The sequence below is a fragment of the Pogona vitticeps genome, chromosome 12 (assembly GCF_051106095.1).
Source record: "Pogona vitticeps strain Pit_001003342236 chromosome 12, PviZW2.1, whole genome shotgun sequence".
Lineage (NCBI taxonomy): Eukaryota > Metazoa > Chordata > Lepidosauria > Squamata > Agamidae > Pogona > Pogona vitticeps.
Genome location: NC_135794.1, coordinates 8,144,298 through 8,216,214, shown reverse-complemented (window position 1 = coordinate 8,216,214; position 71,917 = coordinate 8,144,298). Strand labels below are relative to the sequence as shown.

At 44.7% G+C, this 71,917-nt stretch overlaps 1 protein-coding gene and 1 long non-coding RNA gene across 2 annotated transcripts; one reads left to right on the top strand and one right to left on the bottom strand.

Moving 5' to 3' along the window:
- Positions 1–14,719: 14,719 nt before the first annotated feature.
- On the bottom strand, positions 14,720–48,520 carry TBC1D21 (TBC1 domain family member 21). Its single transcript, XM_072981889.2, has 11 exons — positions 48,428–48,520; positions 43,601–43,708; positions 36,460–36,563; positions 34,331–34,425; positions 30,707–30,817; positions 28,086–28,186; positions 26,106–26,202; positions 24,278–24,375; positions 19,434–19,550; positions 16,038–16,127; positions 14,720–14,803 (listed from the first exon to the last, which is right to left on the bottom strand). Exons 1-11 carry the CDS (start codon positions 48,518–48,520, stop codon positions 14,765–14,767), a joined length of 1,053 nt encoding a protein of 350 aa, XP_072837990.2. The 3' UTR covers positions 14,720–14,764.
- On the top strand, positions 24,345–29,009 carry LOC144584594 (uncharacterized). The gene is made up of 2 exons (XR_013538952.1): positions 24,345–26,740; positions 28,139–29,009. It is a non-coding gene; the product is annotated as an uncharacterized LOC144584594 (long non-coding RNA).
- Positions 48,521–71,917: the final 23,397 nt, after the last annotated feature.

Genomic DNA, 71,917 nt, shown 5'->3' with positions numbered 1-71,917 from the left:
ACACGGGACAGATTGGATTTGTCTTCAGTGTGGAAGGGATGGTCACTCTCGAATTGGCCTTCTCAGCCACACTAGACGCTGTTCCAAGTCCTCCATACAGAGCACATTACCATAGTCTTTGGAGACTGAAGGATGCCTAACTATGATTGCTTTTAGCTTTAAATATTGTCTTTCAATGATGCAAGCCACATTTTTAAGGAGAAAGGTGGGGCATCAATCAATCAATCTCCTGTATGTAATCTGATTGCTGGAACAGAGTTTTGTATTGGACTGCGTCACATGTGGTCTGAGCCACGAGCTATTCCTGCATCTGATCACGCACATATGTTGCCGGGATATCTGGGAGCTTTTAACCTCTACTCCAGAGGAACATGGAAAGATCCCACTGGCCCAGGGCATTCCCCTTGTTTGCCTCTTTCTCCTGCTCGACGTCTCTTCTAAATGAAGTGTGCCAGGTTATATTAGCTGAGCCTCTTCTGATTCCCACGCGGGGAGCCTCTGATGCAAAAACAAATAATCCAGCCTCAGCAGAATGTCTGGAATAATAAAAGGTAGTTGTCTGAGAAAGAAAGAGGTAGCTCTATATTAATATCCACTGGACACTTTTCAGCACGTATTAGACGCTCTGGATATGATATCGGCAGATTTTCCGCTCTGCCTGCCAAGCTGCAAGAGGATAAATGAATTCCCGTTGCCAGATGGAGCTTCTTCGTTGTTCTTTACCTCTCTCTTGGCAATTTACACCCCTCCTGTGGCTTCTCTGTCTTTATAGGAGATGACAAAAGCCCTCAAACATAGAGATTAATTGAAGTGTCTTTCCTTATTTTACGAAGATATGTACCACTTCTTGTCGTCCTAGCTTTTGTGGTTCAGATCAAAGTGTCAAAGGATTACCGTGAGGCCTCAGAAATGGCAGGTCATCTACTGGGGTCCAGACACCTGTAAAGGTCCACAGGATTGACTATTGCAACACCGTCTACATGGGGCTTCCCTTGAGGTTGACCCAGAGGCTGCAGCAGGTCCTGAATGTGGTGACAAGACTGACAGCAGGTGTGAGCAGATTCGATCACATCTCCCCAGTCCTGGCTCTCTTGCACTGGCTCCAGGTTGTGTCATGGGTCAAGTTCAAGGTTTGAATGATCCATGATTTGGGCCAACCTTACCTATCAGAGTGTCTCTCTCTAAGGTCATCTTCTCATGCCACCACAGCCTCTCAGTCTATGCCCCACTGGGTGGCTACACCAAAGGAGGCCAGAAAATTGTCTACAAGAGGACAACCCTTTTAGGTGACAACACCGTCTCAGTGGAATCGCCTCCTAGTGGAGCTAAACCTGCTTCCCTCCCTCCGTAGTTTTAATAGGCTGATGAAGATGCCACTCTTTAGGAAGGCCTTTGAAGGCAGCCTTTTCTGAATTTATTCACTCCTGTTCTGACGCTTCATTTTCCAGCGATGTCTGGACTCATGCCGTTTTTTCCCAGCGCTGTGGCCTATTTCTTTGCTGTTTTAGATATTTCACTGTTTATATATAAACTGCCCAAAATAGTGCTGTTCAGTAATTGGGACAATATATATCAGCACCAGAATAAATGAATAAATTCTCCTCTTGTTGCTGTTCAGTGCCGATTCAGTTGCCCTCTCCGAGCACGGCAACGAGGATAAAGGTGAGTATATGGACTACTTATCTGTTCCACTTGGAGCCATAAGTGTTGGGTTTAGGGAAGGGTTAACAACCGGCTTATTTTATTTGACCTTTTTAGCTGTTATTCAGCAGTTGGTTAATTATTTTTAATCATTGACTAATCTGAGGAGTTTTATGTTGATCTACAGGTTCCCCCCCCCCCCACAGACACACACTCTTAAGGTTGTGGTTAACTGCGTTGTATGTTTGTACATTATTGGTTTTATTGCAATGCGCTCTGCTGTAGAATGCAATAAAAATAATGATGATGGCTATTGGTTGTTGTGGGTTTTTTTGGGCTCTTTGGCCGTGTTCTGAAGGTTGTTCTTCTTTGGCCAACATCTTCAGAGGACTAGAGTAAGAACTCTGTCCATGCTCTGTTCCTACTCCAGTCCTCTGAAGATGCCGGCCACAGAGACCGGCAAAACGTCAGGAAGAACAACCTTCAGAACACGGTCAAAGAGCCTGAAAAACGCACAACAACCATCAGATCCCGGGCGTGAAAGCCTTCAAGAATACATTATGGTGATTATTCCTTTTGTGCTGGATTGTACCTGTTACACTTGGCATCAAAGCATGTATTATTTGACGATGCTTAGACCTGTTCAGCTTCTACCTTCACAGTTGAAATACATATGTAGCTTTTGTTTATACTGTCTTTTTCCTCTGTCCTGGGGGGTCATGCCAATTGGGTTCTCAGTGCCTGGCAGAAGGACAATAGGGAACTTGTGAACACCAGTGTCTTCTGAAACCAAGAACAGAGACTATTGGATGAACTTATCATATGGAAGGCCTAAAATGACGGGATATACAATTATACATTTGCCCAGTTCCAGGTTTTGACCATGAGATTCCGGTAAGAGTTTGGGGTCCATCACTTAGCTCCTAAAAGCTTAGAGAATGGGCTGCTGCCCAGCTGGCAGCTCTAGATCGTAGGGTTCATTCTCAGGGCTTTGGAGCTTGCCATTTAGACATGCCATTTAGACTTCCAAAGCCGCCCCGACTGCTGCACCGGGTGCCAACTTCCTGGGCTTCCAAAGTGCCAGCACCCAGCGCGGCGGTCAAGGTGGTGTTGGAAGCCTGGGAAGCTGAGCCTCCCTTTTCCTAACCGTTGGGGCGAAGAAGCAGCCTCTTCGCTGCCAACGGTAAGTAAATTTAAATTTCCCGCCCTTTCCCCCTGCCTTTTTTCTTTCGTAGGTCGAAGCTCCGGCCACAAGTCGAAGCAAAATTGTGCAGCCGGAGCTTTTCGTAACTCAAAATTTTCGTAAGTAGGGACCTTCCTAAGTCGAGGGTCCACTGTATAGTGTTTGCTAGAGAAATACATTTCCATGATGTTATGACCAGAACTGGTCATTAGAGGAAACCAGACACCATGATACTACGTATAGCCTTCACTATTTAAATGGTGTTTGCTATAATCTGTGTTTTTCAGCATATTATGGGGGATGGGCCTTGGAACGGATCCCCTACTGTATTCAGGATTTCAACTTTTACAGATATCTCTCAGCTGTGCACTCAAAACATCAACTGCTGCTGGTGGAAAGCCTTTTAAATGGAAAAATAAAATAAAATAAAAATGAGAAGGACTTCACTTAAGGCTTTGCCTCTGTTGGAAGTGCAAACAATACACTGAGCATTTGTTTTAAAGAAGAGGCATTATCTCAAGTGGTGAAAAATACGTTTGCTATAACCTCACCTATGCATCTTGCAGTTAGTGTGTTTTGTCTTGTCATTGGTAATTAGAAGGTAAACACAGGTTCAATTTAGCAGCTGATGTCTGAGGAAATCCTCTTATGGGAAAAAATGCAAATGAAAGAAAATATGTGTTTCCTTTAAGGTCTAATTTGATCAATACTTTGATCTTGTGTAAGGCAACTTGCTCTCCAAAATCATTGGTTCATTTCAGGAGTCATTATGATGAAATTTATCTTTATTTTTCTATGTTGATAACCTTCCTTTTCTCCAGTGTTCCTGGTGGCATGTATGACTCTTCTTTTCTCCACTTTACCCTCAAATCCGCCCTGTGAGGAAGGTCTGGCTTACAGTATGTGACTAGCCCAAGGTCTTCCAAAGAGTATCAAAGCTGAGTGGGTATATGAACCCACTCAATAACTCTCCTGAGTCCTAGGCCAAGGGAAATCCTCTATTCACCCAAAATTTAATCAGTATATCTAAGAGACGGTCTTACTCCATGAACTTCAAAAAGTTCATATTTTAGACTATATCTGTGACCAAGCCCTATGAGGACAGACTGAAAGAACTGGTCTTGAGAAAAGAAGACTGAGGGGAGATATGATAGGACTTTTCAATACAGTCGTGCCCTGCTTAACGATTGCCCCGCATTACAACGAATCTGCTTTACGACTATGTTTTTGCGATCGCAATTGCAATTGCAAAACATTGTTTTAAATGGGGTTTTTTTGCTGTGCGAAGATCGGTTCCCTGCTTCGGGAACTGATTCTTTGCATTACGATGATCAAAACAGCTGATCGTCGGGGTTTCAAAATGGCCATGGGGTGCTCAAAATGGCTCCCCGCTGTGCTTAGGGATGGATTCCTCGCTATACAGGCACAGAAAATGGCCACCATATAGAGGATCTTTGCTGGATGGTGAGTTTTTAGCCCATTGGAATGCATTAACCGGGTTTTAATGCGTTTCAATGGGTTTTTTATTTTCGCTTTACGACGTTTTCATTACAGCGATTTCGCTGGAATGAATTAACGTCATTAAACAAAGCACCGCTGTACTTGAAAGGTAGTCATATAGAGGAGGGGCAGGATCTGTTCTCAGTCATCCCAGAGTGCAGGACACATAATAATGGGCTCAAGCTACAAGAAGCCAGATTTACGCTGAATATCACACAAAAAAAAATCAACTGTTAGAGTAGTACGACAATGGAATCAGTTACCTTGTGTGAGGTGGTGAACACTCCAACACTGGAGGCATTCAAGACAACCATCTATCAGGTCTGCTTTGATTTGAATCCCTATAAGCTAGGGGTTAGACTTGATAACCTTATAAGCCCCTTCCAAATGAATGTATTCTGTGCTTCTATTATTCCAAAGGATTCCAAAATGGAAATCTTCCAAGTTCTCCTTTGTTCAGAAGGCGCATTGAAAGCCCAGTAGGGACACATCTGTTAATGCAAAGGAAGCCATAGAAATGGAGCTGTTGAAAGAAACAAAGGTGGCCTACATGCCTTTTAATGTCCAGCCAATTGCCTTTCAGAATTCTAGTTCACGAGAGGAAGTGCGGCTGTACAACTCAATTTGGGGGCTCGGGATCTTTCCTAGGCAGGTTTTCATTTCTTTATATACAACGGCTGAGCGGCTTTTCCGGCTTGTTTAAGAATGCTCAAAGTGACATGCGCCCAATTTTCTTAAAAACAAAACACTGCACATCCATTAAAATGGAAAGACTCTTTAAAACTGCTGAACAGCAAATTAAAATAACAGTTGTCAGCAAAAAGCCCTCAGCTTATGTGTGTGTTTTTTTTTAAAAGTGCATAAATCAACGGGAAATGGCAAAAGCTTTAAAAAAATCTCTAAAACTTCAGCAGCAGTTGGAACAACAGCTGTTGCTCACTTTCCTTGCCTGCCTCTTCCTTTTTCGCAGTCTGGCATTTATAGACCACCTATTTAAGGGAGTCATCTTCAGACCCCCTGCCTTTCAAACAGAGCATTATCCACCAGCAATCCTAAGACCCTCCAGCCCTTGAAATGGAGGACTGTTCTCTTTAAGGCCACCCTGCCAAGATCGTAAGTGTTCTATGGAATATAATAGAAGGGTCTTGAAATAATTGGTTTGCACAGTGAGCTGAACATTGCAATGTGTTGACGTGACTAGCGGGTGGTGCTTCAAATCCTGTGATTTGCTCTGCTTTATTTTACTAGACCCTTGGAGTTTCAGCCCATTGAAATCTGCGGGCTCTGTAACTGTTAGTTAAATAATAATGCTTATTGTCATGGTGGCAGCTTGTCAGATTCTGATTCACAGGAACAGTACAGTGGTGCCTCGCTTAACGATTGCCTCGCTTAATGAGGAAATTGCTGTACGATTAGGTTTTTGCAACCGCAAAACGATGGTTTAAATGGCTTTTTTCCGCTTTGCGATGATCGGTTCCCTGCTTTGGGAACCGATTTTCACTTTACGACCATCAGCAAATAGCTGATTGTCGGGTTTCAAAATGGCCACTGGTTGAAGAAAATGCCCCCCCGCTGTTTTTAGGAAGGCTTTTTCGCTTAACAGGCACCAGAAAATGGCCGCTGTATGGAGGATCTTTGCTGGCCGAGCAGGTATTCAGCCCATTGGAACGTATTGAACGATTTTCAATGTGTTTCAATGGTTTTTTTAAAATTTCGTTTGACGACGTTTTCGCTCTACAGTGATTTCGCTGGAACGAATTAATGTTGTCAAGCAAGGCACCACTGTATTAACAGGAGGTGTAAAAACAATAGAATGTCTATTATAAGTTTTCTGATGGTGTATTCAGGCCCCTATAACTTACATGTCTTGGAAAAGTCAGTTGTTTAGATCTGAGAGAAATATAAATACAGTGGTGCCTCACATAACGATGTTAATTGGTTCCAAACAAAACATCGTTATGTGAAAACATCGTTATGTGAAGCACCATTTCCCATAGGAATACATTGGAAACCGGTTAATCCGTTCCAATAGGAATGGATTATCCGGTTTTTTCCCTCCCCCCGTGGCTTGGATCTGACCCACGGCGGCTAACTCAGCCATGGCTTGACTCCCTAGAGTCCGGCCATGGCTGGGGTAGCCGCCGTGGCTCGGATCCAAGCCGCGGGGGGAGGGTGGTGGGATTGGAATGCCTTTCAGGCATCCCGGGGTTGGATCCCACCCGCCGCCGGTTAGGGTAACCGGCGGCGGGTGGGATCCAAACCCGGGATGCCTGAAAGGCATCCCAATCCCACCACCCTCTCAGCCTGCCCCCACAGCTTGGATCCAAGCCGTGGGGGGTCGCTGGGAGCGGACACCCCCCCCCCACCCTGCAGCCGCCGCTTGAAGCCTCCCCGCGCTGCTTTCCCCAGCCATTCTCGGACGTCCAGGCGTCCGAGAACGGCTCGGGTAGGCGGCCCGGGCAGGCTTCAAGCGGCGGCTGCAGGGTGGGGGGGGTGTCCGGAAGGTTTCCAGGCTTTCACCTGGAAACCTTCCCGATACCCCCCCCTCTGTCCCCGCTGCTGGTAGCCTGCCCGGGCCACCTACCCCAGCCGTTCTCGGACGTCCAGGCGTCCGAGAACGGCTCGGGTAGGCGGCCCGGGCAGGCTACCAGCTGGGGCTGGCTGACGCTTCGGAGGAGCCGCGGGAGAGGTCTCCCCGCAGCCCCTCCGAAGCGCCGGCCAGCCGGCCGGCATTCTCGGGGCAGGCGCTTCGGAGCAGCTGCGGGAGAGGTCTCCCCGCGGCCACTCCAAAGCGCCCGCCCGGAGAATGCCTGCAGGCTGGCCGGCGATTCAGAGCGGCTGCGGGGAGACCTCTCCCGCGGCTGCTACGAAGCGCCGGCCAGCCAGCCGGCATTCTCAGGGCAGGCGCTTCGGAGGAGCCGCGGGAGAGGTCTCCCCGCGGCCGCTCCAAAGCGCCCGCCCGGAGAATGCCTGCAGGCTGGCCGGCGATTCAGAGCGGCTGCGGGGAGACCTCTCCCGCGGCTGCTCCGAAGCGCCGGCCAGGCAGCCGGCATTCTCAGGGCAGGCGCTTCGGAGGAGCCGCGGGAGAGGTCTCCCCGCGGCCGCTCCAAAGCGCCCGCCCGGAGAATGCCTGCAGGCTGGCCGGCGATTCAGAGCGGCTGCGGGGAGACCTCTCCCGCGGCTGCTCCAAAGCGCCGGCCAGCCAGCCGGCATTCTCAGGGCAGGCGCTTCGGAGGAGCCGCGGGAGAGGTCTCCCCGCGGCCGCTCCAAAGCGCCCGCCCGGAGAATGCCTGCAGGCTGGCCGGCGATTCAGAGCGGCTGCGGGGAGACCTCTCCCGCGGCTGCTCCAAAGCGCCGGCCAGCCAGCCGGCATTCTCAGGGCAGGCGCTTTGGAGCGGCCGCGGGAGAGGTCTCCCCGCGGCCGCTCCGAAGCGCCCGCCGGGGGCCTATGGGGGAAACATCGGTATGCGAGTTTCCTCCATAGACTGCCTCGCTATACGAGGCAGTAGTTTCCCCCAGAAACCCCCTCGCTAAGCGAATTCATCGTTAAACGAAGCATTCGCTAAGCGAGGCACCACTGTATATGGAGGCATGAGACAAACAATACAATGAAAGAACACCGTGCACACTGGATACCAATAAGACAGATATCATAGAGCAGCAGCATCTGGCAGCAACCCTGGCAAGAGACAAAGACAAAATGGGTTATTTGTCCATAGACTCAGACTGGCGTGGCTGGGTGAGCACTTAGAATAATGTTCTGTGCGCCATTTATAATATGCTTAAAGAATAAGAAAGTTATTTTCTTTAATACTGTATATTCTTTTCTATGTCACAGATGTATTCCCTGCTTTTATATTATTGTGCAAGGCTATACGCTCTTGCATTTTGAGAATGCAATTAAAACATTCTTTTGAGTGTTTTATTATATTTTTTATACTCTATTTTGGATTTAATTCTGACTTAAGTATTTCCTTGCAACTTAAGTTTAATCTTTTGTATATTTTAAAAGCCTTTTTTTGTCTACAGTTTTTCATAACTGTTTCGGTTTTGGGTGTTTTCAACAAATCTTAAGTATTTTTTACACTTATGGAACATAGAAACAATGTAGATGAATGAATGAGACAACTTGATGTTGCCTGGAATCGCTAACAATGAAAAGATTTATATCTTGATACCTAAATGAATTTTGATATGATTGGGAATGGTTGATTTTATTCTGGAATTAACTATTTTTGGGGATAAATGCCAGCTGTGGCAAACACAGTTTTTCTCCCTAGGGGTCTGTGAAGGGCTATAGCAGGGGTCCCCAACGTCCAGTCTGCAAACTTGTCCTGGTCCGTGGCTTTGCCAGGACTGGACCGCGGAGACAAATATCCAGATGCATGTATGCCCTTCCCAAGTACATATGGTGCCTCCCACGTATGCATGGCTGCTCCTGTGCATGCATGGCCCCTCCAATGCATGGACAGATGCACACACAGTCCCTCCCACGCACACACAGATGCTCCCCCACATGCTAAGCTGGTCAGTGGAGGCAAAAATGTTGGGGACCCCCGGTCTATAGAGCAGTGGTCCCCAACCTTGGGCCTCCAGATGTTCTTGGACTTCAACTCCCAGAAATCCTGGCCAGCAGAGGCGGTGGTGGAGGTTTCTGGGAGTTGTAGTCCAAGAACATCTGGAGGCCCAAGGTTGGGGACCACTGTTGTAGAGGACTCTTAGGGAGAAGTTCAAGCATCAGACGTCCTGACCTGACACCCCTACTGTTGCCCCTCACTCGAGATGGACACGAACTGGGAAAATTGTGGTTCGTGAAGGTTCGTAGCGAAGCCCCAGAAAAACGAACTGGTTCATGATTTGTGCTTTTGAACCACCTCCTCTGCTGCCACCACTGCTGCTGCAGGCGCCTGCATAGAGGCAGTGGCTGTCTTCTGGCAGGGAAGCCGGGCCTGCTGCCTTTGAGTGGTGTTGGTGGGAGTCGGACCGAGTAAGGAGGCGACTGGGTTATTGGGAAGGGGGCTGGTGGGAATAGCCTTTTTCAGAAGCAACTGAAACACCAAACGGGGAAAAGTTCAGCGTTTCATTTTGTTTCAGCAAAACAGGGTCCCCGAACTGGGTCACAAACCGAAGTAGACCCCTAACCCTCACCATCAGCCGCGGGAGATAATTTCCTCTCTCTCTCTCTCTCTCTCTAATGGCAGGCCCAGCCCACTTAGGCATCTATTCAGATATTCCTTCACAACTACGAGGAAATATCTCTCTTAAAACAAAAAAAGAAAAAGACAAAAAAAGAAAAAGACAAACACAGCAAGGTTAAGAGCCATCCATTAAAATTCTGCTCCAGGTTCCAGATTCCACGTGGGATTCCTTGCTTGTAGAATCTCATAAGATGAACACGTTCACTAATAGTCGACAGCGTTGCCACCAGCTGTTTATTCACGGAGGTGGCCTTTCATGTCAAGTACTGGACTGGAATGTGGGATTCACAAAACCTGCCTCCATGGCTGGGGGGGGGAAAAAATCTAATTATAAAGAGCAATCACATTTGCTTATTGGTTTCCCCAATTTCTGCCAGCTACTACACACTCTCCCCCATTCACACTGTTTAGAATTTTTCCTGACCCCCGCAAAAAAATTATCCGAGGAATTTAGATCTTGATGGGTCAAAGATGTAGGCTAGGAATTAGGGCTGCCTCCTTCCCTGCACTTCTAAATAAGAGCACATGGTTCAGTTTGTAGCCTCTGGAATATCCTCTGATCTGTGTCTGTGATAGTATTTCTGCATTACTGAATATCTGGACCCCTCCCTTTTAAATGCAGAAATGGAACCGGTTATAACTTGATGGGGGCAGTATTAAACAGTATTAAATGCTGTTTAATACTGCCTCCATCTATGGTAAACCTCAGAGAGACTTCAGTGTTCCAAATGTTGTAGACACACACTTTTTCAGATGTTGGGGGCGGTGGTGGCTACATCTAAAGTTTGTTTTCCTTTCCACCTTCTTTCTTTCTTTCTTTCTTTCTTTCTTTCTTTCTTTCTTTCTTTCTTTCTTTCTTTCTTCCTTCCTTCCTTCCTTCCTTCCTTCCTTCCTTCCTTCCTTCCTTCCTTCCTTCCTTCCTTCCTTCCTTCCTTCCTTCCTTCCTTCCTTCCTTCCTTCCTTCCTTCCTTCCTTCCTTCCTTCCTTCCTTCCTTCGAGTTGCTCCAGCTCACCTCTCAATTCTGCCAGTTTAAATTTGTGTGTCCTTAGTACTGTTAGTTAGGTATGGAGGATGAACAATGCAGTGTCAAAGGTCCTTCAGATAAAGAATTGGGTGGCCTGTGAATAGATTTGTCTGAATGTTTGTAATTTTGTTTTGTCATATGTTATCAAGACAATTCCAACAGATCATTACCCTGATAGGATGTCCGAGGTGGAGATGTTTGAGGAGTGGTTTAGCATTGCCACACCTGCAGAGAGATTCCACAGCCAAGTGGGAATTTGAACCCAAGTCTCTTCTGTTCCAGTCTTATACTGCACCACATTGGCTCTCTATGACAGCGGCTCCAAGGAAATAGACACCCTTTCCCAATGCCACAGTAATGGGAGTGCACTGGAGCGGACTTTAGCTTTTGAACTGGTGTGTGTATTGAAGTAAGAAAGAATACTGCAAAAATACTGCAATAATGACAAACTCCTTGTGTATCATCTTGTCTTGCATTGAGGCTAGCAAGAAACTAAAAGGACTAGTATCAGTACAACAGAAAACCATCCACTTTAGTATGTAAACATTAGAGGTAAGGGTAAAGGTAAAGGTTCCCCTTGACAATTTTTGTCCAGTCGTGTTCGACTCTAGGAGGCGGTGCTCATCCCCGTTTCCAAACCATAGAGCCAGCGTTTGTCTGAAGACAATCTTCCATGGTCACGTGGCCAGTGCGACTTAGACACGGAACGCTGTTACCTTCCCACCGAAGTGGTCCCTATTTATCTACTTGCATTTGCATGCTTTCGAACCGCTAGGTTGGCGGGAGCTGGGGCAAGCGACAGGCGCTCACTCCGTTGCGTGGATTCGATCTTACGACTGCTTGGTCTTCTGACCCTGCAGCACAGGCTTCTGCGGTTTAGCCCACAGCGCCACCACATCCCCTCAAACATTAGAGAGCCTTTTTTTATTCATAGCAGCCAAGATTAGAAATTGCTTATAAATGGAAATTGTTAAGTGATCTTGATATCACCTCTTGGCTTAGGATCTGCCAGTTAGCTCTTATGGACACATTATCAAAGTAAACTGAGCTTGTTAAGAGATGTATATCAAAAAGATAATCAGAACTTTGGCCTCCACTTATTCAGTATGTAAGTACAGATGGCAGGCAGTTCGACCCCCAATTAACCAACTTTATTTTTGGAAAGAGACATTTTAAATGCCTGAGACTTCCTTTCCTTGCTGTGTGTCCAACTGGTTACGCCTTCAGTGGGGATGGACAGTCTTGCTTAACATAATGATTGTCCAGCTTTGTCTGATGTTGTATTTTACTTGCTTCACTTGCTTATTTTTTTAAAAAAAGAAATGAAGGAAGGACACAAACTAATCAGGTGCACATAAATGCTGCTTTGTGTAAACAGATTATCTCCGCAGATGGATGCAAAAGGGTGGAGGCTCATATTTTAAGCTATCACTAGAGGAATATCGAGTAAATGGATGCTCTGTTGAAAAAAAAATAGTTTTATTGTTCTCTTTATCTTCTGTTGTACTACAGTCATTTCTCCCCCCCCCCCCCAATGAGAGCAAGGCACCAAATGGTCTCGTTCCACAAGAGTTCTGCTGGATGTTGTCAACCTTGATCCGTAGTGAGTCAGAGAACAGAGCTTGGCTTTCTGTCTGCTAGACCTGTCCGCCATTTTAGTTTCCCACAATGCTCTAGAGCAGTGGTCCCCAACCTTGGGCCTCCGGGTGTTCTTGGACTACAACTCCCAAAAGCCTTCACCACCACCTCTGCTGGCCAAGATTTCTGGGAGTTGAAGTCCAAGAACATCTGGAGGTCCAAGGTTCGGGACCACTGGAATACATTCTCAAGGGCATTGTAGGTAATGAAAATAGCTAGCCAGCCCTCTCCTGCTCTGCTGCTTTCAGGTAAACCCAGAGATAGCAACCTGGGGTGTCTGCGGATCCTGCCATGATGTGAGGACACCTACAGTTTTCCTAGGGTGCTTGAGGCTACTGCCAGGCCTGGCTCCCAACCAATGAAAATTTGGCAGTGTGCGAAACACAGATAAAGATTCTTGGTTGTGACCATTTATGGCGCTGCCTCCCATGGGGAGTCAGTCGGGTTCTACCCGTCAAGCTTACTGGGGCACTCGAGACCCACTTGTTCCACATGGCCTTTGATCTTTAAAAATGATTTTAAAATTGAGTCTTGGATAATTTAAAAGCCATTCTAGCAACCACTGGCTTTTTTTAAAAAAATGGCTATAAAGCATTACATTTAACCAGCCTTTTAAAATAACATTTTTTTAAAATCAATTTTTAGTGTACATTGCTTTGGGAGTCCAGGCACACAGGATAAACACATTTTTTTTAATGAGACAAAAATGAAATTAATTTGTCCACCTCGTTTAGCACTGTCCATTAGGGCTGTCAGCAGTCGACCAAGATCAATTCCTGCAGGGCTTGGAGCCATTAACTCACTCTTCCCCAGCCGGTGGCATTCTCACATCTGTCAGAATACAAATCCTATCATGCACAGTCCACACCTCCAACATTCTGGATCTTGTCAGGTTGAGGAAATGCAAAAAAAATCTCATGGCCTAAATTCTGATACATGCCTTCTTCGTGTGATGCAATATTGTAGTTCGGTAAGATCCCTCTTTTCATAGCAATAGGCATAAGCAGGCGGCAGCCACGGTCCATTTCAAGGTGTGTGTGCGGTATGTGTGAATTCTACCAGGATGATAAGACATGCTGGCTTACTGTCACTCCGGAACTAAGCTGCTAAGGGTGGGATAGGGGTGTGAGGTTCAACAGTATCCTCCGCCCTTCCCTCCTGTTCCACCCGTCGCTTTTGATAAGTGTCAAATCAAGGTTCTACCGAATCTGTCAAGGTCACTTTGAACATGTCATACTCCACTGAGCATCTTCGCTCCACTTCGTTTGCAATTTTCTCCCTTTCGTGTTTGCTTATTTTGATTTTAAGTAGCTGAGCGCACACGGGGAACCGCTGCCTGCCCATCCGACTCGAGGAGAGGCACAGGGTTTAGCAGGAGAAGTGGATGAGGAGTGAGGAGGCTAATGGGTGGGTTTATTCTACAAAGTGTTTGTTGTATCTTCCGGGCTTCGTAAACGAACGTGGGGGTCATCGGGTCGTCAGTTGGCGCCTCTGATTACCACAAAAGACAGATCAGAAAAACCAAGTTTTTGCACACACGATAGAAAACCACTTTTTGCACACACGATAGAAGCTCTGAGACTTGGGAAAACTCTTTTCTTGGATGACAACTCCCATCATCCTGCACCATCTTGCATGTTAGACCATAAGGGCAGCTATTCCTGTCCGGGTCCAAATATATTCCATGCTCTCTCATCTACAGAAACCCAAATCTGAGTAATGTGCCCTTGAACATTTTCCTCCTTGGAGAGAGATGAGAAGTATGTATATAGCCTTATTTCCAAGAAAATGTGCCCTCAAGTTCCTTTTAACTCATGGCAAACCTAGTAAGTTTTTCAAGATATCTGAGATGTCCTTGACCCCAATGGAGGCCCGGAGGGAAAGAACAAGAAACCGGGCCTTCCTGTTGGTCGCCCCCCCCCCCCCCCCCGCTTACGGAACAACCTGCCCATGGAGATTCACCTGGCACCCTCGCTGGATGGGTTTAAACGAACATTGAAGATTTGGCTCTTCCATCAGGCTTTCGTGGAGCGTTAAGATCTCGGCCTCCCTTTTACCATCCTTTTTCTCATCCTCTCCATCACCCTTTCTACCACCTTTATTGCCGCCTGTTTTAATTTACCCTATTTGGATTGTATTGATTTATTTATTTTTATCGTGTTTTAATATTGTTGTTTATACCGTTGTTAGCCGCCCAGAGTGGCCTGGTTGCCAGACGGTGCAGGGTACAAATTCAATAAATAAATAATATACAAGGAGAAATCCACTTTCCATTGGATTTCCAGGGCCAAGAGTCCTGGTCAAACGCTCTATCCATTATACGACACTGGCTCTCACTTTTTGCAGGCTTGCGTTCAGTCAAGCAGCCACACCAAAAAGACGAGTGACTCATATGGACCAGAGTGTAGAGCACAGACTAGCCCTCCTACAGGTCTTCAAAAAACCAGGAAGTCCAGCCTAACGTAAATGGCAGCAAGTGTGGGAAATCATCTCCCAGGCCTTTGGCGTTCCTTGTCACGGGAACAACTCCAGACTTATGTGGGTTTTCTGACTTGTAACCTTTATTGCACTCTTTATTTCTATGGTTCGCAAAAGAATTCCTTAAGCTCATTTGGAACCTGCGGACAAAGAGAGGGAATATTAGGATCTCTCCCCCTCCATCATAGGCGACATTTTCCATCTCCCAGATCCCTGGGGGGGGCTGCCCCTCCCTCTTTCATCAACCCTGGACCTGACCAGAAGCTCACTTTTGATCAGCATCTGGGATTAGCTCTTTATAAGCAACACAGAAACATAGTTAACTGGAAGGAGTTGCTTTGGGGCAATGAGTAATGTAAATACTGTAGTAGTTATAAAGTAAGTCCTAGTGACCAAGTTAATGCTAAGCCTTGGATTGCTTTAAACGAGAGCTTAAGAGAATTGCCCTTTTTGATGACAACTCTCAGAAGCCCTGAACAGTTGCAGCCTGCCCCCCCCACCGCAAAATAAAATTTCCACGTTTGGATGTGACCTGGGGCTGTAGAATAACTTTCTCTTCAAGAGTCTCCAAATTGTCACAAAGATCTACTACTGCTGCTACTATCACTACCACCTCGACTACTGCTACTACTACTAGTAGTAATTTGCTAAGTCAATTCTGACTTATGCCAACCCTTTTCAAGGCTTTCTAGGTAAACAACGTTCAGAAGTAATTTACCATTCCCTTCTTCTTGGGAGTGTCAGGGGACTGTACAGCTGGCCCAAGGCTACACAGGCTGGCTCTACTTGTAGGAGGCACATTGGGGGAACTGAACTCCGAATCTCTGGATTTACAACCAGATACCTAATAAATGGGAAGCAGGCATGGTGACATAGCCCAAGTGGAATGTTCTGGGCCTGGGAGATGGTTCTCCCCTTTGTTAAGAAAACTCTTTGGCCAACTTGTGCCATACCCGTTCCCTGAAGGAGAGAGTCATCCATCTTTGCTTTTCAACAATGGCCCTGGAAAGGATGCTAAGTCATGCTGGATAGCTCAGTCATTTAGACACCTGGCTGTGGACCCAGAAATGGGGAATTGGATTCCCTCCCTGTGCCTCCTTAATAAAAGCTGGGCTTGATGATCTATAGGGCCCCTTCCAGCTCTGAAGTTCTAAAATGGTGATGTTACAGCATTGTTTCCATTGCTCTTACTCTCCTTAAATTTGCAGAATCTTTCTCACACCCTGCTGAGAGCAGAGGCCCTGTGAAAGCAGAGGGGGAGAGTCATTTCTGTTTTTATTTACTATCATGAAAGCCTTTTTTGTGAGTTTAGTGATAAGCAGGCATTGCCTCCCGATGCAAAACAGTTCTAGTGGAACTGCACCGAGTTCTCACCTTTTCCTTATGTCTGATGAACAGTTCATAGGTAATGCAGGCTTTGGAGATCAACTCATTAGCATCCAGATCTATGATGTTATTGCACAGCTGTAGGAAAAAGAAAAAAATAACTCTATGGGGGTCCCCAGCTTGATGCTCCCCATGGGAACAATAATAAGATAATAGTGGTCTGTCACATCAGTTCCTGCTTATGGCCAACCTTGTCAGGGTTTCCTACGTGTAAAGCACTCAGAAGTAGTTTACCAGTCCCTTCAAAAAACAGACTGCACACATTGTTTCTCATGATAAATTCAATATACAGTGGTGCCTCGCTTAACGAGGATAATCCATTCCAGCGAAATTGCTGTAGAACAAAATCCTCGTTAAGCGAAATAAAAAAGCCCATTGAAACGCATTGAAAACCCTTCAATGCGTTCCAATGGGCTGAACACTCACTGTCCAGCGAAGATCCTCCATAGGGGCGAGCATTTTCGCTGCCTGTAAAGCAAGGAATCCGTCCTAGAAAACAGCGGGGGGCCATTTTGTACACCCTGCGGCCATTTTGAAACCCAATGATCAGCTGTTTTTAGATCATCGTAATGCGAAAATCGGTTCCCGAGGCAGGGAACCGATCATCGTGAAGCGGATTTTTCCCATTTAAACCACATTTTCCTCGTTAAGTGAGGCAATCATTAAGTGAGGCACCACTGTATTGTTTCTCTTTTGTCTTTTGCCTCCAAAACGTCACAGAGACTCTTGGGAATACATAAAAACATCTTTCCTTACTACAATGCCGTCTGGATATTTCCGTATGTAACGCCTCTCAGGCCGTCTGAGCACACATTATTCCTCAGTTCAAAACTCGTGGAGACCCTCAAAGTGGGAAATGATGTTTAAGAACATAACAAATGCCCCAGGTGGGTCAGACCAAATGCTCATCTCGTGCCATGTCCTGTTCCTCGCAATGACTAATCAATGGTGAATTTTTCCCATTATGTTCATTTAGGGCATGAAAAGTTTATATTCCTTGCTTCAGAGGTTAGTACTGACTGTGAGCTAGTGATGCTTTGGCTTCGCCTCTGGGACCCGGTGCCCTCCCTTCAAAGTTATTCTGATAAGTATGCCCACTGTCTATGAGAGCGGTCTTTCCCCCCTTCATAGGAGGGCAACCGGATCCTGTGCTCTGGCCCATCCTTCACCCAGCTTTCTAGGATGGAGAAAGACCTGGAGTATACCAGCCAGTGGTAGCCTGTTTGGCTGCAGTCTTTTACTCAAGGGAAGGAGCTGGATCAGGTTCAGGCAACTGTGAAATCCCAGGGAATCACATCTACAGGACTACAGGAACCCAACCAGCTTAATAAGATGCTTTCTCTGGAACAATCACTTGCTACAGTGGTTCCCAACCTTGGGTCTCCAGATGTTCTTGGACTCCAACTCCAAGAAATCCTGGCCAACACAGCTAGTTGTGAAAGCTTCTGGGAGTTTTAGTCCAAGAACATCTGGGGATCCAAGATTGGGAACCATTGATCTGCTACAGCTCTTTCTCATCACTGTGTGCAACAGATTTTATATCATAGCAATGGCTGCGTTCCCCCTGAGGTATTTCTGAATCTGTTTATATTCATTGAGCCTCTAGCACCCCAAGTGAAACAGATGACACCCCAGTTCCCAAAAGCTCAACTCCTTCTCTTTTAGGCTGATATGTGATGCTCTCCAAAAAGCAGCCATTTTGTTCTGATTTCTAATTGTCCATTTGACGACAAAAAGTTTTGGCCAGTGTTCTGTGCTCACAACATCTGTCTCCATGCCTCTTGAAAAAGCCAGACTAAGCCAGAAAGGTAAGAGGGTAGCTGCTGAATATGGGAAAGCTACAGGCTAGGTTTGGAAAAGTTCCTTTTTTTGTAAGGGAAAGGTTGCCCTTGACATTTAGTTCAGTCGTGTCCGACTCTAGGGTGCGGTGCTCATCCCTGTCTCCAAGCCATAGAGCCAGCGTTTTGTCCGAAGACAGTTTCCGTGGTCATGTGGCCAGCGCGATGTGACACGGAATGCCATTACCTTCCCACTGAGGTGGTACCTATTTATCTACCTGCATTTTTACATGCTTTCAACTGCTAGGTTGGCAAGGAGCTCGGACAAGCAACAAGAGCTCACTCCGTCGTGTGGATTCGATCTTACGACTGCTGGTCTTCTGACCTTGCAGCATAGAGGCTTCTGCGGTTTAACCCGCAGCACCACCTTTTTTGTACTGTACAGTAATTCCCACACACTGAGGTATTTTCGAAGGGGCCATCTGAAAAAGGAACAATTCCAAGCTCTTGTGGGTAACTGTGCTTGGTGAAGAGCAAACTAAGAGTTGAGGAGAATTTCACTTCAATTTGTTTTTATCTGATTTAGTACATTTCTTTATATTTGGAGTAGCTTCCCTTCCAGAAGCCAGGCCTGCTGTCTCTGTGCCTCTCCCTGCCTATCAGCCAATCAAGCTCCGGCCTGCAGGCTGAGCTCTCGGAAGGGAAGCCACGCTTGGTGAGTCTCAAGATGGCGGTAGAGGCGGAAGAAAAAGAGGAGGCAACAAAACCTGGTAGGAAAGTGATGGGGGGCAGCAGGGGACGGGGGAGAGAAAGTTCATCAAATCATTTTTAAAAAGTTCGTGGTTCAGGTTTGTCAGTCTGACGAATCCGAACCAACGAATGAGAAATTTTTAACGAACATCCAGGATCGTTTTTTAGTTTGTGCCCATCTCTAGTTCCAATGGCTAAAGCTACAGTGGGGTCTTGACTTAAGAACTTAATCCGTATTGGAAGGCGGTTCTCAAGTCAACAAGTTCTCAGGTCAAATCTGCATTTCCCATAGGAATGCATTGAAAACCATTTGATCCGTATCTGCTCTTTTCCGTCCATAGAAACTAATGGGAAGCTGCTATTCTGCCTTCGACCACTAGAGGGGGAATATTTTGTTTCTTTTTTTCCTTAGGTCAAGAAAGGTTCAGGGAAGGCAGGGAAAATACAGTCCAGGCAGGACAGTACCAGGCAGTCTGAAGACTGTCTCCCAATCCACTCTCTAAACGCTGGGAGGAGTGAGGAAGCAGACAGGCACCCTTTTCACTGGCCAACAGTTAACTGAAAGTTCACATTTTGCACTTTTCCTGCCTCCCACGTGGGTTTTTTTCAGTTCTTAACTCAAATCTAAGTACTTAAGTCAAGTCAATATTTTCCTATGAGAGTGGTTCTTAAGTCAAAATGTTCTTAACTCGAGCCGTTCTTAAGTCAAGACCCCACTGTATGTCTTCACAACCTGCAATTGGACTAATCCTTAGGTCCTCTATTATAGATCAGAGCATGAGCCCAGACATTTATTTTGCTTCCAGTTTTATCTCATTACAAGAACATGATCTATCCGCGGCTAGGCTTTGCTTACCATTAAAATGTCCTCTCCACTCAGGTCTGCGGTGATGATCTGATTTCTCACTATTTGCAGTATTGTGTAGGCTACGATGACCTGGAAGTTCTTGCAGGGCAGGCCGGTCAGAAATGCCTTGGAGTAGATTTTGCAAGTTTTGCTTAAGGGTTTTCTAGACATTATCATCATTACCAAGTTTTGTTTTGTTGCTCCTTATCCATGGGGGAAACCATGCTCAAATCAGCTAATTGTACCATCACATATGCTGCACAATAGAAAACAACTAGCTTTCCAGGTAATTAAAAAATGATTAAATCTCTAGATCTAAATAACTATAGAATGGGCTAAACATCTCACAGTAATAAATGCACATTAAGATAAAATAATCCACTGTTAATTCACAGCAAACAGCTGATATTTGGCCCTTTGGGTCCTGCATGCAGTTACATGTTGTCCACCTCTATTAGGCTATCAGCATCATAGGTGGGTCAAGGCTGACACCCTGGGGAAAGGTGATTCCCCGACTTCAGCCAGATGTATAATCAAGATTCTCTTTCATTAGCCCAGTGAGTCCCAACCTTGGGTAATCCAGATGTTCTTAAACTGCAATACACAGAAACCCCAGCCAGCAGAGCTGGTATTGAAGGCTCCTGGGAATTGCAATTGAAGAATACTTGGGTTCCCTAAGGTTGGGGACCACTGTATTAGACCGTTGGTGAGAGAATTAAATGAGGTGGTTTGGGCAGTGTTCTGATATTCAATCACTCAGAAGAGCAGATCCATTGAAGCAACTGCTAAATGGCAAGTCAACATTAAGTTCCCTTGAGTCAAGTGCCCCCTTCTAGTTAAGAGAAACAATTGGATTTAGGCCATGCCTTGCCACACACATGGGTCAAATTGCGGAGCCCTCAATCAAATTGTTTATTATTGTTATTTTCTCTCAATCAAATGCAGGAGTAAAATTGCAGATGTTCAGAGAAAGGCAATGAAATTCATCAAGGCTGAAAGCTTTCCAAGTTTGCAAAAGCAGAATCGGTTTTCAGAGATAAGGTAGTTTCTTGCATTGAGTTGAGGGACATACTAGATGACCTTCAAACCCCCTTCCAAAATATTCTTTGCATAGAGTTAACTATCCAGCACAGTACAGCTGGAAGCGTCTAGTTTGGTGGCTCTGTGCAGCCCTTAGGCTTGAATGTGGGGATATGCATTTTTTAATTTAAAAATCACAAAATTCTCCTTTCTAGGACTCTCACCTGTTAGGACCCGGACTTTACAGACTCATACATTGTGCTCACCTGGAGAGAAGGCCCGGCTGGCCGACTTCATGCCTTAAATGAGGTTAACTTCCTGCTTGAAAAGTGTACCTTCCTTACAAATGCTTTCAAAACACCTGAGTGTCGCTCACCTGGGAGAAAGGCCTAAATCAGAAGGCTTTGTGGCTTAGCCAGGCCAAGCTCTACCCGAACTTCCTGTTCCTGCCCCAGAGATAGGTGGGAACTTTCTTTCTGAACAGGTGGCTAGGACAGAGCTTGGCCGAGCTAAACCCCAAAGCCTTCATGTTTAGACCTTGATGCCTGTCAAGTTGGTAGAACTCCCAGAATGGAGAATTATAATATTTGTAGTCCAGGAAATCTGAAAATCCCCTTCAACAGGAGTGTCCAACGACTGGAACTGCGATCAAGAGCCTGCCTGTCTCTCCCCCCACACACACTATCACTATACCACTGTAATAGCCCTAGGTATGAGAAAACAACAATTCAGTATTTGGATAGAGTTCCTTATGTCCTGAAATCTGGTTAGAAGGTTGCTTTAAACATGAAAAAAACAGAAACATCCTTATGGCTTTGATTTAAACAGTTCTTTTTCAGAGACCTCCAGGATGGAGACGGCTGGTGTTGGAGTCTCTACTCAGCGGGAAGAACAAGTCCAACGATGCTCGGTCTCAGCAGATATTCAATTAAACATTTTGAAAGCGACGGTGGGTATGCGGGGGGAGACTGAGATGGCTGAACAAATGGCTGCTGTTTGGTGGGACAGAAGCCTCATTGCTACAGCACTCCTGGCCTCTTCTGGATCCAGCTTGAAAGCCAAGAGGCTGGAGAGGGGAAGCAGAAGAACTGCTAATTTGGAGCAGCTGTAGAGCTGGCACCCATTATCAGTGCCCTGGTAGCGCCAGGGAGGCAGACTGGCACGGCAAATATGCAGAGGCTGCCTTTCCTCGGCGAAGTCTGCCAGGACCCCTAATTCTTGCCCAGAGAGACAGCAAAACTGCCAGCACAATTACAACAGATTCTGTTGTTCAAAGTCCATCTCCGAATTTGCTACATGAAGGGGTATAAACTCCAAACATGGATTGCAAAAGTGATGCTAAATCTTCCTTCCTTCCTTCCTTCCTTCCTTCCTTCCTTCCTTCCTTCCTTCCTTCCTTCCTTCCTTCCTTCCTTCCTTCCTTCCTTCCTTCCTCTCTTTTCCTGACTCTTACTTCCTCCACTCTCTTTTCCTTCCTTCCTTCCTTCCTTCCTTCCTTCCTTCCTTCCTTCCTTCCTTCCTTCCTTCCTTCCTTCCTTCCTTCCTTCCTTCCTTCCTTCCTTCCTTCCTTCCTTCCTTCCTTCCTTCCTTCCTCACACTGCAAAGCAGTTTGCTTTTGCTTTGTTGCTGATCAAGAGGAGGTAAGGATGGGCTTCATTTACAAACCTTGCTCAGTCATGGCTGGTTTGAAGGAGTTAGTTTCTGGAGAAATGATATTTTGTCACATTCTAAGTACAAAACTGTTGTCAGACATTGTCTGATACTAACTAAAGCCCTTTTCAGTAATACTGCAAGTGAAAAGGGTCTTAGAATTGTTGTAGATCAAAAGCTGAATATGAAACAGCAACATGATGACTACAAAAAAGGCAAACACTGTTTTAGGATTCAATAACAGAAGTATAATCCCCAAATCCTGTGAGGTCCTAGCCCGCCTCTGTTCACCACTGGTTAGGCGTAATCCAGAGTACCGTGTCCAGTTATGGATGCCACACTTTAAGAAGGATGCCAACAAACTGGAGCAAATTCAGAGGAGGGCAGCAAGGATGATCAGGGCATTGGAAACCAAGCCCTATGAGAGAAGGCTGAAATAATTGGGCATATTTAGCCTTGAGAAAAGAAGAGTGAGCAGAGATAGAATAGCATTTTTCAAAGACTTGAAAGGTAGTCAAACATAGGAAGCAGGCAGGATCTGTTCTTGATCAACCTAGAATTCAGGATACATAATAATGGGCTCAAGTTACAGGAAGCCAGATTTAGGCTGGATATCAAGAAAAGAGCAATACAGCAATGGAATCAATTACCCAAAGAAGTGGTGAACATTCCAACACTGGAGGCATTCAATGGAAAATTGGACAACCATCTGCTTTGATTTGGATTCCTGCACTAAGCAGGGGGTTGGACTTGATGGCCTTACATGCCCCTTCCAACTCATTTATTCTATTATTCTGTGATTGCTAGATGGCTCTTTTCTCACCTGCTGACCAGTTAAAATCTCCTTTTAAGAAAATTGGAAGGAACAAAATTATCTCCTAGCGTGGTATGATTTCTATGGGAACTGTCATCTCCTTTGTTCTTTTTTCTTTTTGGTCTATGTTGGTCCCTTTGCTTGGAAAGGCCGGGACAGAACGGGGGACCTTCTGCCTGTGAAGCAGATGCTCTGCCCCTGAGCTACCGTCCTTTTCTCAAGATTTCTTGATGCTTGCCAAGACCAAGATGATCAAGAGACGCCAAGAAGTCTATAGCGTCTAGAATTTGGAATTTGAAAGGGTCACCGTCAAAATGCAGGTGGTTGAATTTAATTGAATAAAACGGCAGAGATAAATGAAATTGAATTGATTTCAGTTTCATTAATCTAACCATCAATTTGGATTATAAAATAAATTGAAAAGTTTAATTTAATTCAAGAGAGGTTAGCTTAACTTGGTCAGGCTTTGCTAGTAAGAGACTAGATGCATAGAATAAGTATTTACTGGCAAGTTGTGTTTCAGTATCTGGCAAGATTCCCCCAAATATAAGCAAATGGTGCCTAAAATGTTTGGTATCTTTCCCCATCCCTTCTTTCCTTTGGGCTTCTCTCCATTCATTCCTCATAACTCCCTTGGTTGGATCACCCACTAAGAGTATCTATCACCAAACAAAACTCTCCAATAGAATTTAAATCTGATTCACGTTTTTTTCTGTCTCTTTGCCAGCAGCTACATAGCAGGGAAAATATGATTTGATCCTAAGTATCAAATCAGGATTTTGTTGGGTAAAATCACTGTAGCCGTCTAGACCAGTGGTTCTTAACCTTTGTTACTCAGATGCTTTTGAACTGCAACTCCCAGAAACCCCAGTCAGCACAGTTGGTGGTAAAGGCTTCTGGGAGTTGCAGTCCAAAACTCCTGAGTAACCCAAGGTTAAGAACCAGTGGTCTAGACGACAATTTACAGGAGTCCACAGGGCAGAGACAGCGAGCTCATTTTGCATGGAGCACCAACACCAGAAGCTGCCTTATGGTGCTAACAAGGTGCTAACTGGCAATACCACTTTTCTCTCTCTTTAAAAAAAATATCCTTAGTATCCTAATGAAACTGTTCCAGCAATGAGTTGAAACGTTTTTTAAAGAAAGAAACTGTGTAGAGACCAGATACACCCGGCTGAGGGGAAGCAACACCCCCATAAGTGTCCCTTTGCATTTGATCAGGCAATCATACTGGTGGAAACCAAAAGTCAACTTTAGTCAACTTGAGAAACGGTTTTCCTCACCCTTGCCCAAAGAGGTTGTACATGTCTCATATAAAATACCTCTTTTAGGGGCACAAATAGCCAATGGTCTTATGAGGGCCACTCACCTCCCATAATCTCCAGACATCATCAAATGATCGGAAGACTCTCTGAAAGAACAGGCAGAACCAGGGGAACAAAGCTTCCACCACTTGGCCTTTCCCTTCTGGGAAAATTAAAGATAACACAGGTCAGATTCTGTGAATCCTGAGAATCTCTTAATGCCAGGGAAGTGGAAAAATACACGATAAATTCCTCATCTTCATCAGTTTCAGCCACACCAAAACATACCTCAATGAGGAGTTTGGCAGCCCTGCAGGATCCCTCACCTTCTTGCCAAGAGTGAGATATAGAACTTGGTTAAGGTCCCTGTATGCACAGAAGGCCTGGCTGATGATCAAGAAAGGCACAAACAACCCATCCAAGGCTTAAAGCTGGCAAATGTCCATCAAAGAAAGCCACAGTCATCCCAATTTCTTGCTTGGTTCCGTGCTTTATTGGCTGAAATCCTGTTGCACAATTTTACCTCTCCTAAGGCTAAGGATGTAATCAGTCATTACGGGTTTTCGTGAATGGAAAATTCCTGATGGTTCTGAGGCTCCCTTGTGATCTGTATCACAACAGGACCTCATCCTTTGGGTACAAAAAATAGTCATCTAAAATGTGAAGCAACCATTTTGAGTGGGTGACAGAATCTTGGTTACTCTTTGCAGACAAGGAGAAGAACCGTATGTTTCATCCTCCTTGTCTGTGAGGACCAGATGAGCAAAATCTACATCCCCACCAAAACAGAGGGAAAATAATTGACTTCTCTAAATGCACCCTTACGCTTTCTACACAAAAAGAGAGCCAGAGTTGTCTAATAGCTGGGGTGTCAGGCGAAGACTTAGGAGATCTAGATCCATGGAGTGAACTAGGGTCATTCGCTTTCTCCCTCAGCCTGATTTACCTCACAGAAACATTGTAAGGATCAAGCAGGCAGCAGAGAGCCACGCAGGCCACATGGAAGCTCATTGGCAGGAAGATGGAATAGAGATGCAATAAATACAGGTACAGTGGTGCCTCGTTTAACGGGCACCCCGTTTAATAACAAAATCGCATACTGATGAACTTTTTGCAATCACTTTTGCGATCGCATTGCGATGTTTTAAATGGGGAAAAATCGCTTTGCGATGATCGGTACCCTGTTTCGCTTACTGATTATCACAAAGCGATGATTTTCTAACAGCTGATTGGCGGTTCCAAAATGGCCACCGGGTAAAAAAAATGGCCGCCCGCTGTGTTTAGGGATGGATTCCTCGCTTACCGGGCAGGGAAAATGGCGGCCGTATGGAGAATTTTCGCTTAAAGGTGAGTTTTAAGCCAATAGGAACGCATTGAAGGGGTTTCAATGCATTCCTATAGGCTTTTTAAAATCACATAGCGACGAAATCTCTTTGCAGCGATTTTGGCTGCACCAATTAACGTCGCTATGCGAGGCATCACTGTATATAGATATTATTTCAATGTGAACTTTCAAACTTAAAGACTTTGATAAGATTCATGTGAAAATGGGATGGAACGGACCTTGGGAGACCTTGATCTCTCTCTCCCTCCCCCAATTCTAGTTCAGCAGTCCAACTATTGTACCACACTGCCTCTCTTGACATGGTTTTCTGCTTATTATCAACTCATCAACCAAGTTGATGATAAGCAGAAAGAGATGGTTCCATCCTTCCCATGAAAATCTGGACCTGCACAACTTCTGATCCACCCAGTGAGGGACACCCGTCCTCATCCATGTGTCCTGGCCTCCCAATGGGCGTTCCTAAACCCCTCTGCTTTTGCCTTTTGAGGCAGGCCGCAGAACAGGGCGGGACAGCATCCGTACACGCCTGGCCCAATGGTGGAGCTCACCGAGGTGCCTTGCAAAAACCGGATCCATAAACGCAATGAACGCTCTGAGCATAATCAGGTTCTTCTCCACCCCGATGTTCATAATGCAGCTGTTCTCCTGGAAGAGGGGAATGTTCAGGCATGTGAAACACAGTTGGAAAAAAAAATCAAAGAGGCCAGATGGCTCAGCCTGGCTGTGTCAGCCTCTTCTTGCCCAGATAGAAACAACCTTCCCCGAGATGTCCACGGCATCGGCAAAGCAAAAATATATACATTTGTTCCATGGTCTGATTTTTCTTCTTCCCGGCCCAAAATTCTCTCTCAGGGAGAGCTGGCAAAATACAGATGTGTGGCCTTCTCTTCCTCAATGCAGAAGGCAAACCCAAACTCTAGCAGAACATTCCTGGGCCGTCTGGATCCAAAACACGGCTCACAGGATTGCCTTGGAGCGGCTGTGTTTTTTGTTTTGTTTCTAACCAACATGCTCCGAGAGAGAAAAGGAATCATGAGATCATCTCATCTTGGGCAACTTTATGCCTTTGAAATACTTTTGTCCCAACTTTGCAGCCCCACAGAACTGGCCGAAGATCATAACAGAGATAGGGAAGAGGGAAAATATGACTTCTATGCTGCCAACTAACAGGAGCTTAGAAAAGGTACGTACCCTTTTTGTTCTACTATTTCTGGATCCCCCTGGTCAGTAGGGGAGCAGCCTCAAAGCCAGGTGTACAGAGGCACCAAGAAAACAAGCTGAGCTTGGAAACTATAGTTTTTGGGACTACAACCCCCAGAATCCTCAACCAGCTGGCTTGGAATGCTGGGAACTATAGTTTAAAAGATATAACTTCCCAGGGTCTGAACCCACTCACTCCTTTTTCGGGAGCTCCGTGTCCTTACTGCTGGCAGATTTCCAGAGCTCAGAAATGTTGCTTTTTGGGAACTACAGCTTCCAGCATCCCCAGCCAGCTGGTTCGATATTCTGGGCATTGTCATCCACAAGAATAATGTTTCCAAGCTTTGCCTGTTGCTTGGATGCTTTTGAAGAGTTGGCTTTAAATCTGTCAGACCTTTGCAACATCTACTGGCCATGTTGATGGGGGAATTCTGGAAGCTGCCAGTACTAGATGTAATTCCTCGGAGATCTGAAAGAGGGTTCTCCTATGCTCCACAAGTTCCAGTTTGAGGAGATTTTTAAGGATTTGCTCTCGGACCGTGACTGAACCCCTTCCCGACTCTGCTGAAGAACAGCAATGCCATATTGGAACGATTCAGGAAGGGTTACAAAGGGGAGCCAAGAGGGGAAGGGACTGCCCCAAATGACTTCTGCTCCATGGCACTGAAGGAAGTATCTGGAGACCCTTAGACCCTGATGGGAGACACCACCTAATACAACCAACCCCCATTAAAACATAAGAATGTTGAGTTCACTGAGGCCTATTTAATCCAACGTTCTGCTCCCGCAGTGGCCAAGCAGAGGTCCATGGAAAGCCCCCAGGAAGGACCTGGAAGCAAGAGTTGTCAGGCCTACCCTCCCAAGATTGTTTGTTCTGGTTGTGATGTTGTTCAGGTGTGGGAAACTGGTGATCCTTCTGCTATAAACTGAAACCAGAATGACCCCCCACCAAGAGGGATTGTGGGCAATGAGAACTACACACTGATGACATCTAGAGGGCCATACGCTCACCATCTCTGAAATAGTTGGGAAAAGGGGAAAGGTTTTGTCTGTGGAACCCCCTGCCCCATAGAGATTCATTTGGCCACACCACCAAAACTCCTTTGGTCTCCTGTAAAAACCTTATTTGTTAAGACGACTATGGGGCTGGCCTTCTGTTTGGTCAGTCTCCTTCTCTGTTTCAATTGTCCCACAGATGCTGAGGTTTTTTTTAATGGAACTATTTTGGTTTCAGGTTTGTGAGTTTCAGAGACCGCCTGCTCTAGGCCCTCCTTTGTTTGGGCAAAAACTATGGGGTCAGTGTCAGATACATCTTAGGTGGATCTTACAGTTTTTTGGAGAAAGAACTGGAAAAGCCAGTAAATCTCATGTTCTTTTTCAGCAAGCAGCCGGAACAGCAGAAGCATCTCATGGAAGCCTTGTTGGTATTCTGAGGGGAAAAGAAGGCGGGAAAGGGAGAGAAGAATTTATTGTCCAATAAGCATTTATCACAATGTTCTTTTCTCCACCGGGCGACATCTCTGTTTGCAGAGCGAGGTACTCTCTGTCCAATTATTTGTTTGATGTTCTTATCCCAAACTGCATCAGTCAGAAAAGATACTGTACATGCTTCCACTGGGAGAGGAATGTCGTGAGGTACCTTGCTCCATCTAGTTCAGTATTACCTACATGAGGATGGGAAACCATCTCTAGAGGATTAAAAAACAAACTACATTGTTCCCATTGTTCCTCACAGCTGTAGACTGGGGAGGATGCAAGGTGGACTCCAGCAACATCTTGTTTTTTTTTAAAATAATTTTTATTTTTTAACATAAGGGGTGACAAAAAGGAAAAGGAGACTTAGGAATTTATGGGGAAGAGGAGAGACTATAACATGCTAACAACCATTCTAAACTTAATGCCATATCATAGTTTTAAATTGTTCTGTTTTCTCTTTCCTGCCTTTTAGATTAAGCTCTCATTTCAGTATATGCTATTTACATGTTGCCTGTTAATTTGGTCCATTTGTTGAATAGGTCCCGTCTTTCTGTTGCCTTTTGTAGGGGATAATCCTTCATGACTTCTGATAAAATGTCCATTTCTGCTATTTCCCGTATTTTTTCAATAAGATTTTCTTGTTTCGGTATCGTCGGACTTTTCCAATTTTTTGCATATAAAATTCTAGCTGCCGTAACAATATACATGACTATATGTTGCTTTGACTTATCTATGTTATCACGTATCATACTCAATAAAAACAATTCTGGAGTTAATAGCACATTACAGAGCATTATTTGTTGTAACATAGTATGTACAGTACTCTTTTCCAGTATTTTTTCGCTACTCCACATGACCACCACATATGATAATAACTTCCCACTTGTGTTTCACATTTCCAACACTTATTTGATACATCTGTATACATCTTTGACAGTTTTTCTGGGGTCATGTGCCACCTATAAAACATTTTATATATGTTCTCTTTAAGGTTAACCGATTTTGTAAATTTTATGTTACTTTGCCATATTTTCAGCCATTGATCAATATCAATATTGTGCCATATGTTTTGTGCCCACTTTATCATACATTCCTTAACCATTTCATCCTGCATTTTAAATTCCAACATATAGTTATACATTTTCCTAACAATTTGTTCTTTGGAACCCAACAGCAGCTTATCAAAAGTGGTTTGCTCTGAATAGAAACCCTCTGTTTTGTCTTTTGCGTATCTAGATTCTAACTGTGCTCTAGGCCACCGACTCCAGCAACATCTTGAGGGCCTACAGCATCTTGGGTCCTCCCTTTAGTCCAAAAATGATGGGTAGCCACTCTTCAAACAGGTATGTTTTTCTAGGTCTTCCTGGGAATGAGTGGAATCACATCCAAATTGCTCTGCATGCCAAGAGCAAAAATCTACAGGTTGTCGGTTCGAATACTGTGGAAGGTGCCTCATGACAAGTCAAAAGATTTATCCATCTATCTAGGCTCCACCACAGATGGGGTCATTTTGGCTTTTTATATGTTTTGGATTTTATCTGGAAGTGACAGCGAATGTCGGGTAGTGGATAAAGTGTTAGACTGGGACTCAAGAGACCTGGGTTCAAATCTCTGGTGGGTCATGGAACCTCAGTGGGGAATGGCACTCCTTGAACATCTCACACACCTAGAAACGCCTGTTAGGGCCACTGCAAGTCAGATGTCACTTGATGGCATGCGACAACAGCTACATGTCTGGAGTGGCTCTAAGTTCCTCATTCTTGGTCAAGGAAAACTGGTGACAGTTGTCCTGAGTGTCAGATGGGAGAAGTATAGAGACTCATAGATGAGAATACCTTCAAGTTCCCCAGATCGTCCATGCTTTTGTCCTTGACTGGCACTTACAGTCTCAATAATTCACTCGGAGAGATTTGTATGAGAAAGGATTTTAAAACATTCTTTACTTACAATGGCTTAGAATTGCAGGCTTGTGTATACTGTTGTCTTTGCTGCACACATACTTAGCAACTGACTGGACAGATAAACAGCAAACAACTGCCTCCAACATATGGAAAAGAGGGAAAGAGACACGGGGGCGGGTGAGAGAGAAAGCTCTCTTTGAAATCAGACTGGAAGGCATGATTGGTTAGTGCTGGACAGACAGACATTCACTCTAGCTTCGAGTGGTGGTGAATTGAGTGGGAGGGCACATGCAACCCTTATTTAATGAGGACTTAATTGTTCACAGCAGGTTAGCCCTAAAAAGTCTCTTATCTCCACACCGAAGTAGGAAGGAAATCCAGTGGCTTTTCTAAAACAAAACAGCCACAAATTAGGATAAGAGCAGAAGTACTGAGATGTGGTGGTTTAGGAATGGCAGTTCCATAAGAACAGAATGGATCAAAAGAAGGCCTATCCGGAACACAGGATGGAAAGCTGAGATAGTCTAGCTGTCCCCTTTCTTGGCGGTTTGGTTTCTGGCTGAGTGGCTTACCTGCTTCCACATTGCACACATAGATCAGCAGAAGGATCTTCTCCAGCTGGCTCTTGTCCACCAAGGGGTTGCCCTGGGCATCTTTGAGGTACAGCCTCTGAACATCCGACTCTGGGGGAAAAGAAGGGGGTCACATGGAAATCAAAGCGGACGATAAAGGCATATGTGGTAGTAATTCCTTGGGGAATGCCACTTGGCCCAAGCAGGGACCTCGGCCAGTGGCCATCGTTGATGATGCAGTAGACTGCATTCACATTCGGACTGCAGTCTTCGGGATGCGTTGAAAGTAGAGATAGGCAGGAGACGAACCACGATACCAAAAAAAGCTGGTTTGGAGTTCGTTTCAGGGCCCAGTTCAGGGATCACGTTTTGCCAAACCAAAACAAAATGCCAGACTTTTTAACCCATTGGCAACTGGATTGCCCTTGTCTCTTCCCAGCCCCCCCCCACCATTATTTTGGCCGACTGGATGTTGCTGCTGCCGCTGCCTACCTTCATCCCCATCCTCAGAGGCAACAGCCTGGCTCCTGGTAGGGAAGCCGAGCCTACTGCCTCTGCGCATGTGCCTGACGCTCAGGGGATAGGCAGGCGCATGATCAGGATGGCAGCAGTGGTGTGGTGGCAGCAGCAGCAGCAGGACCCGGTAGGGAGGTGGCAGGGGCCGTGGGAAGGAGGTGGGGAAGTGGCAGAGAAGGAGGCGGTGGCAGGAACAGGTAAGGTCCCCCCCCCCGCATGGACCGGAAAAACAGACTGCAAACTGGTTCATTTTTCCAGGGGTTTGTGGGGGTTTGTGGCTGGTGGTTAGCCACAAACCATGAGCCATTACAAACCACTGGCTTTCTAGTTCATGCCCATCTCTAATTGAAAGCAACACTGGGATGTCCCTGTGCATCTTTACATAGTGAGCTGCATTCTCTGACACTCCTTGCTAAATAAAACTGACCCCAGTCTTGAAGACGCCACACATGAAAATGCCACGAATACGGGCCAATTTTCTCAGAATCATAAAAAGGTGCCTCAGCGCAGTCAAGTCATGCTTCGGTAGAAGCTGGCAAGCACCGTGATTTTCCCCTGTGCTTTTAAACAAAAGCAAAACCCCAGCAATTTCTTTATTCATGACATCGCTTATTTTAGAAAGGGTTAATAATAAAATTTCTATTTTGCCTTGTATTTTGTGCAAACTGCAGAGAAATCTACTCGAAATACAAAGCGGTAGTGGTAATGCAGAAAATACTTCCGCTTTTGTTCTCCAAAAATGTGCAAAAATAGAACGCAATAAAATAAAGTAAAATATGTAGAAAGTTCCCTCATAAACTCTCCAGGTCACCCTAGCTCGAAGAGAACATGTTTCCATATGTACAGCACATGTGATGTTTATCAAGTAGTGCAGGGGCCCAACATGTTCTGTCTCTCTCAGACATACCTATGCATAATAACCTGGAGTTGTTATACAAGGGTGTAACCCCTCTGACATCATAAGCCCTGTTTCCCATGATGTCAGGTTTTTCCCTTGAAATCTCAGGGAACGTGAAACTGCTGCTTTAACAGCCCCCTGGAACATCCTTATTTCTTTGCCTGTTTCTTTGAGCTGTTGTCTGTCTTCTTCCCATGCAAAGGGTTCAAAGTGCTTTACAATAAAACAGTTTAAATAAGTAACCCAGTTTAAAGTGTTTTAAAAAGTGCACCATGGGGAAAAAATGCAGCAACCATCAATTTCAAGAAGGAATTAGGGGAAAAAAAGCCATGTGGTTCAGGATGCCGCAAATGCAAAAGGAAGGTAACGTCTTTAGTGAAGCATTTTTAAAAAAAAAATCAAAGAAACTGCAAGCTTTCGTGGGTAAAATCCCACTTCCTCAGGCTGGACACCACCCCTTCATGAACAGTGCAGAAAAATGGTAGGGCAAGACCCAAAAATTCATGGCAGTTGTCTGTGCTGAGTTTGCTTGTATGAGGTGGGTTCCGACTTAGGTTGTACAGGAGGTGTGCTTTCAAATATCATCCCTTGTTGCGTGGTGGAATTTTCCATCCCAATCTCAAAACAAAGGATTTGCTAATTACCTCTGGCCACAGAGGTTGGGAGTTTCATTCCCCACTGGGCCTCCTTGACAGGGGCTAGACTCAATGATCCATCGGGTCCCTTCCAGCTCTACAGTTTAAGATGATGATGATGATGATGATGATGATGATGATGATGATGATGATGATGATGATAATGATGAAGATGTGACTCCCCCCCTCCCCAAATCGCTTGCTCTTGAAATATTAAGTTTCTTCTGGGCTTACCCACGGCAACTTGCAATTTTATTTGATTTTTTTTTTAGTGGTTCAATAAAGGTATTCACATTACTCTTGCATCAATTCCAAAGCTCCTTCCACTGAATGCATGGAAAACTCTTGATTTGGTTCATGCTTGCCATGCTTCCGGCAGGACTGAAAGGAGGGTATCCCCTAAAGGTCTCAAGGGCCACGCGGGCTCAAAAGGGGTGTTGTAGCCTATCAGATGATCTGATCCCAACACGAACAGAGCTGTATAATTTCTGATCGTTTTCTTTGAACTGCGCCTGGAAACAGGCAGGCTGTCAGCCGGGGCAGGTCTTCCGATGAGCCTCGCTGCCTCTAGGTTTCAGACGTCTCTTCTGGATAAAGCAGAGAATCTGAAAGCGCTCATCTGCATATGTCAATTCATTGACAAGTTTGGAGGTTACACCATGAAGACTGGAAACTGATTGTACATATTAAAAGAGAGAGGGAAAGGATAAAAAGTGGAGCAATTTAAAACAAGGCAGGATCTTTTAAAATCTAGGGGAGGAAGTGAGGCATATCAAAACCCTGGCTGCCCTTGAAAAAGTGTAGCGCTTCTATAAAAGTGGGAAATGATTTCATTTTATATGAAGCCTCGGGAGATGAGAGGGCAATAAAGGGGAGCGTCTCCCCTGGTATGTGACTTGTATAAGGAATTTTCTATCAAAATCGAAAAAAATCTATTAGCTTCCGGAGGGCCGGACTGGATCCCACCTAAGCAGTAAATCTTTTTCTAGGTTCAGTTGGGTTGATTTATGCCCGTCAAGAGTGATTTGTGACATTAGTTTGGCCATCTCGTTTAATATCCTTTTTGTTCTGCAAGTGGGGGGGAAAAGAAACTGAATGGCAATTTGAATATAGGCATAATAAGCACTTCGTCATTCCCAAGAGAATATTGCCTTTTCTAGTCAGGCTGTTCTAAAACACATTGCACCTCTTCCAGCCAGCTCCATTCTGTCTCCCTTCCCCCCCCAGCACAAGACCCCCCAAAAACGAACTGCATACGAGTTCATTTTGGAGGGGGGGGAGATACGTGATAATTTGTGGTTCATGGTTCATGAGTAGCCACGAACCATCACAAACCACCTGTTTTCCAGTACATGCCCATCTCTAGTGGCATGCTATTGCTTGGTGGTCTTGACTGGAGTTTTCACCGTTATAACGCCAACTCATTCCATGCAAACGAAGCAAAGTGCAAAGAGCCAGGTTCCGCATCAGGACCTCAAGGTGCCCATTCCTGGGTTACACCCTAGAAGCACAAAGCATAGCTCATGTTGCCTGTAGACGTTTCCTCTACTCCGCTTGATCCTGCTGGCTACTTACTGATGAGATTTTGGACCTCCATGAAACCCCGATGCTCAGCCTCAAGCAGCGGCTGGATCTTTTCACACATGTTGCACAAGGACTCATAGCTTTTCCTGCAAGGAGGGAACGAAGGAGGGAGAGCAACATTGACCGGCTGATGGTGCACAAATGGAAGGCAAGCAGAGAGAATGAAAGCTTGCTCCTAGTTTAAAGGCATTCATAGTAATGTCCATTGGAGTCCCTCTTATAGTGGGTCTTCTTCTCCATTGCCATTTCCCACAATGCCCCAGAGCAGTGCTATTTCAGGGGTATTGTGGGAGATGTAGATACATATTTTTAATCAGCCAAGCTAAACTCGGCTGGGTTCTATCAGAATATTAGGATCCCTGCAGCTGGTTTAGGGTACCGTACATGGCTTCCAGATCGCTTTATGGCATTTCTGCACACATCTTTGTGTTCTGGGGAGCAGACACAACCTCTGGGAGGCATTGTTTGCTTTAAAGTTATATGATTGACCGCCTGGGGAGTGGCAACACTAGTGGGGCAATATAGAAATTGAAATAGATGGATGGACAGATAGACATTGATTCTCCTGAGCTGTTGCCGGCTACTACTGTAACCAGAAAGAGTTCTGAAACGTGGGGTAATTTTCTGTCTCTCCGCTGTTATCAGTCCATTTCTGCTCACTCAGTCCCTTTTCCCAACACTCATCTTTTTGGACTGCTACAGTGAAAACTCCCTGGAAAAGACCCTGATGTCGGGAAAGCAGGAGAAAGGGACAACAGAGGACGAGATAAATGGACAGTGTCATCAAAGCTACCAACATGACTTTGACCCAACTCCGGGAGGCAGTGGAAGACAGGAGGGCCTGGAGTGCTCTGGTCCATGGGGTCATGAAGCGTCGGACAGAACTTAACGACTAAATAACAACAACAGTGAAAACTGAGGTTCAGGAAGAAAAGGTGGATTGTTGAGGTGACTAGAAGCACAGGTGCACAATGTCTACACTCCCCATTCCTGGAAGCCTTGGAAGAGTTGTTCTTGGCTACGGTTGGCTCCATCTTTCCCTCCATAAAACACAACAAACAGAAGAGGCTGTATCTGTATATGAATATTTGGCAACTGGAAATTATTTTTATACAGTAGTATATTTCCATATGTCTCATCTGATGGAGCAGGACTTTGGCCAGGCGTGCCTGCCGCTTGGTCTGCTCCCCATGTGCTCTTTCATGGATGGGAACGTTTAAGGTCTCCAGCCTTATGATTCTTTATCTTTACACCTTATTTGGGATTGACATCTTTAAAAAGGGGATTGTCCTCTTGCAGCCCTTCAAGTAGAAAAAGAAGACACCTAACCAACCAGTTCTCAAATTTTGGTCCTTAGATTTTTGGACTTCATCTCCTAGACACCCTGAGACCATAGGCTATGTTGGGTGGGGTTTCTGGGAGATGGAGTTCAAAATATCCGAGAACTCCTGCCTTGGGCCATGTTACCACCACTATGAGGTAACTTTAGTACAATGAATTTCCTTGAGGGAGGAGAACCCAGTGAGTATGCTCAATGGTGTTTTGCTCACAGGACCAGAAGATGCTTTGAGATGGAGTGGATGCCAAAATATTTTGAGGACTTTCCTTTAGCGCTTATTGAGTCTATTATGGGACAAATAGTGTGCATTCAACAAGATCTGTCTGGCATTTTTGGTCTGTGCTTGCATTTTAAAGGAGGGGAAAGTGTGGACCTTTTCCATCAGCTAAGTCAATCAAGCCAGGTGGACTGCAACTCCCAGAAACACCAGCCAGCCTAACTTCTAGAAATTGCAGTCCAAGAACACCTGGGTTACCCATGGCTGGGAACCACTGAGCTATACTCTTGACCAGGGCTGACTGAGGCTGGTTGGAGCCAAAGGCCAACAACATCTGGAAGGTTACACACTCCCAGCTTTGCTTTGATTCCTGCTCTGCTCTGTACTCTCTGTGCTGGAAGATTAAAAGAGGAGGGCAAGAAGCCAGATAAAGCCTTCATTATCTCTCTCTCTCTCTCTCTCTCTCAAAAAGAGTGTCAACAGGCAATCCTTGACTTCCTCCAGGTAACAACCATGTTGAGGACCACCTAGTGGCCAAACTCTATAATTGCAGTGTCCACGCACCGTTTCCTGCTGTCAACCATGAGCCTCTCATCACAAGTACTGCTCCAGGAATAGTAGCCGGTGAGGAATTTCCAGGCTTCTGGTCTAATTGAGGGATCCAAACCCTAAAACATCAAAATACAGAACAGGATGAAGCTAAAAAAGAACTCTACTGTCAGCTAGTACAATCATTCTATCCCCTGTCACCATCTTCATCCTATTTTATGCCTCACTATTTATTTATTTACAGGAGGCAATGGAAGACTTTAGGGCCTGGCATGCTCTGGTCCATGGGGTCCTGAAGAGTCGGACATGACTTAACAACTAAACAACAACAATTTATTTGCTTATTTATTTGTTTGAAACAAGACTTTGAGATAATAAAGTTAGATCTAATTTGCTCCGAAACATAAATCACTCAACTTAAAAACCACAATGTCTTGCATTTCTCTCTCCATATTTTCTGCTGGAAAGGTGCAAACCCACTCATCCCAATCACATCAACTGTCCCCAGTTGCTTTCCCCCAAACAAAACAGGTCATATCAGCACATAGGTTATGCAGCAGTTGCACAATCAGCCCAAGGTGTGCTTGCCCATTGCTCCTTCTCTCCATACTTTCCATTCTGACTTATGACAACCCTTTTCAAGGTTTCCAGTTTAGAGACTAATCAAAAGTGGTTTGCCATTCCCTTCCTCTGTGGGCGCCCTGGGACTCTGCAGCTCGACCAAGGTCACAGAGACTGACGCCTCTGTGGGGAATCAAACTCTCAACTTCTGCCTCTACAGCTACACACCTAAACAACTGAGGTATCCAGCCAGTGATCCAGGCTTAACCAACAGGGGAGTGAAGCCTCAAGTACCAAAATGGCACTCTTTCTGGCTCTGCTCTCTCCATTTCTTCTCCCTTCTCAATTTCTGGCTTCTGGTATATCTCTACTCTGCTTGACCCTATAGCTAATTGTGGGACCAGTGAGGATCACCCCTGGCCATCGGGGTTGGGGGGGAGCTCTCCATCTCTCAAAGAGGGACAGCTAGACTCCCTACCCACCGCTCACCTGTGGACTGGGGCTTTGGTGAGGGAGATGAAGATGGCACCCTCAAGGCCACAGGGGTGGCTATGGCAGGATTTAAGGAGGAGGGAAGATTTAAGGAGGAGGGAGAGATAGGAGGATGTTGGACAGACATAGTGAACTGGAAAGTGTGTGAGACCCAGGAAGTGCTGCCGCTGGTGCAGCAGTTGATGGCTGGATGGGAGATGGTTTGCCAGCATGACCTGGAGACTGGCTACTGGGTTGAGTTTCTCGTGCCACCGGAGGATGTTGCCTGGATTTGTCAAGACCAGACAAGGTGCTGCGAGGCTTGGTGGCTTGAGAATGCATTTTCAACTCGCTGTCAAGGCAAGCACCAAGAGCAAGTTGCCTCGCAGGAGAAGCACTACAGTCAGCCTCTCTCCTGGTCCTGCAAAGGCCAGCATTCTGCTCCTCCCTGCCCTATGCCCCACTCCACAGGAGATGCCAGCCAGGTCCAGGTAGAGTTCAGCCTCACCTCTCTGGATGTTTGTTACACCTATGGGCGGATGGCTACCAGGAGGGAACCACAGGGGTGTGGCTGAAGAAGAAGCCTTTGCCACCTGTCTCCAGGTAACTGCATGCAACCAGCACACTTGATTTGGCACCCTGTGCGCAGACCACCTGTGAGGGGCCCTAGACCTGGCAGAGGAGGTGGGCCTTCGTTTCTCCTAGCAAGAGACTATACCAGGGCACTGAAGGATTCAAGTCAACTCCATGGCTTGCTCTGAGTTGCCAGTTTTGCACCCCGTTGGCCCTTTAAAAGTTCCGTTGCTCAGTAGATCAGCTTGTTCCAGCAACTATGCCCCGCGTCGTCATGGAAGGGGCCACGGGAGTTGCTCACACTAAGACTCAGATAAAGGAAAATCCTCAATCAATAGGTTGTGCGTGAAGCCGGCAGAGTCTAACCAGTCGTACACTTTCACCCCCTCCCACACTACAATTAAAAGCACTAGAGGATAATTAAACTTGAGTAAGCCATCACGGGCAATCAAACTGTTTTTCAAGGAAGAACAGCAACAAGTTCAGAGGTTGAGAAATAGTGCTCTCAAAGTCCCAGGAACAGATGCTGTGCGGCTTCGGTAAGAGATGCAGATGTGGAAGAATTCAACCTTTTTTTTTCCTCATGAAAAAAATTACACGGGGGATAAATCGAATCTGTCGAGGTCATGATGCTGGCTAAATTTATTCAGGCAAAGACCAACATTTATAACAATTCGTGTGGCACTGACTGTGTGTGTGTGTGTGTGTGTGTGTGTGTGTTTGTACATGTTCATAGCTCTTTCCGGAAATGCTAGAATTCCCCAGGTTTCCTGGGGATTTTGTGTGAGCCGATTCCCCTACCACACAACTGTGAGAGTGGAGAATCACCTCACTTCTAGGGGAAAAAAACATGTACCAAGAGTGGACAAAATCGCTTCCCTACAGAATGAAAGTAATTTGCAGTTAGAACAATAATACTAAAAATCGGCAGCATCAGTAACCGTATCCGTGTCTCTGTTATTACTGGGTTAATGGCAAGATTGCTTGTTCGCACTTTCTTTCTTCAAATGTCCACCCAAGATGGACTACAAATGCCATCAACCTGACCCCACTCCCCCAGTCTTGCTTGTCAGGCATGATAGGCACTGCAACCCAAATCTTCTGGAGGGTACCAGCTTGAGGAAGGCTGGGTTAGGCACTGGCTTCAGAGCAATTCCTGCTGAATAAATACAGAAAAGATCAGGAAGTTTGGGCTGCATTACTCTAAGTGGAATCTGAGGTACAGTTCATTTTGTGGACAAAGTGTTAGATGCCACACTCAATGCCATGATGAGAAAACTGATTTCTCTCTTCCTCAGTCTTGGAAAACTAAGGGTGGCTTGGCTTGCAAACGTTTGAACAGAGTCCTGGTTGTAAGTCCCACGTACAATGCCTAAATGAGTGCAGCAGACACTTTGCTGTTCACATTTCCTGGGGAGAGGACAAGCCTGCATACTGTGTGGGCTGGGTATGGCAGGATTAGGCCCATGGACTGGAAATTCTTCTGCCTTGATTGACAGACCTTCATTTCTCACTCCGTTCGATGATGGTGGCAATGATGGCCGTGTGTTTTGGTTTCATTAAAATATGGCTCAGGATGCCTCGCTTAACGATTACCTCGTTAAATGATGAATCCGCTATACGATGGTTTTTTGCAATTGCTATTGCGATTGCAAAACAATGTTGCTATGGGGAGCGTTTGCTTCACGATGATCGGTTCCCTGCTTCGGGAACCAAATCTTCACATTATGACAATCTAAAAACAGCTGATTGTCGGGTTTCAAAATGGCCACCCGCTGTGCAAAATGGCTCCCTGCTGTGTTAAGGACAGATTCCTCGCTGTACAGGCACCAGAAAATGGCCGCCCTATGGAGGATCTTCACTGCATGATGAGGTATTTCACCCATTGGAATGCATTGAGCAGTTTTCAATGCATTTCAATGGGTTTATTAATTTTGCTTGACGACGATTTCGCTTAACAGAGATTTTAACGGAATGCATTATCGTTGTCAAGTGAGGCACCATTGTAGTACTGTTGAGGATGGCAACCTTCTAGCAATTAAAGTGGGTTTCCACACCTGGAAGCCTTCAGTAGTTGTGATTTACCTTCAAACAGGTATGAGATTTTTTGACTTCATGAACTACAAATCCCATAATTCTATTCTGGGAGTTCTGACAGACAGACAGACAGACAGATACGTTACAGATTAGCCTGAATTTGAGGCTTAGCAGGGCCTAGCTCCACCCAAGCTTCCTGTTCCTGCCCCAGTGCTAGCTGCGAGCTTTCTTTCTGAACAGGAAGTTAGTCAGAGCTAGGCCTAGCTAAGACACAAAGCCTTCCCAGCTGAGGCTTTTCTTTCCAGGCAAGCCACTTTTAGGTGTCTGTTCGGTGTCTATCAGATAGAACTCCCAGAATGGAGAAATATGAGATTTGTAGTTTAAGAAATCCAAAACTCTCATCTCGTCTTACACCTCCCTCCATTTAACATCACATCCATTTTTCAAATCTGGAAACAGACTGCCTTCACTGCATCCCGGGGATGAAAACCTGGCTCCTAAGGCCTGCTGAGGTGGCCACTCAAAGAGAGATTATTCTAAAACCCCCCCCCAAAACCCACCACCCTTTACACATTGATCTATTATTAGCACATTGTTTATTTACAATTATCTGCCCCAATGTTCTGTGTGAGCCGTTCTCTTTGTGAGCCTCAAATGCCAATGGAAAACAACTCCTCTTTGACCTTAAAAGTTTTTTTGCTGGCCAAGACAGGATGAAAAGATGCGTCTGGGGAGACATCGCTTTCTGAAGTTGCCCAGGCTTCAGATCACCATGGAAACCTTACCTTGGTGCAGCAGATGTGCTAAATGAGCTCAGGGAAGCAGAGTCACACATGTTTCAGTGTATTCAATGTTCATAAGACAGCTTAGTCCCCACTCAGCCATTCTGGAGTGTCAGAATGAGGCCAGGTTGCCCTCTCACTGGGAAAATCAGTAAAGTATTATTTTTAAGGGCTGTGCGCTGGATTTGGACAAATCACAAATCCTGAACCAAACTGGCCTGATTTCCACGGATTCGTATGAAGTCAGAATGAAAGTGGACTGGCTGCATTGGGTTCTGAAGAGAAGCAAAGTGAATACACAAACTGATTTTTATTCCAGACCCAAACTGAGTTGGATGAGTGCAGATCAGCTCAAAATTTCAAGGTGTCTAGAATGCAGATCCTTGAGGCCCCCTCCAGATGATGATAGATGCCATGGGACACAGAGGCCGAGGTGCCCACATTCCCGAGAAAGGTGACACCTAAAGCAGTGGTTCTCAACTTTGTTCTCGGACAAAAACTCCCAGAAGCCTTCACCACTAGCTGTGCTGGCCAGGATTTCTGGGAGTTGTAGTCCAAGAACATCTGGAGACCCAAGGTTATGAACCACTGATCTAAAGACACAAGGCAGATTTGCCATGCCTTAAAGCAGTGGTCCCCAACCTTGGGCCTCCAGATGTTCTTAGACTACAACTCCCAGAAGCCTTCACCACCACCTCTGCTGGCCAGGATTTCTGGGAGTTGAAGTCTAAGAACATCTGGAGGCCCAAGGTTGTGGACCACTGCCTTAAAGACATGTGTAGGTGCAGGAGTGAGGGACTTTTTCCCACAGAGAGCTCCTTCTAGAAATCTTCCGTGAGCTTAAGCTGGACTTTGAGTTGCGATGTTGTCAGCTCCTGCACAGAGATAAGCATGAACGAGCTTCTGGTACAAGGTGTCGATGACTAGTACAGTACTGGCTATTTTGCAATGTGTTTGCTGAACCTCTCCTGTCATTTGAGGCAGGAAGTGAAGCGCCGTCACGTCATGTGATCTCAAAGAGCAAGCTGAGATTTGCCAGATTGATTCCCTTCCTCAAAGTTTATTACATCTTCTGGTCTTCGGAGGGAGACCAGGAAAAAAATGGCTATAACATTTCTGGTCTTCTGGAGAAGACCAGAAACGTTATAGCCACTTTGGTTTTTCCGGGTGGCAGCTTTACCAAACCATTTTAGCCGCCTAGAGTGGTCACAATGACCAGATAGGCAGGGTATAAATAGAATAAATTAAAAAATAAATAAAAATAAATTTCCGAGCTGGGGTACAACTGGATGCGGAGCCAACCAGGATACATTGGGGAGCTGGCACCGTTTGGACTGAGGGCCTCCTGGACAGCCAAATTATTTGGAGTGAGGAAGTTTGTCCGCAGGCATTCTCTCAGACAAACGTTTCATTCTCTTATCTTCATGGCATGTCTTAGATTTGTCTTCTAGTTTTTATTTTGCCATTTAAAAAAACCAAAAAGACCTTCAGCAGGGATGTACCACAGTGAGGTGGAAAGGGGGTAGGGGCCAGTTCTGGTCAAAATACCATGGAAATACATATAAATAGGCATGTTTGTAGGTTTTTTTTAATTTCGTATTTTCAGCCAGGCAGATAAGTGAATCAGTGGATACCGATCCTGTGGATAAAGGTGTTCTACCGTATAATTCTCCATGAAGCCCATATCTGTTTGCCACACAGCTTCAAATTACATGTAGCTGGTGGCAAGGGTTAAATATTCATTTAATTATTCATTTATTAGACAATTCCCTTCAGGGAGGAAACAGTCATTAAAATGGGTGAAGTAGGAGTGTAGCCCTGCAGATGTTGGTGAGTTATCTCTCTTTCAATTGGTCATATTGCCCATGGAGGTCAATATGAAGACTGCAGTAAAGTTAAATATTGTTGCCCAAATCCTGTTACGTAGCTACTCAAGCGGCATATCTTGGAAGCAAGTGGAGATAGCACCATAGACATTATGAGTTGCAGACTGTCTTACCACTCAGTATACAACTGATATTCTCTACAATGATTTCTTAACTTGAGGCAGTTCACCTTCAAAATTTCATGCTATACCAGGGTAACTAGGTAAGAGGATTTCTGCCAGTGAAGCACAATGATTGTAATGAAGATGGGCACCTTATTGGTTTAATCACTCCACCCTCTCTTACAAAGTTTTGAATTTGTGGTCAAATTCCTTTTTGCTAGACAGTAGAGGTATAGAAATCCACAGAGCAGAATAGCTACACGTTCTCCACAGCCTATCCTTTTCTCATTAACTGGAACTTGAAGACTCAGTGATTCACTCTGAGACATTTGTAGGAGAAAGAATTAAAAAGTTTCATTACTTACAATTGTGAAGAGATCAACAGCAAATGAACAAACCAAACAAACTAAAGAGAAGGAAAAACGACTCAACGGAGAGGAGGGGGCTCTCTTTGAATTCAGAAATGGGAAGGAATGATTGGTTAGTGCTGGATAGATTGACAGCCCAGAAAGGTCCCTCCCAGCCAAACAAACTACAGGCAGCATGCGAGGCTGTAATAACTCCCACACCTGCATCCTTCACACATCCAAGCCCTGCTCCTTATTTCCAAAACTTGGGGAAATTATTATTGTTTGGACTACATCTCTAACCATTGCCAGCCAAAATGGCCAGGGGCATTTCTGATAGCTGTGGTCTGAAAATACTCAACTTGTCCGAGTTCTGTTTGTTCCCACCAGTCACTCACCCTGTCCAATATTTGGGCAGCAACATAGTCTCGGGATTTGCAGAGCTGTCCGCTTTCATCAAAATAGCTTTCCCATTCATAGCTGTCAATCGGCAACTTCTTGATCCCCTGGAAGGAAAGACAACGTGTTGTGTTGAGCTAGAACCTAAGGACAGAAGGGGTGAATCAGCAAGCCTGCTTCAGCTGGGACCGGTAGCTGGATTTCGACTGGCATATTTATAGATCTATTCCAATTTCAAATTGTTTGAGGATTTTAAATTGTTTCTTTAGAAAGCTGACCTTGAAATACAACAATGTCCGGTTACCAATGCTTCCTCATGATTTTGTGGAGTTTGTTGTTCAACTGGTGGTAAAAGTACCACAGTGAACACTTACCTGACTATCTCTAACCAATCCACTTGGCTAAGAATTTCATTATTCTCTTCTGTGTGTGAGAGAGAGAACTTAGCAAAATTCATAGATTTGGTCACAGATTTCAAAGAAGCGAGATTTTTTTTTGTTTAAATGCAAACCTAAACTGATATGCATTCATTGTGTGAGTCTGACCACTGGAGCAGAACTAAAACCTCATCCAGCTGAAGGCCTTGCTTTAAGACGAAAATGGAACTTTTAAAATTTATTTATACTTATGTAATGAATTTATACTCCATCTTTCTCCGTTGTAGAATACAAGGTAGCTTACAACATAAATTTAAAAAATACAATACAATACAAAACAAAAACCAGATACAGCTTTAAAAACACACAGTAAGTTGCAATCTTGAAGCACTCTTAAATAGATTATCACATTAAAATGAGCACTGAATTAATACAGTTTACAAGCCATTTAAAAACAACAGCAGTTAAAAGGCCCTTCCTCATCAGTCAGTTGGTGGCGAAAAGCCTGTGTAAATAAAAGTGTTTTAAACATGCCTCTTGTGTTTTAGGTTCCATAAAATAATATGTAAGACTGAGAGTCAAGCTTCATATTGATGGACGACATGTGTGTTCCCTAGGTTTTCTCTCCCACAGTGAGTTTTCCTCAGAGGTACGTGGCTCAGCAATTAAGTACTTTCCTCAGAGGGACAAGACATCAAGGCAAGGTCTGACTCCTCCAAAGAGAGTCTGTCCCCTTGCAAATTAAACCCATGTTTACCTTCCAGTAACAAATCACAAAAAAGGAGCAGCTAAATGCAAGATAGGCAGGCAAAGAAAACAATGTGCTATGAGAAACATTTTCCACCACTTGGGGGAGCACCTCTTCAAGAAAAGAGGATAAATGTACAGTTTCTACTAAGCATGTGTACTTTTGTTGTTGTTTAGTCATTAAGATGTGTCTGACTCTTCGTGACCCCATGGACCAGAGCATGCCAGGCCCTCCTGTCTTCCACTGCCTCCTGGAGTTGGGTCAAATTCATGTTGGTCGCTTCAATGACACTGTCCAACCATCTCATCCTCTGTCGTCCCCTTCTCCTCTTGCCTTCACACTTTCCCAACATCAGGGTCTTTTCCAGGGAGTCTTCTCATGCGATGGCCAAAGTATTGGAGCCTCAGCTTCAGAATCTGTCCTTCCAGTGAGCACTCAGGGTAGATTTCCTTCAAAATGGATAGGTTTGTTCTCTTTGCAGCCCAGGGGACTCTCAAGAGCCTCCTCCAGCACCACAATTCAAAAGCATCAATTCTTTGGGGTTCAGCCTTCTTTATGGTCCAGCTCTCATTTCCATACATCACTACTGGAAAAACCACAGCTTTGACTATGCGGACCTTTGTCGGCAAGGTGATGTCTCTGCTTTTTAAGATGTTGTCTACGTTTGTCATCGCTTTCCTCCCAAGAAGCAGGCGTCTTTTAATTTCGTGGCTGCTGTCACCATCTGCAGTGATCATGGAGCTCAAGAAAGTAAAATCTGTCACTGCCTCCATATCTTCCCCTTCCATTTGCCAGGAGGTGATGGGTCCAGTGATGGGGCAATGACAAAGTGGAAGAAAGAGCCACTTGGTCATCCACACGGTAAAATAGCATCCCCATGGATCCCACCGGCATTCATTCGTTGCTTTCCAGAGAAAAGAAAGAAAACTCAAGAAGATGGAGGAGAGTATCATGTTTATCTTCAAAAGGACCATGCCTTTTTAAAAAATAGACATTCAGGGAAGAGGAAGGATGAGATCCTCATTTCAGGAGGACCCCTTCAGCTGGGCATGATGTGAGGCTGCCATTGCTGCCACCTGCATCTGCCATCTCAGGCGAGTGCTTTTCTTTGTCTAATGGTAGGGCCAGCCCTCGATGATATATAGCCATATTGTTAAATTCTTCATCCTGGCTATCTGGCTCAGGGGTTTAGTTCAGCCAGAAGTTGGGAGTTTGATTCCTTGCTGTGCCTCCCAGGAGAAGAGCCAGCCTGGGTGGCCTTGGGCAAGCTGTACAGTTCCAGGGCTCCCTCTAGGGGAAGGGAACGGTGAAACACTTTTGAGTATTCTCTGCCTGGAAAACTCTGAAAAGCGTCACCATAAGTGAGAATTGATATAGCAGCACATTATTCTAAAACACCAATCAAAATAGACATGTTGAATCATTATCGTGATTTTCATCAGTATTCCACTGATGATGTCTATGCAGTGGTTTATTTTCCCAACTGTTTAATTTTCAAATTGTTGTTTCTTATATTGAGCCTCTGTTTCTGTTGTTTTCAAAATATTCTGTTTTCACCACTGTAAATAATTTTTCTCTACTTGTAATGATGTAATTATTTAGCCTTCTTTTTTCCTCCTCTACTACTTGCTGCATTTGCAGTAATCCACGGCCTCCGATTTTTCATGGTAAATATAATCTGTCAACATCACTTTTTCGATGCATGTTCATTAATTTCTATGTTTTCAGTCCAATTCTTCTGATTCATTTTGGGTCCAGTTCCCACTGGGTATATAATTACTGGGACTGCCCATGTGTTTATGACTTTAATTGTATTTCCACTACTTAATTTTGATTTTAAGATTATCTGCAGTCTTTTGTTGTATTCCCTTTCTGTCAGATACTTAACTTTTGCATGCAGGATATTATCTGCTTCTAGTATTCCAAGGTGTTTATAATTTTCATCACTGGAAGTTATTTTCAGCTATCATGATTTTTTAAAAACTCTATTCCATCTAGTTTTTGGATCTTGCCACATTGTATAGACAGAGCTACACATTTGTCAATTCCAAATTTAATTTGAATGTCTTCACTAAATATTCACATTGTGTTTAACAGTGCTTCTATCTCAGAGATTCTGTTCTTCTTCTTATTGTTGTTGAAATACTTCTTTCTGAATAGCTCTGACTGTTTTCATTCCATGACTGGAATCAGCTCAAGAAAAGTCTGCTGTGGAACCACATGATGGCCATCAAAATGTGTAGCTTTCCCCGGCTTGCTTTGTCTCCATTTGTTTTCTAAAACGGCAAGTTTTCCAATTGGGAAACTTGCGCGGTGAGATATTTGTGCTTTAGATTTAGTTACAAGGGCCTGGCAAGATTGAATGCATAATTAGTCACAAACAACCTGATGAGAGGGACTTGGGGAAATAAAATCAATGCGATCAGGTAGAAGGGCCATTTAAGCAAATCTCATTAGAATCACAGAAGGTCTGCGGCTCATGGAATCGAAAAAGAAATAATGGGATTCCATGTCAAAGCACAGGAGTTTCTTTGGGTCAGAAAAATAAAAATGAAAATGGAAAACAATGTAGAAATGGAGAAGTGGTCTTAGAGAACCTAGAAGCGAGAAAGTTGACAATCACCTGCTGTTATACCCCCTACCTGTCTAGAAAAGCGATGCCCAGAAAATTCTACCAGGTGAGTGCAAGAATGGAAAAAACAGGCAGGGGTGCTCTACACCACAGAGATGCTGCCCAGTTCTCCATAACAGAGGTAGTGGCGGTCAGGATTCAGACATAACACATACCATTTTGTCTTTGACTAGGATGGTAAGATCCAAGGGCAGGGGTGAAGCAAAACAGGGGCTCTACAAGGGAGACGCCAATGCTATGCAAATACAGCATTTTGGTCTTTCATAGCAAACACATTGAAACCTACATCTACATATTGTGCTACCTAATTATATATACTAACATTTAAGGAAACCCTCCCACCTTCGCTGAATGCAAGGATTGTAACAAGGAACACAACCCCAGGTTCCCTGACACGTGACTGTCTGGCTTTTTTGATATATCTTGAGTGAAGGAAAACCCACCACTTCTTGAGACTGTTTCAAATCCTTGTTTTCGTTAGCAAGTTTCCCCACGGGCACAGATGAAATCTGCATTTCTACTATTTCCTTCCCTAGACCCTAGACCTACTCTCTGGAGCAAGAAAGAAGACTGCCCCATCTTCTGTATGACAGCCTTCCAGATATTTGAGACAGCGATAGGTAAAAGTAAAGGTTCCCCTTGACATTTCGTCCAGTCGTGTCCGACTCTAGGCCACGGTGCTCATCCCCATCTCCAAGCCGTACAGCCAGCGTTTGTTCGCAGACAGTTTCTGTGGTCATGTGGCCAGTACGACTTAGACACGGAACACTGTTACCTTCCCACCGAGGTGGTACCTATTTATCTACTCACATTTACATGCTTTTGAACTGCTAGGTTGGTGAGGAGCTGGGACGAGTGACGGGAGCTCACTCCGTCACGTGGATTCAATCTTATGACTGCTGGTCTTCTGACCTTGCAGCACAGAGGCTTCTGTGGTTTAACCCACAGCACCACCACGTCCCCATGAGATAGCGATACCTCCACGCTGTTCATCTTCTCTTCCCGATCCTAAATATGCCCGTCTCTTTCAACTGTTCGTCGTGACGCTAACAATAGATGGGTTACTTACCAGTATAGTTGAGATTGAAGCTTTGAGTTCCGTAAGATTCTCTTCTGAAGAGATGGGGCTTTGAAATCTCTCTCCGATTGTCCCCTTCCTCATTGTTAAAAAAATAATAATCGTAATACTACTTTTGATAACGATCAAACCTGAACAAGGTCTGAATTCCTTTTATGTCTTTAGGGAAGTCAAAGTCTCACTTGAACTGGGCTCTTTTGCTCTCGGTCAAATGAATGAGCCCAACTGAGTTGAAGCAGATTGCTTTTTTCCTTCTTCTCCTTAGAATCAAAACGGGTTGTCATAGTTCCATGAGGTCACAGAGGTGTGAGGTCATAAGAAGAAGAAAAGATGTGTAGAAGAAAGGATGTTCTTTCAGGGAGAAAGGACATTTAGAGGACAGGAGCCAGCGATTTGTTTCTCTAGAGAAAGGGGATAACCCTGATGGCTAAAGGTTAACTCTCTTAAAAGCCCCCCCCCCGGCTGCCTTTTCACCCTACGGTGAATTGCTGCAGTCTTCATGAATGGGCCACTTGCCATCCCTCTTTCCTCCAGAGTGCTCAGCCGTGGCCCCTCCCAGGACATGCCATTCTGTTGCCCTACCTATTGGGTTTCCATCCATCACAATAAAAAGAAAAGCTGTGGGTCAGGTGCACCACAAAATTATTTCCTAAAGATTTTACCTACTTTTATAGATCTTCGTGTTCATCCAAAACATGCCCATAATCCACTCTCTCCCCCCCCCCCCGGCTGGGTTTCCTTTTTGCCTAGTGTCCCATCAACATTCCCACTGGAGTTCTTGAACTCAGAATCCTGTACAGTGATATCCAGAGCGGGCTTCCTCACATTTGATCTGTGATCAAGGTCACCACTTTATGCATCTCCTGGAAGTTGACAGCAACAGACCCTTATTTATTTATTTATTTATTTATTTATTTATTTATTTATTTATTTATTTATTTATTTATTTATATGCCGCCCACACTACCCAAAGGTCTCTGGGCGGCTTACAGCATTTAAAATACAATAAATAAAATACAATACCCTTCTGGAGAGATGTCTCATTGGAGACGCATAGAAGGAGATTGTTTAACTCAAAGCATTTGTGGACTTCCACTTCATAAACCTGTCACCATTCGTAGGGATGGCTAGTAATTAACACCAGGGTTAATTGGTTGCCAGAACTCTTGAGGAGTCTATGATATCCTAGCCAGCAAAGTAAGGGATGTTACCCACCAGAGATCTGTTTGGTGGATAAAAAAAAATTGAGCCTCTAGATTTAGAAGCTAGAAAGTGATTTTTTGTTAGTTTTGTTATTGGTGGCCAAAATCCTAGTAGTTCGTTCATTCATTCATTCATGTATGAATGTACCAATTGACGTAGTCTGCATGGAATGAAATAAAATTATATTGGACCAAATGAAAATAATCCCTTAAAGTGGAAAAACCGAAACAACCTCACATACCTTTTGATTACTAGTAGCAGAAGCAGCAGCAGGGAGCACCTGGAAGCATCCCTATGGGGGAGATGTGTTTTCTGATATGGAAGTTATCATTGCGGTGTGGTGAACAGAGCAATGGACTAGGACTCTGAAGAACAGGGTTCGAATCCCCACTCGGCCATGGAAACTCACTGGGAGAGTGGAACTGGTAAAACCACTCCTTAAATATCTCACTTACCTTGAAAGCCCTCTTAGGGTTGCTGTGTCGGTTCTGATTTGACAATACAGAACACACACAAGGGCAAATACAAAAAGAATTACACAAAGGAGCTCTTCCACTTTCCTCTCTGAATTATAAGGCAGGAGAACAGAATGGGTGTGTCAAGGACGCTGGTCTCCAAATGTTAAAGCACTGAGTGGGTGGGTGGAAATATCAAGATGTCTAACTTGGGGATTCTTCACATACTACTTACCTATGATGGGATAAGTCAAAGGTGTAAATCACAGCAGCAAATTGCCCCTTGCGAAGACGTCAGTGGTTATATTTCTCATTTTGTGCCAAGTGGTATGACTGAAGTGTGACAAGGAATAGAGGCACTCCTTAAAAATACCAATTAGCCACTGCAGTTTAGACCATCGGACTTAGACCAGCGCGCAGAAATCATAGGATTCAGGTCCTTGTTTTTCTTAGAATCTCAGTGACATCTTCATCTCACCTCAGCATCTCATTGGTTGAGAATACTTTGACCTCATCAGATGCGGGAAAGTTGCATCCTTCCATTTCGTCCTCATTCGTCCCCCCCACTCCCCAAATTGGGTGGAGCTCACCAAGAGCTACAACCAAACTTCATTTCAAAAGCAACTTCGTTGAAAATCACTTCTCTCCAGGAAATCTGAAGAAACCCATTAACAAGTATGGAGAACTCAACTTCTCTGCTGGAGATTTTCCTCTAGAGATAGAAGAGTTTTTTTCTTTTTGTTTTATCATTTAAAGCTAATTGGCAAATTAATTGGAAGCTTCCAAGTGGAGGCTCTGATTTGCAGAAATCAACTTTCTCTGGAACTTTGCAGCTTAACCAAGGCTACACAGGCTGGCTGTACTCACAGGAGGCACAGGAGGGAATCGAACTCGCCACCGCTGGCTCTGCAGCCGGATACCTAAACCACTGAGTTGTCCAGCCAGCTCTTAATTGCATGCCATCAAGTCAATTCTGACTTCAGTCAACCCTTTCCAGGGTTTTCTAGGTAAAGAATACTCAGAAGTGGTTTAGCATTCCCTTCTTCTGGGGGGCATCCCTGGGACTGTGCAGCTGGCCCAAAGCCACCCAGGCTGGCTGTATTTGCAGGAGACACAGCAGAGAATTAAATTTCCAACCTCTGGCTCTGCAGCCTAAACCACTGAACTCTCCAGACAGCTATGTCTGGCACACAGAGTAGACTTCAGTCTAGATGGGCGGGATATAGGTAGGTAGGTAGGTAGGTAGGTAGGTAGGTAGGTAGGTAGATAGATAGATAGATAGATAGATAGATAGATAGATAGATAGATAGATAGATAGATAGATAGATAGATAGATAGATAGATAGATAGATAGATAGATGAATGAATGAATGAATGAATGAATGAATGAATGAATGAATGAATGAATGAATGAATGAATGAATGAATGCCATATAATTATTGGGGGGGGGATACCAACAACATCAAGCAGGTACATTGTGGAGAGCAAGTACATTTTTCTTAATGGCTAAAGTTTTGTTGCGTAGCATAGCAAGTCAGAACAAGAGTCGGCTCATTTGAAAGAATGAAATTTACAGAGGAGTCGACTGGCCAGATCCCCAGTGATTCAATGGGCCTAATTCACCACACTAAGCAACAGGATCTAAGCCAATGTATATATTTTGTGTAATTTCCCCCCGTCGACTGAAACATGTTTATACGCCTTTCCCCTCAAGATACATAATTGTGTGCGCATTTGCTTTGTGCATAGTTCTGCTGAGAAAAAGAAAAGAAGAATCTGAAACCTGCCATTTTCTCCTGGCGATGCAAGATGGAAAGATACCTACGCTCTTCAGTTAACAGTCTAGGAGAAATTCGGAACAAAGGGTGGGGAATGCTACCTTTTTGGCTGTGTTTGAGCATTGGGTAGCCACTGCTACGGGCCCCTCAACTTTTTTTCTACTTTTTTTTTGCTGAGGAAGTCCAGCAAGTCTCAAGCAGCTGTCTATTATCTGGAGACTTTCCATGCTAAAAGGACCAAAGCGAATTGTAAATGGCTCGGAAAGAAATGAAATCGAGTGTGTGTGTGTGTGTGAAGAAGGAACAAAAGCATGAGACGCCACAGCAAAAGACCTTTTCTAACTCTGGGGATAGTTAATGGAGTAGGCAACATTGGTTAATTACCTACTATGAAACTGAGCCACTCAAAAATGAATTTTTAATGGTAAAGCAATGCACTCTCCTAGCAGTGAATTCGTATTAAGCAAGGAAAACAGGAGAGTCTTCCAGACCAAACTCCCCCCTCAGTTGCATTAGTACTGTGCCAGCTGTTCAACAAACAGTTACGCAGACGACAACACAATAAGAGGAAGCAACAAGACAACTGCAGAGTTAACTTTGCAAACATGTACAAATGCTATGACCATCATCAAGAGAAGTATAGTATCTGAGCTTTTTCCAGCCTGGTTCTCTGTGATGATGCCATCCCGCAAATCTTTTCATCCTCAGTCAGTGTACACATCTGGAAAGCAATGGCCTCCGAAGGGCTGCATTAGCTTACATCAGTGGTTCCCAACCTTGGGTCCCCAGATGTTCTGGAGCCTTGAGAAAAGAAGAATGAGGAGAGATATGAAAGCACTTTTCTGATACTTGAAAGGCTGTCGTTGAGAGGAGGGGCAGGATCTGTTCTCAATCATCCTAGAGTGCAGGACACACAACAATGGGCTCAAGTTACAGGAAGCCAGATTTAGGCTGAATATCAGGAAAAACTTCCTAACTGTTAGAGTCGTACGACAACAGAACCATTTCCCTGGAGGCATTCAAGAGAAAATTAGACAACCACCTTGCAGATATCCTTTGATTTGTATCTCTGCCTTGAGCCAGGGGTTGGGCTTGATGGCCTTATAGGCCCCTTCCAACTTCATGATTCTCTGATTCTTGGACTAAAACTTCACCGCTAGCTGTGCTGGCCAAGATTTCTGGGAGTTGTAGTCCAAGAACATCTGGGGACATAAGGTTGAGAACCTCTGGCTTATATGAAACTGCCTGTTACCAGATTAGATCACTGATCCATCTCTGAGAGCTTTGCCCGTGATGGGTAGAGGCTTGTTAGGGCTTTACATCTTTCCTAGCTTTATCTGGAGATGTTGGGGATGGGAACGGGACTATAACACTTCATTCTAGAACTACCTCCAACGTGGTCATCCAACGTGGTCATCTCATTTTCCCAGTAAGAATGCAGGTGTCAAAAATTCATTGCAAAAATCTTTGGATTTGCCATAATGCCTGCAGAACATTTGATTTTTCAACATTCAGTGTCCAGAAGATGTTGCGTTTGACCAGGGAGATTTAACCTACTGAACTTCATCTCACACACTTCTCTTGGGACATCCACCATTTCTGGGACTTGCTGCCCAAAAAAAGTAACTTCTTGATACTTTGGAGCTGGTCCTGTGGAACTCATAACTTTCCCCCCAGAGAGTCGGCAGGCGCCAGCAACCGGTTTGGCACAGTGGTCTCTTAGCATCGAATCCTTCAACTCATAGTGATTGACTATTCAAAAAAGGCGTGTGTTTTTTTTTTTTAATGGGACGATTGCATTTTTGCTGTTGCTGTTTTTAAAACATGTTTTTACTGCTGCTTAATCTTGGAACTGCAACAGAAGGTGTCTATCTCCGGACTAGATCAGATGGAAAGCTCTTTAATCTCTCTAGATTGAGAGCAAAGACCAAAGTCCAGCTGAAATGCATGAGGGACTTCCTCTTTGCAGACGATGCAGCCATTGTTGCCCACTCTGCTGAAGACCTCCAACAACTCATGAACCGTTTCAGCAAGGCCTGCCAAGACTTTGGACTAACAATCAGCCTGAAGAAAACACAAGTCATGGGCCAGGGTGTGGACTCACCTCCCTCTATTACCATCTCCACACAAGAATTGGAGGTTGTTCATGACTTTGTGTACCTTGGCTCAACCATCTCTGACACCCTCTCTCTAGATGTCGAGCTGGATAAACGCATTAGCAAAGCAGCCACCATGTTCTCTAGACTCACAAAGAGAGTATGGCTCAATAAGAAACTGACAACACATACCAAGATCCAGGTCTATAGAGCCTGTGTCCTGAGCACACTCCTGTACTGCAGCGAGTCCTGGACCCTTTGTGCCCGGCAGGAGAGGAAGCTGAACACCTTCCATATGCGTTGCCTACGACGGATTTTTGGTATCACCTGGCAGGACAGAGTTCCAAATAGAGTAGTCCTAGAACGAGCTGGAATTTTCAGCATGCATACATTACTGAAACAGCGACGTCTACGCTGGCTTGGGCACGTTGTGAGAATGGCTGATGGTCGGATTCCAAAGGATCTCCTATATGGAGAATTAGTGCAGGGAAATCGCCCCAGAGGGAGACCACAGCTGCGATACAAGGATATCTGCAAGCGGGATCTGAAGGCCTTAGGAATGGACCTCAACAGATGGGAAACTCTGACATCTGATCGTTCAGCCTGGAGGCAGGCAGTGCATCACGGCCTCTCCCAATTTGAAGAGACCCTTGTCCAGCAGGCTGAGGCAAAGAGGAAGTCACAAAGGAAGCAAAACCAGGGAGCTGGACAGGGGACAGATTGGATTTGTCTCCAGTGTGGAAGGGATTGTCACTCTCGAATTGGCCTCCTCAGCCACACTAGACGCTGTTCCAAGTCCTCCATACAGAGCACGATACCATAGTCTTTCGAGACTGAAGGATGCCTACTAATCTACTACTTTAACGTTATATTTGTTTAATTCTTTTCTCATCTTGTAATTACTTGTGGTTTTAGCTTTTGGTATTGTTTCTTTTAATACTGTAAGCTGCCTTGGTTTCCTTTTAGGAGAAAGACGGTGTAGTGGTTATGATTGACCGCTTATAATCCACAGCCCAGTGGGATCAGAAAGACAGGTGCAAAACGCCGAGTGGTCAATACATGTATTTAGAGGTTTTAACAAACAGACAGGGAAGCAGGCTGCAAAATAACAGAGGATTAGAAAGGCAAAATAAAGCTGCATGCACATGTTTCCAATGCTAAACCTCCATTTTTTTATCTCATCGCCTCATGACTCTCCCTAGCCTTTGTGATGAATGCTAACGTTCATTAGAATGGGTGTTGTCCAATCAAGAGAATATCTGGACTCCAAATGACAAATCTGACCCCCCCAAAAAAAAAGGTTTAAGAAGGGATGAAAAAGGTGTGTAGGTTATAGCGATCTAACATATTAGGAAACGGCTTGCATTCTTAGGTTTTTTTCCCTTGTTGCTTATAATATGTCAAAAGTTCACTCTTCAGTCTAGCAGAAAAAGGACATAAACATGGGCTGATCTTTAAGCTCTTTAAGCTCACCAACAGCCTCGGGCATTGTTTACAGATAGAGGTTTCTGAGGGCTCTTCACTTTCCCCTATTTTTTAAAAACTTTCTTTTTAAAAATCCCCCCCCCCATCAAAGAGATGTATGAAAGACTCTGTTCTTCCCAGCCACTGAGTCATCTATTTGAAGTTTACATACCCAGTAATACTCAGGAAGATGCATTAATAGGAAATGGCTCAAGAATCCCTATCCCCATCGCTTTTTGCGGTAGGCGCCGTACAAAACACCAGGCCATCAAAGTTTAATGCTCCCCAGTTAACAAAATCTAATGCTCGCTCGTAATTCTTCCCCTTCCGTCTTAAATGCTTGAGAGAATTGGTTAGTTATTTAGAACTGGCAGGAGGCTGGTGTAATGGAGGGTGGAGGCAGGCACTGCTCTCCGGCTATTTATGCACCACTTGGTCTCTTCATGTGCAGCTTTGCTATCCATGCACAACTTTTCCACACAAAATGCATGCATCCCCCCCAAACTCAGATGGATGCCAACTGGAGGGATGATTGTTGTCCCCCTTCTCCAGATCGGAAATAAAATAAAATCAAATTCCTGGCTTTGGGAGGAACAATAGCGTAGTAACTGAGGAGAACCCTCAGTGCCTCATTCCTGCTGAGGAGAAGGTTGTCAGCTAGAAAGCTTCGAGGCTGAGTTAGGCCTAGGCCCACCTAGCTTCCTTTTCAGAAAGAAGGCTCCCAGCAAGCTCTGGGGGAGAAACAGGAAGCTTGGCAAATCTAGGACTATCTCAGCTCCAGGGCCTCCCAACTGAGGCCTTTCTCCCAGGTGAGCCACAGTTAGGTGTCTGTCTGTCCGGCAGAACTCTCAGAATGGAGAACTATGAGATTTACAGTGGTGCCCCACACGACGATGATAATTCGCTCCACTGAAATCGCTGTATAGCGAAATCATCATCATGCAAAAAAAAAAACCTCCATTGGAATACATTGAAAACTGGTTAATGCGTTCCAGTGGGGAAATTACTTCATCGTCCAGTGAAGATCCTCCATAGGAAAGCCATTTTTGTCGTATTGCGAACAAACGGTTCGCGAAGCACGGACCTATTCCACGTCCAGCGAAAAAACTCCATTGGAAACTTTGTTTTGCAATTGCAAAAAAGTCACTATCCTGCAGTTTCGTCATTCTGCGAGGTCATCGTGTAGCAGGGCACCACTGTATTTTATTTTATTTTTATACCGCTCCATCTAGTGGCAAGCCAGTACTCTGGGAAGTTTCCAGCGGTGAAAATAAACCTACGAAAGTCAACTACCCCCTGGCCAACCCACAAAATGTAAAAATGGGCACATATCAAAGGACAGCAAGACTACGAAGAACCCAAGATGGCAGCAACAGACAAAATAAAAATGGCAATACATATATATGATAGCCATAAATAAGTTGGTCACAAACAGTTAGAAAAGGGAGGAAATCCCGAAATGCCTCTCTGAAAAGCAGTGTTTTTTATTCGCTTTGTTCTGAACATTGGGAGGGAAGGGTCCTGGTGCACCACCTCTACAGGTAGAGCATCCTACAAAGAGGTGGCCACCACGGAGAAGGCCTGGGTTCCTTGTCATGGACTTCCTGGTTTCTCTTGGGATGGCCACCTGTAGCCTCAAAACTGGAGAAATGTGAATGGCTCCAAGACAGCTACAAAAATCTTGTCCCTACCAGATATGACCAAGGCTCTGAAATTCCCCACCTCACAGGGTTGGTGTTACGATTCTCATGAAACTCTGCTGCTGGTGAGAAGAACTGCCAGGCTTCAAACAGGGGGACCGTAAGCAGATGAACGCATTTCCTAGAATAGACGACGTCCTGGAGGAATATGGAAGTGAGGAAGGAGAGCTTCCCAAACTTTGCTTTTGTCATCACCGTTGTAATGAAGCTGTCACCACAACGAAGGCTGACACACGGCGCAGAAACCATCTCTCTGGACGCTCTCCAGCAGGCTCCCTGGTGGGTGGGGCGTCACCCATTTCCCATGCCTGCCTGTTGAAAAATCGCTAACAAACGGCTCTTTTGCAAGCCATCAGAAGCCTTTCAACAGCCAGGGAACAATTTCTTTGCTGCTACTTCATACTAATGTGGCAACTGTCAAGGGAACGCTGTGTCTTTACACCTCATCTATGACTAAAGTTGCAAGAAAATGGGCTCCCCCCCTCCCCAAAATGCAGGCAAAGAGAAAGCCGGCTAAGAAACAAGAGGTGCAACAGCTGTGACAGCAACATCAACAGCCATAATCGGAGATGATGAAGTAGGACAGATGGAAAATTGCAGGTATCCACCGTGTGCATGTTCAAAGAATGAGGCTATGCTTTATGGTTAGGCTTGCGAGGAACAGAGGGCAAAGTCCTATGGGGGGGGAAATCACACAATAACAGCTTGATTTGTAAACTAACTTTGTTCATTGGCTATGGCAAACCTGGGAAACTGGTAGCCCTCCTTGTCTAGTTGAACTCTAGCCTCTGTCCTGTTTATCTTTCTCTTTTGTCTGTTGAAAACAGTTAAGTCTGTTGAGATCTCTTGGCTGAAAGCAGTCACATTTGTCAGTTCGCTGTTCGATCTGTTCATCCGTAAGTAATGACACTTTTTTTTTGTTCTGTCTGCTATTAATGTCTCAGAGTGAATAACTGAGACTGTGAGTGCCAGTTGAGGAGAAAAATGGGTGGCCTCTGGGAACCTTAAGGCTATGCTGTTCTGTGAATAGCCATGAATTTCTGCTGCTCAGCTAGAGGAGTTTAACCGAAATACAAAACTCTGCAACAATTCCCCACCTTGGGTTCCCAGATGTTCAGCAGTGCCGACCAGGATTGTAGTCCCGGAACATCTGGGTGCCCAAGGTTGTGAGCCACTGCCCTGATGCATTGACATCGTTGTGCTTATTGACTACTAATATTTGAGAGAAGAGTCTGACTCAACTGGGTTCTACACTACTTCTAGGATTACTGACCATTACCTACTACAGTTCGGGGCTGATGGGAGTTAGAATCCAAAATATCTGAAGGGCATCAGATGAATGAAGGCTGTCATGGAATATTCACAAACGTAAAAGTTGAGGAGAAATTTACTCATCAAAGTTTCTGATGGATGTAGGCAACCTGTTTGCTTCCTGGGAACATATAAATACATGGTGTTAGATGATGTGGGGCTGAGATATGGGAGGTGGCCAGAATGTCACATTGATTTCAAACTTAGTAGGCAAATAGAGGGACGTGGTGGCGCTGAGGGTTAAACCGCAGAAGCCTCTGTGCTGCAAGGTCAGAAGACCAGCAGATGGAAGATCGAATCCGTGCGATGGAGTGAGCTCCCGTCGCTTGTCCCAGCTCCCGCCAACCTAGCAGTTTGAAAGCACGTAAAAAAGAGAAGTTGATAAATAGGTACCGCCTCGGTGGGAAGGTAATGGCGTTCCGTGTCTCGTCATGCTGGCTACCTGACCACGGAAGATTGTCTTCGGACAAACACTGACTCTATGGCTTGGAAACAGGGATGAGCACCGCACCCTAGAGTCAGACACGACTGGACAAATTATCAAGGGGAACCTTTACCTTTACCTAGGCAAATATCCAGGTTCCTACTTCAGATGCGCTGCTTTTTGCTGCCTAGAGTGGTCGTAACTGACTAGATAGGCGGGATATAAATGCAATAAATAAATAAATAAATAAATAAATAAATAAATAAAATTCCAGCAGCCCAATACAGCCAAGCTGCCATCTTAGGTTCTCATGTGAGCATCAGAGGCTAGGCATCCAGAAGCCACATCGTGAGGCCTGAGATGAATGTTTGTGGCAAAATCATTTCATGAGGTTTTCAGTCTTACCTCTTTCTCAGCAGCCACTTTCGTTCCTTAAAATGATCTCTGTCCCCCATTTTTTCACTCCGGCTACACAGGCATCTCCTAGTCAGGCTGGGCATTGGATGCAGGCAAATTGCAAATTCAAAACTGAATCCGTTCCGTTTCTGCGAAGTCTTGATTGACGCAGGATGGCCAGTTTTCATCCTGGAGCACAGTGGAGCCGCTCTGTCTGTGTCTGGAGCTCAGCCTAGGTCCCAGTTAGCACTATGACTGGATCACAGTTCCAGAGAAAGGGAGCAGATTAAGTACGTTTGTAAGTAAGTAAATAAATAGAATCAGATAGGGGAGAAATCATTGTAGCTCTTTTTTCTTTCTTTCTTTTTTGAAAAGCGAAATTGAAAGGTGCTTGATGGTGGCTGCCTGATGCGTGACAGGTTTGCTCCCCTTCTTAAGTTCTATTAAGTTTCCAAAATTTTATGGACATCAGGACCCCATAGTGTGGGGGTTGATTCCAAGCCCCACTGCAAGTGCTGAAAAATGCTGATTATAGAGAAGAACACGATTGTAATAGTGAATAGGTATATATAGCATGGTTTCTGGCTCCCTCTAGTGAGCAGTTCTGGAAACTTCATTGTTAGAAATTATATTTTTGAGATTTTTTTAAAAAAATATCTCAAATATTTTCAGACTGTGGATAAGAGAATCAGTGGATACTGATGGCATGGATCAGGGGGTCCTACTGTATATCACTACAAACATACAAAAAAATTAGCCATTTTAGTCTTCCAGTGCAGTACAACAGGAACCTTACAAATGGCATCACGTTGTGAGGCACAGAACAAAATAGATGTCGCACAAGTCAACCTGGACTGAATTGGGACACGTTCCAAAACCCTCAATTGCCCCCCAGATCTAATCAGAGACCCATGCTCAGTCCTAATACCCAGCATATTGACAACAGCTATTGAGCTATTTTGTACCATCGTAAAGCCAAGTCTAAGAGTGGGCAGCGTTCCATGCCCTCCCTCTGCGTGGACAAGTAGTTTCAGCCTGTTTTGCAGGACCCTAGACTATGTCTAATATATTTGAGCCTCACTCATTTCATTGTCAGGAAACATTCCATGGGGTCAAATCATAGGCAGTTTCGCCCTCTAAAAGGACAGGATCGCCCATCCCCTGTATGGATCACAAGCAGAGATGGGCACCAACCAGAAAACCAGTGTTTCATGGTGGCAACCCACGAACCATAAACCATCACAAACTGCATGAACTGGTTTGCGATCCGTTTTCGGTTTGTGCCAGGGGCAGGAGGTGTTGCTCACCTGCCCCCTTACCTCTCCCCCTGTTGCCTCCCTAAAGATTCCTGATGCCACCTCCTCCTCCTCCATGGCCACTGCCATCATCAGCGACAGAGGGCCAGCTTCCCTTTCAGGATCTGAGCCTGTGGTCTCTGTGCCTGCTCTTGCCGCCCAGCTGATAAGTGGGCACATGCACAGAGGAAGAGGTCCAGCTCAGCCTGCTTAAACTGCCATATTTTTCCACGTATAAGACCCCCCCCGTGTATAAGACACCCCCACTTTTCTAATCCAAAACTAAGAAATCTAAGTGGGGCTTAGCAAGTGCAGGGGGAAAGGGATCAAAGCGCTTCAGGATCGCTTTGATCCCTGCTTTCCCCTCCACTTGTTTTTGTTCTCTCCTCAGCTTCTGTGTATAAGACGACCTTCAATTTTTAGTCTAAAGATTTTAGACAAAAGTATAGTCTTATACGTGGAAAAATACAGTAATTCCGCATAAAGAGGTCCGTTCCTCATGTGGAGAAAGGAAACGACCTTGTTGGTACAGAGATACCCATTCCTGCCAGAGGGTTGGCGGGCTGCCCCTGTGCCCTTGTGCTTGAATTCCTTTGGCCGACTTCCGTCAGGGTGCCAGGTAAGTTTTATCTGCTCTCTCGTCACACTTGCTTTTTACAGCCCCATAAATTGTTTTAAAAGCCTTTTTATTTAGTGGTTTCTTAATCAGTATCCGGATTGCGGCTTGATTCTGTCTATAAAAGAAGTGAAGTTAAACGCACATTTAAATATGTATATATATCCATGCAGTAAAAGTCAAATTGATGTTAATTCTTCAAACTCTCTCTCTTTTTCTGCCCTCCCTTTCTTTTCTTTTCCTTTTTAGCTACAGGTGTGTGAAAGCTTTTTGGGGTCGGTGCTGGAGCAGTTCTGTGGTAATCATGTGATTTTATTTTAGAGAAAAGGCTTTGAAGGTTCTAGCTACCAAAGACTATAGTCAAACAGATACTGCTATAACTGACTGGCGTCTCCATGATACAAAGATTAACAGATGGCATGTGTTAGAAGTTTACGAATATCTGGTATTTATGCCAGCAAAGTACAATACAGTGGGGTCTCTACTTAAGAACGTCCCTACTTAAGAACAATTCCACTTAAGAACAGCTCCATTTGCTAAATTTTGCTTCTACTTGAGAACAAAAATCCAAGATAAGAACAGGAAAAAAAAACTTTCCTGCTCTTTTTTTAACCTTAGGTCATCTTAGGTTAAAAAAAAGTTCTCCCCCTAGTGGTAGAGTACGTATTAACCAGCTTTGCATTAGTTCCTATGGGAACTAATGCTTCAATGTACGAACGCACCTCTACATAACAAAAAAACAGCCAGAACAGATTAATTGGTTTTCAGTCCATTGCTTCAAAATTAGCTTCGTCAGAAGTGCTTTTAACACTGTTCCCTGACCTAAGGGGAAAAAAAGAAAAAATATCCCCCTCTAGTGGTAGAAGGCGGAATAGCAGCTTCCCATTAGTTCCTATGGACGGAAAAGAGCAGATACAGATTAAATGGTTTTCAATGCATTCCTGTGGGAAATGCAGATTCTAGATAAGAACTTTTCCACTTGAGAACCACCTTCCAATACGGATTAAGTTCTTAAGTAGAGACCCCACTGTAGGCTAGTATTAAGCATAGGGCTATGGAACAGAAGCAGCTACTACTCTGCAAACTTAGAAACAAGTAAAACCAGAAAATTTTCAGGAAATCCACTCAAAAATAGTGTAGGAGAAGGAGACCTAAACGTGGTTACAAAGCGCTCTAAAACTAGCTTCCAAGGATACAGGTCTACTCAGTCATTGTGAAGAAGCCATGTGAGTTTGCCCTTCTCTGTTTACGAACAGAAAGAAGTAGGAAGTGGTTCCAGAGAAAGGAGGAGGAAGGAAGTCTTGCAATCTACATGTTGATCTAGAAAAGCCAAAAGGGGTAAACACGCACAGGCTAGCTGTCTGCTGGTTGCGCCCATCTCATTAGTCCAGATCCTTGATTCATGTATTTAATAATTTGTCCAACAGGAAAGACACACCAGTTTGAAGAGAGCTTTTGTGTTAGATTTTTCATAGTATAACTTCTGACCTTAACTCCCAGCTGGCCGACACAGAAATATAGGTTCTGGGCAATCTAAGAAGACAGCATATAGTTAGCTGCCGTGTTAAAGAAAGAACAACTAGATTTCAAATTAGGTAGTATCTAACCATCCCTGAGCAGGGACGTGGTGCTGCTGCAGGTTAAACCGCAGAAGCCTCTGTGCTGTAAGGTCTGTAGATCTTCAGCTGTAAGATCAAATCCACATGAGGGAGTGAGCGCCTGTCGCTTGTCCCAGCTCCCGCCAACCTAGTGGTTCGAAAGCATGCAAATGCGAGTAGATAAATAGGGACCACCTCGGTGGGAAGGTAACGGCGTTCCGTGTCTAGTTGCACCGGCCACGTGACCACGGAAACTGTCTACGGACAAACGCTGGCTCTGCGGCTTGGAGACGGGGATGAGCACCACGCCCTAGAGTCGGACACGACTGGACAAAAATTGTCAAGAGGAACCTTTACCTTTACCTTTCACCATCCCTGAATACTAAAGATCAAACAGAACAAAAGGCATTTGTAAGTACACGGGCCACTGATTTGAAACAGGGCCATACATCTGGAAGAGATAGGAGCCCTTTGCCTCTGACTTGTGAGTTACCTACACAAGTAACTTCTTGAAGCTCTGGCTCACATGACAGAGCTCTTATGAAAAGATCAGATTAAGATCTTGTGTTTTCCTATCAGTGCAAAAAATGTCCCAAGAGACAAAGCTTCAGCAAACTTTCTCCCCACTGTGGGTAGCTCCCAGCCAGGTCAAAACTGCACAGAAAAGCAGGTTGCTTCGAGGTTTAATGTGCCAGATCAGCAAAGGGGGAGGCGGAAAAGTTAAAATTCCGGAACAGCCTAATTTCCAGTCTTTGGAGATGAAGCTCCATTAATCTTTCATATTCTCTCTCAAGCTTGTCACCACCTTGTTCAGGTGTGAGTGGGAAATGTTCCAAGAGGGAAAAATGGGTGAGAGAAAAGAAAGCTGAAGAGAGGGGGGGAAAGTTAGCTAAAAAAATCTATGCGGGAATAGCCCCACTTAGCTTCAGAACAGCTTTCCCTCAATTGATGCTTCGGACTACAACTCCCATTAGCCCCAGCCAGCATGGCTATGGAACAGGAAGGATGGCAGCCATAGCTGTAACCCTGTGGAGGGCACTACCACGTGGAGAGCAATTTGAGGGCAACGAATCCACCCGACTTGATATAGCAAATATATATACCGTCTTACTAGGATCTCACCATAAAGGAGGTCAGAAAAAGGACACCGTTTAAAATTGCATAGGCCAGTTTTTACATGGAGATCCATATTTAGAAATGATTTTTATTTCTGAAAAAATATAAGTAGAACTGACCATGAAACAGTTCTTATAATAGAAACGCTCGTGGTTTTCTCCCCTTGGAGGCCCAGCTTCCCTTCCAAGCCCACTGTCTGCGCATGCGCCCCTTGGGAGGTGAGGCAAACGACTCAAGACTCGGGATTTGAACTCAGACTTGGGACTTGGAGCCAAAGATGCAGACTTGGGCTGGAGGATTTGCCGGCATCTCTGCTCCGAGAGAGCACGGCCACTGGATTCACTCTCTACGGGCTTACAAGTCCTAGAAGCCAGCAGAGAGCGAACCCAGTGGCCATACTATCTATTGTTGTTGTTTATTTATTTATTTGTTTTAAAAGGTGCAAGATGTGTGCAAGCTTTGCCTTGTTCTCCAGGCTATGGATTTTAAAAGCCCCCCCCCCTTCAATGCATATGGAAGATGTTCAGCTTCCTCTCCTGCCATGCACAAAGGGTCCAGGACTCACTGCAGTACAGGAGTGTGCTCAGGACACAGGCTCTATAGACCTGGATCTTGGTATATGCCGTCAGCGTCTTATTGAGCCATACTCTCTTTGTGAGTCTAGGGAACATGGTGGCTGCTTTGCCAATGCATTTGTCCTGCTCAACATCTAGAGAGAGGGTGTCAGAGATTGTTGAGCCAAGGTACACAAAATCATGAACAACCTCCAATTCTTGTGTGGAGATAGTAATAGAGGGAGGTGAGTCAACACCCTGGCCCATGACTTGTGTTTTCTTCAGGCTGATTGTTAGTCCAAAGTCTTGGCAGGCCTTGCTAAAAGAAGTTGGAGATCTTCAGCAAAGTGGGCAACAATGGCTGCATCATTGGCAAAGAGGAAGTCCAGCATGCATTTCATCTGGATTTTGGTCTTCACTCTTATTCTAGAGAGATTAAAGAGCTTTCCATCTGATCTAGTCCGGGGATAGACACCTTCTGCTGCAGTTCCAAAGGCATGCCTCAGCATGACAGTGAAAAAGATTCCAAACAGGGTCGGCACGAGGACACAGCCCTATTTCACTCTGCTTCGGATGTTGAAGGGATCTGACATTGATCAAAAACTACAGTGCCCTTCATTACCTCAAGAAAGTACCTGATGATGTTAGGAGTCGAGGAGGACATCCAATCTTGGGAAGTACCGTATTTTAAAAAGGCCATCCCTGCTAACCAAATCAAAGGCCCCAGCACTTGATGAATAAATTGTGTTGTGTATCAGAAGCTACCATTAGGACATATTATGGAAAAATAGAATGGTTTCCTATAGCCCAAAGTGTCATAAAAAGGTGCATTTTATCTGTTTATCTGTTTAATCTGTATGCATAACATATCACATGGAAAACCGGACTAGATTCAGAAGAAAGAGGAGTGAAAATAGGTGGAAGAAACATCAATAATTTAAGATATAAAGATGACACCATCTTACTGGCAGAAATCCAACACATTTGCTTCCAAGACATGGAGGGTACATGCAGGTCAATAAATTTCTTCAGCCATTTGATCTCTAACCTTGGGCAATAGTTATATATATATATGTATATTTAGTTCCTCCTGTAAACAGGGCACCTTGCGGTTCATCTAAGATTAATGAGACAGGCAATAATACTTATTCATTTGCATTTTGACAGCAACTTTCATCATCTGACATCTCTCAAAAGTATTGCCATTTCTGCCTACTTTCTAAAGAGAAATGGAAGTACAGAAGACTGAATGGGTTCATATGGGGACTAAGCTGTGGGTTACTGATGGAAGTGACACCAGTGGGGGACAAGGTTCTCAGGTCTCTGTCTGGCCATTCACAGGCATTTCAGTGACTCATTGCTAGGATATCCTTGTTATCTCCCACCTACTGTTTATCTAAAAGACCAAAGTTAAGCACATAGTCCAAGTTTATAGCTTATATAGTGTATATCTGACTCAGACGGCAGCTCAGAAGCACAGCATATGGGTTCCATTCAAAAAGGTCCCATTTGCTGATGCTAACATCTTAACATTCAGCATTTTGCCAAGATTTTTGCCAATTAAAAAACTCAGTTTGACCAAACTCCGGGAGGCAGTGGAAGACAGGAGGGCCTGGCGTGCTCTGGTCCATGGGGTCATGAAGAGTCAGACATGACTTAATAACTAAATGACTTAATGACTAAACAACAACAAAAAACCTCAAGTCTGAAATCCTGTTGTATGATTATACCTGTAGAAGGCTGATGACATCACCAGCAGGAGAGACTTCCAGTAACTGAAGACTTCCTTCTTTTGTTCTGTGGTTTCTCCAACTCATGAATAATTTGTTTCAATGCATGTGAGCTGTGGGAGCCATGGCATGTAAGGAGGATGTCTTTAATTACCTAAGAACCCTTCCTGCCACTAATATCATTCAGCAATGGATATTTTAGGTAATTAAAGACTCCCTCCTTCCACCTCATGGCCCCCACAGCTTGCATGCCATGAAACAGATTGCTTGCAAGTCAGATGAGCCAGGGGACAAAAGGAGGAAGTCATTAGTTACTGAAAATCTACCCCTGCCATTGATGTCATCACCCTCTGCAGGCGTGATGAGATGTTGGCAATGTTTACATTGTCTCTGAAATAAGTGAGAGAACTCAGGGAGGCTGTGTCAAAATAGTCAAGTTCCCAACATGTATCTAAAAAATAAAAAAAAATCCTTGGAGTGTGTTGAATTTCAGAGGGAAGGGTATCCAAAATGTTGGTTGCCAGCATACTGCTATCAGGAGGACCCCAGGAACATGTAGTACCACCAAAAGGGTCCCTCTAGGTAACCTTGACGATTAGGTGGATCTATTAAGGATAAGAGTCTGGCTTTCAGGTAACCGGGTCCCATACTTTTTTGTCACAGTCAATGCTGCTGAAGAAATTGTAATCTGTCACAGGAGGTAAGAATTGGGCCTCAAATTCCTTTGTTGGAATGGAAATGAAAAGGCTGGGCACTTGAGACATGGCTTCTATCAAAGCAGCACCTTTTCTGGGGAAACGGGAGCTTGGCAGACATTTCTGCTTTAGTTCCTCTTTTTATCCCTTCCTCTCTATCCCTGCCTGCACTGAATGGCACGTCTTGTTTGCCTTTTTTCCTTTCCTCTTCAAAAAAGCGAACAGGAGCAAGGAGACCGATCTTGCTTTTCCCTTTGACTGCCATGTTGAGTGGCATGTTCTCAATTCCACCTCCTTTATCATCCTCTTGAATATGATCTTCCTATCAGATGCTGATCAGAGCCAGGCACGCGGGGACTGATGAGCGATGTGGCATTTCTCTCGGCGCTGTCAACATCAAGGCCTCCTGGATTGTCACTCAGGAGGAGGTGGCGCGGTTCCAGCAACAAAGTGAGGCACTCAAAACTTCTGGAGAATCTCAAAGATTCTTCTCTCTCTCTCTCTCTCTCTCTCTCTCTGTGCCCCTCTTTCCTCTCACACACACCAAGGTTCCTTACTCATCTCCCCTCTACTGAGACAGACTGCAGCCACTGTAATCAAACCAGGGAGTTTAGCAGAAAGTGTTGCAAAGCTGTGGTGCATGGCCGTGCCCTGAACCTGTCCTACAAGGGTTTCGTTGGCTTAGCTTCAAACTGGCCTCATCTAGTGAACTAATTTAAAATATGGCATGTACATTCAGGCTAACTGAAGGTGGAAGTAAGGCTGCACCCAGTTTCGCCAACTGGATAGCTCAGTGGCTGGGGAACCAGAGGTTGGGAGTTCAATTCCCCTACAGTGCCTCCTGCAAGACTGTGTGGCCTTGGGCAAGCGGCACAGTCCCAGGGCGCCCCCTAGAGGAAGGGAAGGGTAAATCACTTCTGAATACTGTATTTGCTACTTGGAAATCCCTGAAAAGGGTCGCCATAAGTCAGAATTGACTTGATGGCACATCATCATCATCATCATCATCATCATCATCAATAATAATAATAATAATAATAATAATAATAATAATAATAATAATAATAATAATAATAATAATAATAATAATAATAATAATAATAATAATAATAATTAATAATAATAAATTGGCTGCCTTAAAGGGCCAGCCTGTGCAATGCAGATTTGTTGTGGTGGTTTCCAGATGTAAAGGCTAGTGACACCTGGCTGGCTGGATGTGACAAAGACTGGTGGCTCTTGGCTAGCATACTCAGTGAGTAAGGTATGTTTGAGAGTTCGATTCCCTGCCTTTTCAAGGCTGTTTTTAGTAAGTTTTGTGCATTGCTGGAAAATAAATGTTCCTTTCCTTCATAAACTAGCAAACAATGCCGTGGATGAGTTATTTGTATCTTTGGGACCAGTTGGCTAGTTCTTTTATGCTTTCTTTCTCTGTTTGTGCGCCCCTGTGTGTGTGTGTGTGTGTGTGTGTGGGTGTGGGTGTGTGGGTGTGTGGGTGTGCACATGAACACTTGCCTCCACAAAAACCCAAGTTGCTAGTTTTGTGCTAAGATATTTTGCAGAAAATGCAGGAAGCACTATGAAAGAAACCAGTAGTCTCCCTCTTGCACTGGAGGTGAGACATCTCTCAAAGACTGGGGAATATTTAAGAGGCTGTCTCGTTACATTCACATAGCCTTTCTTGAGTAAAACCAAGACAATGATGGAATTCCCGTACCACTCATATACTTTCTTCTTCCAGACTATTGCTTGAGGTCCACCCAGTTTTGTGAAAACACCTCCATAAGCTCTGGCCAGCAATTGTCAATGAACATGGGAATTGTAGTTCAAAATAGCTTGTGGGCACCAGGTTGCCTGCCATTGGATTAATGCATGCTCTGCCAACCTGAAGATTATTATTATTATATATTTGAGATGGACTGCAACTTGCAACCAAAGTTTGTGCTGTGCTTCCCAGGGCATCTGTCTTTGATTGCGGAAAAGGCCCAGCTTTAGAACAGGAGCTGTCTCTGTTGGGTAGGGGGATGGTGGGGTGGAATTGCCTTTTTGCTTCTGTCTTTGTTGAAGGCTTTAGCTAATTTTGGAGAGCTGGTAGGTGGCAGAAGGGCAATCAATACATTGTTAAATGAATTAACCTCACAGAAAGATGTGTTAGGTACGTGCTGTGCCTACCAGCCAAGGCAGAACACTTAAGGATCTCCCTTACTGCTCCAGGCCAAGCTGGGAGTACCTCAATAGCTTCAGAGAGGGCTTCAGGCCTGCCAGGGTTGGACATGTTCCAGCAAACCTGGAAGGTTGCAAGGTTATTGAATAGACTGGCAGGGTCCAGCTGCTGAGGATCGTCAGGAGGGCATGCTAATTACCTCTCCTTATATTTCATCTGCTTTCTCAAGCTCTGCTGCTGCCGATGTAGAAACATCCCTGATGGAGATCAGCTCCCACATTGCATTTCATTCCAGGAAGTGATGTTTAGATGAGTCCCTTTCATCGGGGAATTGGTTTTCTTGGTTCTCCTTTGGGAAGAACACCAATTTCATTTAGGACTCCAGAATTTAGGGAGAAGCTCAGATGAGAAGCCTATCTAAAGAATCTAGGCTTTCAAAGTAGATGCACAACTACCCAAGGGGATCATTGTTTAAGAAGGATCTCAACAAGGTGGAACATGTCCAGAGAAGGGCAATCAAGATGGTTACAAGCCTGCAAATCAAGCCCTTTGAAGACCAGTTGAGGAAGTTGGATATCCATAGCTTGGAGAAAAGGGGGATTCTTGGGTGTTCGTATTTGAAAGACAGTCACATAGAAGATGGAGTAATCCCATTTTCTGCAGCCCCACGGGTGAGATCTGAAGTGGTAGATCCCGTTACAAGAAAAGGGATTCTGACTCCACATTAGGAAGAACTTCTGGACAGTAAGAACTGTTTAACAGGAGAGTAGACTGTCTTGAACGATAGCGGACTGTCCTGCGCTGGAGGTTTTTAAACAAAGGTTAGTTAGCAAGTTTTAGCTGTGGATTTCATCAGAGAGTTAGCCATGATGACTCTTGGGGTGTCCTTCAAGCTGTATATTTCTATAGTCCATGACTTACTGGAAACACACAGCTACTTAGATGATGGAGGGGGGGGGAAATCACAGTAGCCTTGTGATCTTCACCAAGGCCATGGCAAAATCAACATGAAGTTTAGACAGGTATTTATGAGGAGGGGAGAGACCATAAGGTCATATTTTGGCATTTGTACGGGATCTTCCGTCTATACCTTACTTTTCTAGAAGCCTGTTCTCGAGTCTAAGGGCTTCTAGATCTTTGGAACTTTGGCATAGTTTTTAACATTTTATCTGTTTTTAATTATTCAATTGTCTTTTAATATATATATATATTTAAAGCTGCGTATATAAGTGCCCCATAGCACTTAAAGCATTCTCTGGGCAGTTTAGAGCTTAATTATGCAGGTTAATTAATTATTAAATAATTAATCAATAATTGCTCCCCTCCCAACGAGCTGGGTAGTCAGTTTATCAACTTTGGAATGATGGAAGGCTGAGTGAACCTCGAGCCAGCAACCTGGGATTGAACCTGAGTTGTGAGCAGAGTTTTGGCTGCAGTACTGCAGTTTGACCACTGCAACACAAGGCTCCTTCTAGTTTAATTTTTTAAATATATGTCTTATTATGTTTTTAATTCTATTCTTTTTAGCACAGTGAGCCACCTTGGGTCCTCTTGTTGGGAGAAAGGCAGCCTATAAATAAAACAAATGAAATAAACAGAATAAATATTACTGAATTTGACTTCTATCTGCCAAAGAATTCTAGAGGCCTGGGAAGCTCCTCTTGTTTGTAACTTTTTAGGGATATAATTAAGAGGTCGCCTTCTTAATGGAGTTATTTTCCCACCTCACTCTCCCAATAGGAAGGGGATGCTTTTTCTAAGCAATGTAGTCATACAAACCTTAAACCCAAAGAATGTTCCCTCCACTTCGAATATATTGTTTTGTCCATATTCTGGGTATGGATGATCAATTAATTAATTGGTTGCTTAATTAATTAATTAATTGATCAACTAATCAAATCAACCTGTAGGCTCCATTAAATAATATTTCTTTTATCTGGAGGGTCTCTCTTGATTCCACTCCTAGGTGGAGAAATTTGAAGAAAGCAGAACTTTAAACTGAGCCGGGAAGCTGCTTCTTCTGAAATAAAAGCCACCAGAAGCTCAATATGTTTTGATTTTTAAAGAAACCTTCCTTGGGAGCACTTCTCTCTGGAGAGAAAAAGAGTTCTCTGTGCAGGGAAAGAACATCAGAGAGCTCCCTTGAGGAAGATTTTAAATCAAAGGATAGCGGCCTTCACATAGTGCAGCAGAATGCACTTTCCAATTTGATACTGGTCTGAGATGTGCTTCTCCTTTAATTTTTTCTTTTTCGGGTTCTTTCTTGGTGATGGCTGAGATCCCTTTGGCTCTGTTTAGGATTAGCTTCGCAAGGTGAGGGATTTCCATAAATATTCTTATGTTTTCCTCCTGAAAAGTGCAATCCTAACTCAAAACCGTGGTGGCTGTAGATAGCTGACATTAACCAGGAGCCTTGTCAGCTGACAGACATCCTCTTCTGTTCCAGGAATGCCCCTATATTGGGCATCTGTTGCTGGAGCATTCTGCTGGCAGATCTCCTCTGTTGGATAAGATCTGCCAGAGGAAGAGATTTTTTTTTAAAGGGGAGGCAGGTGAAGAAGGGGCGAGGTGAGGAAAGACCCAGGCTGTGCCTGATCCGCACCTCCTCCAGCCCAGGGACACAGCCACAACGCTGACACAAAGCATGCACTCGGACAGGGAAATAGCTCAGATTTCAGACTCGTGGCACAATCTACTGTAAGTCATTTCTTGGTGATCATACAATGTACGGGAGATCCTGAACAGGCCTGACCCTGATCCATGTTGAAGCTAGACCTCTTTGGTCCAGTGGCATGGCTCCTCTTTTTGGGGGGGGGGGCTGGGCTGAAGCGATTTCTGCAGAGATGGAAGGGTTGCTTTGAAGGAAAATGATCCCAACACAGTGACCC

Excerpts from the sequence above, each read along its gene's own strand:
- TBC1D21 (XM_072981889.2), bottom strand. The coding sequence starts at position 48,520 with ATGAGGAAGGGGACAATCGGAGAGAGATTTCAAAGCCCCATCTCTTCA. Across the intron at positions 43,709-48,427 it reads CTTCAATCTCAACTATACTG|GGGATCAAGAAGTTGCCGAT; the intron begins GTAAGTAACCCA and ends CTTTCCTTCCAG. Across the intron at positions 30,818-34,330 it reads GGAGGTCCAAAATCTCATCA|AGTCGGATGTTCAGAGGCTG; the intron begins GTAAGTAGCCAG and ends CTTTTCCCCCAG.